Genomic DNA, 72089 nt, shown 5'->3' with positions numbered 1-72089 from the left:
CACACTGTCATGTGTCATGACTTGTGAGCTTGTAGATCTGTGTGTGTGTGTGTGTGTGTGTGTGTGTGTGTGTGTGTGTGTGTGTGTGTGTGTGTGTGTGTGTGTGTGTGTGTGTGTGTGTGTGTGTGTACGCGTGTGAACATTCTGCACAGTTTACAGTTTACAGTTTAGGCATTTAGCAGATGCTTTTAATCCAAAGTGACTTACAATAAGCAGATGATACATCACTATTGTACAAAATACCTATAGCCTTAATTAATTTAGAGCAGGCATGCTTTAGGCACCCTTTTGTTAGGACCTAATTGATTTTAGTTAAGGCTCCTGTGAGGGCACCTATAGAGCCACTAGGACCCAATCCTATGACCTACAGAAAGCAGCTATACACAGACATCACCATATAAGAATGTGTTCTTGAGGAAATAACATTCATTCTGTGATTGTTTGTGTCTGCCTACTAAAAGTCTACATAAAGAAATATAAACTGCCACCAAGTGTCATCATTAAACTCTCTGACCGGAGCCCTGTGGTGGGCACTACCTCAAACCCTTCAAATATACAGTCCTCCTCCTTTTATAAGTTATAATTTTCACATGGTCCTTCGAGCTGGAAGGCTTCACTCACCACAGCAAGATGGCACAAGATGGTGACTCAAAAAGGATAAGACATATACCATCCCACCTACAACCGTACCAGGTCAACCTTCCCCATTCTCTACTGCCACCTCCAGTCCCAACCAGCATGGAGACAGTGCAAGGGGACCCCCTAACAGACCAACACTCAGCGATGACAAGGTACTCAAGTGGGCAGTATGGACTAGACACTCCAATTGATCTCAACCCAAATATAGCATATCCTAACTCCCTATCATACAATCAGTCACCTAGAAGCTCGCAAGATGAGGAGGAAGAGATGCATGAGATCTCCACCTGTAGCAATGCTATGTCTCCCTTTCATCAGAGACAGCAGTATCTGCCCCCTATTCATACCCTCCACCACCTCTCACCGGTGGTCAGACCCGAGAATTTACACATATCTTTTACTGCCCCACCAAACGCAGTACACCCTCAACAGCACGTCATGTCTGACCAGTTAGCTCAACTGTCCATTCACCAATGCCAGAGCTCAACCAATCAAACGTCAGCAGCCCCAGTGACAACGCCCATTACAGCATCGCTACATGCCAGTCAAACCTCCCTCTTATCAGTGGCCATGCATGGCCCACCTATTCCGGCTTCACAGCAGCACCATGGGCCCACTTCACCGCAGCAAAAGGGGCCCACCTCACTGCAGCACCAGGGGCCCACTTCAACGCAGCACCAGGGGCCCACCTCACTGCAGCACCAGGGGCCCACCTCACTGCAGCACCAGGGGCCCACTTCAACGCAGTACCAGGGGCTCACCACACTGCAATACCAGGGGCCCCCTTCACCGCAGCACCCAGGGCCAACTTCACTGCAACACCAGCACCAGGTGCCCTCTCCACTACAGCATCAGATGTCTGCTTCACTGCAGCACCAGACACCTGCCCTCAAGCCAGTGTACCAGCTGCATCCAACACCAGCCTCTCAGCCAGTGTACCAGCCGCATCCCATGCCAGCCTCTCAGCCAGCGTACCAGCCGCATCCCACACCAGCCTCTCAGCCAGCGTACCAGCCGCATCCAACGCCAGCCTCGCAGCCAGCGTACCAGCCGCATCCAACGCTAGCCTCGCAGCCAGCGTACCAGACACCAGTCACTCATCCAGCTTACCAGACACCAGTCACTCATCCAGCGTACCAGACACCAGTCACTCATCCAGTTTACCAGACACCAGTCACTCATCCAGCTTACCAGACACCAGTCACTCATCCAGCGTACCAGACACCAGTCACTCATCCAGTTTACCAGACACCAGTCACTCATCCAGCTTACCAGACACCAGTCACTCATCCAGCTTACCAGACACCAGTCACTCATCCAGCGTACCAGACACCAGTCACTCATCCAGCGTACCAGACACCAGTCACTCATCCAGCGTACCAGACACCAGTCACTCATCCAGCGTACCAGACACCAGTCACTCAGCTAGCGTATCAGCCGCATCCAACGCCAGCCTCGCAGCCAGCGTACCAGCCGCATCCAACGCCAGTCACTCAGCCAGCGTACCAGCCGCATCCAACACCAGTCACTCAGCCAGCGTACCAACCGCATCCAACACCAGTCACTCAGCCAGCGTACCAGTCGCATCCAATGCCAGCCTCCCTGCCAGCGTACCAGCCGCACCTGACGCCAGCCTTCCTGCCAGCGTACCAGACGCCAGCCTCCCTGTCAGTGTACCAGCCACACCAGACGCCAGCCTTCCTGCCAGCATACCAGACGCCAGCCTCCCTGCCAGCGTACCAGACGCCAGCCTCCCTGCCAGCGTACCAGACGCCAGCCTCTCAGCCAGCGTACCGGACGCCAGCCTCTCAGCCAGCGTACCAGACGCCTGCCTCCCTGCCAGCGTATCAGACGCCAGCCTCTCAGCCAGCGTACCAGACGCCTGCCTCCCTGCCAGCGTACCAGACGCCAGCCTCTCAGCCAGCGTACCAGACGCCTGCCTCCCTGCCAGCGTACCAGACGCCAGCCTCTCAGCCAGTGTACCAGCACCACCAGCCGACACCCTCTGCGCAGCCAGACTACCAATACCACCAGCTACCAGCCTCTGCAAAACTGTCCCACCAACACCAGCAGCCGGCAGCCTCCACGCGGCCTGCTCTCCAGCAGCACCAGATCTCAGCTGCAGCACCACCAGTTTACCAGCCACTATGGCCCATGGCATCCCCTTCACAATACCTTCCTGATCCGATGTTTAGTCAGCTTCCACCAACTGCACATGTCATCCAGGCGTACCAGCCAGGCGGTGTACCACCAGTCCAGCCAGTTCCTGTCCCAGCACTTCCAAACTTGTCAACCGACAGTGAAAGAGAGTTTGCAGACCTCAAGATGGCATTAGATCACCTTCTGAACAATCGCACCGAGCTATCAGAACACTACAAGTACAGAGTACTGATGGAACACTTGTTGTTGGACGAAGCCCGGCTGATAGCACAGGCCTGTCGCCACCATTCCCAGCCATACACTGAAGCCATGAAAGCCTTGCAGTGTCAATATGGCCAACCGCATCAACTGGCACAGAGTGAAATAGCCACAATCCTGAACCTGCCCGATGTTAAAGACGGCGACTCAAAGGCATTTCAGAGTTTTGCCCTCAGCATCAATCTGCTAGTTGGTATGCTGACATCACTTGAGGGCCCTCAGGGCACTGAACTGACTTGTACGGGCCACGTAGATCGGCTGCTTAGTAAACTCCCCAAACACTCCAGAGACAGCTTCATTGAGCATCTCCAGGTTAGAGGGAGACTGCAGACCAACCGTCTGAACCCCTACAATCTAAATGACTTGTCAGAGTGGCTAAGCGTAAAGGCTGCAGCACAGCGCCTGTCCGCCAAGATGGTGCAGCGTTACCATACAGCAAGGCAACAAGGCCTACAAAGGGAACAGCAGCCTATTAACAGGCCGAGGGTTCAGTCTACAATAGTCTACCATGGTGGTGAGCAGACAGACGTCCAGGAGGACCAGCCTAGTTTGACCACTCACGCACCAAAACACAATGGGAAGTTCAAACCCCTTTGCATCTACTGCCGCAGTGAAGAACACTACTTGTCTCAGTGCCCTGAGATACGAGAGTGTCCACCAGAGGAGATTATTCAATGGATAAAAAAGGGTAAGAGATGCTGGAAATGTGGACGCACCAATCATAGGTACCAAGAATGCACACTTAAGAAGCCCTGCGGAGAATGCGATGAAGTGCATCTCAGGGTTCTTCACAGCATCTCCACACAAGGCCCCTCTATCTTACATGCCACATCAGCACAGAACCAAGTCTACCTCACAAACTCCAATCCAACAGGAAGAGTATACCTGAAGATTGTGCCTGTACTGCTGCGGAACGGCGAAAGATCACTTGAGACGTACGGCATCCTTGATGATGGTGCGGAGCGGACTATCCTCCTTTCGGCTGCAGCGAAGCACCTTAATCTTCAGGGGAAAAGGGAGTCATTGGCCCTGAGGACGATCCGGCCTGATGTCGCTCACATAACTGGCTCATCCGTTGACTTCCTTGAGCGCTACAACATCACAGGGGCATTCACTGCCAACCGTTTAGCCTTGGCTAAACAGTCGTACCCCGTAGAGGAACTACGGAAACGCTATCAACACTTGAAAGGGATTCCCCTACAGCCCTTTGAACGAATTCAGCCACTCATCTTGATTGGCGCAGATTACACCAGTCTAATCACAGCCAAAGAGCCAATCAGACTCGGCCCAAATGGGGGTCCAGCAGCTGTGCATACTCTGCTCGGGTGGGCCTTACAAGGACCAGACAGCTTGCTGCAGTGCCAAGTGCCGACTCAACAAGGTTTCCTGACAACCCTTAGCTCACCACCGGAGGACATCAACCAGTCGCCCTCACAGAAGGCTTTAGTGAAGACAACTCATCAGTCCCTTCACGGGGCGGCAGCTCCAGATTGGAAGCTGCCTGAGACAGATTACGAGTCATCAAATGTCGCCAACCCAGACCCGGTGACACCCACGATGCTCATGGGGCGGCGAGTGGCTTCCTTTACTCAGGCTGTCGATGCTACAAACCCACTATTGAAACGACATCGGCACTACAGCCCAGTGTCCTACCTCTCAAAGCTGCCAGCTACTCAAAGGACGAAGACAGCTAAAAGACTGAAACAGCTAGGGACATTTTGTTCTTTTCATATTAGTCCTACTAATCTGGGGGCGGCTGTACAAAATACCTATAGCCTTAATTAATTTAGAGCAGGCATGCTTTAGGCACCCTTTTGTTAGGACCTAATTGATTTTAGTTAAGGCTCCTGTGAGGGCACCTATAGAGCCACTAGGACCCAATCCTATGACCTACAGAAAGCAGCTATACACAGACATCACCATATAAGAATGTGTTCTTGAGGAAATAACATTCATTCTGTGATTGTTTGTGTCTGCCTACTAAAAGTCTACATAAAGAAATATAAACTGCCACCAAGTGTCATCATTAAACTCTCTGACCGGAGCCCTGTGGTGGGCACTACCTCAAACCCTTCAAATATACAGTCCTCCTCCTTTTATAAGTTATAATTTTCACAGCAAGATAATATGTCAGAACATCAATAACAATATAACAAATGCGAATATCAATCTAGAAAAAAATGTACTTAGGTAGACCATGCACCTAATCAGCAGACATCCCAAGTCTCCCGGATGTTGCGGGAGTCTCCCGAAAATCAGCGTCTCCTCCCGGACACCCGCGAGTGGCACTAAACCTCCCGGAAATCCCGGCCGCTCCCGCAAATGCTTGCCATATCCGTCTGGATCCGGTCGGGAAAAAAAAACGGATCTGTAACCCGCGATGTGTTCTAATTCGTCGTGGAACTGTCAATCTGGCAAATGCATGATTGTAATTCGCTGTGGGAGATGTGGGCGTCTAAAAGTGACCAACCACTGGTGTGGGTTCTCTTCTCGAGAGTCGAGACTCAAGCGCGAGAATATAATCAGCTCGTAACAGTAAACAGACAGGTTTTGACAGGTCTTGCTTAATATGAATAAAATAACAGTACATTACAGCTGTCGGTTCTTTTTCGCTGGACATACAACTGGACAAGCTGCGTCAGCCTGTGCGACGCACGGCAGCCTGTGTCTCACTGTGAGAGTGACATAACTTTCTCCCAAATAGGTAAGAAGACATCATTCTATAAATGAACCCGATTATATTAAGCCTAAATGGTTCCGCCGCCGTGCAGAACCGTTTTTAACAGTTTTTAACAATTTTTAACCGTAGAAAAATGAGTAAAATCCGAGAAAAATATATATATTTTTCTGCGCACGCGTGCACTGGAGACCTCCCGGAAATGGTGATCGCCAACTTGGTATGTCTGAATCAGTAAAAGAAATAGGTTTCTAAAAACCGAAAAAATGCTAACTAGCTTCATGTATGGTCATCGAGTGTTACAGTAGTGCTATGGGTTTAGGTGGAATCTGAAGAGGTGAGTCTTACGTCCACGGCGGAAGCCACGTAGTGAGTCTGTAGTTCTAAGTGCGGCAGGGAGTTTATTCCACACTTCACAACCACACAGGCACAAGTAATTGCACACACATACAGTATATATACACAAGCGCACACAGCTCTCAAAAACATAAATGCACTCAAAATGCACTCACACACACACACACACGCGTGCGCACACAAGCACAAACAAAACAGCCACACACACACACGCACACGCACGGGAGAGTGCACATCACCCACTGCAGTTACACAACAACACGGGCCTATTGCATCCATTAAAGGCAACCCTATCTCATGAGCCATTGTCCAATGTAAGCCCCACCATTGTAAGACAGACCCCAGTGCACAGTGGTCCCGTTTCACCTTTTTTGGGAGGGGTAACAGAGAGTATTTGACCTAGATTTCAGGCCTGTTTATCTCCGCTAATTATACTGACATAGCTGGGGGCAGCGCAGCGCTAGCGCAGAGGCCTGCGTGCGTGCTAACCGCAGCGCTAGAGCAGGGTAAACACGGCTTAGACGCTAGCAAAACAACACCAACACGTGAGGCGTGGATTCAGGTGGATTCAAGTCATGAGCTGCCCTTTCACTTCTTACACACACACACACACACGCACGCACAGACAGGCACACACACACACACACACACACACACACACACACACATACGCATGCACAGGCACACACACACAAACACACGCACAGACAGGCGCACAGGCGCACACACACACACACACACACACACACACACACACACACGCACGCGTAACACGCAGGCACACACACACACACACACACACGCACGCACACGCACGCACAGGCACACATATACACACACACACACACACACACACACACACACACACACAGACACTAAAGCCTTGATCTACAAGCTCACTAGCTTGTACTGTAGATTTTCTATTTTCAGTGCACGACACTGGCACACCTACAGGTATGAATGAATCAGGCATGTAAATGCCTAACCCTAACCCTATCCTAACCCTAACCCCAAGCTGAATCCTTTAAATTCCCAAATGTTAAACCTAACTTTGTGGACAAAGTGAAACGAGTTCACGGTTGGAACTCGTTTATACAACGCTGAAACAAGCATGGCCTTTCACTGCTGCTGCCACTCTGCAGTCATTCACCCTGACCTTCACACACACACACACACACACACACACACACACACACACACACACACACACACACACACTGCATGCCCACACACACACTGCGTGCCCACACACAACGTGCACGCACACACACACACACACACACACACACACACACACACACACACACACACACACACACACACACACACACACACACACACACACACACACTGCGTGCACACACACCGTGCACACGCACCCACCCACCCACACACACACACACACACACACACACACACAAGTACATTTACTTAAATATTGTATTAAATCCTGGACTTTTACTTGTAACAGAGTATTTTTACATTGCAGTATTGATACTTCTACTTAAAGGGGGCCTGTCACCTAAAGGATTACCGTAACTTTTAGAATCATCTTAAAAAACAAGTTAATATTTTTATGATGTCATTGTGGGGATGCGCAATTATAAGCCAATCAAATTAATTGTCAGTATAGCCTGACTGTATGACTACTTACTGTACTGGTCAGCTGTTGTTGGGCAGATTGCACTGAGACAGTTCCAGACTGTTTGAGGATCCACAGAGAGATCCAGGAGAGAGACCACATGAACTACTGTATCATACTACAGTATTATAATTTCGGGGCTGACAGCGGACCTTTAAGTAAAACATGTGAGTACTTTTTCCACCACAACTAATTAACAATTTGGACATGGACCCTCACAGTGGAGTCAGTACTGCTGTATGGGGCTGAGACATGGACCCTCACAGTGGAGTCAGTACTGCTGTATGAGACATGGACCCTCACAGAGGTGTCAGTACTGCTGTATGAGACATGGACCCTCACAGTGGAGTCAGTACTGCTGTATGAGACATGGACCCTCACAGAGGAGTCAGTACTGCTGTATGAGACATGGACCCTCACAGAGGAGTCAGTACAGCTGTATGAGACATGGACCCTCACAGTGGAGTCAGTACTGCTGTATGAGACATGGACCCTCACAGAGGAGTCAGTACTGCTGTATGAGACATGGACCCTCACAGAGGAGTCAGTACAGCTGTATGAGACATGGACCCTCACAGAGGAGTCAGTACTGCTGTATGAGACATGGACCCTCACAGTGGAGTCAGTACTGCTGTATGAGACATGGACCCTCACAGAGGAGTCAGTACTGCTGTATGAGACATGGACCCTCACAGAGGAGTCAGTACTGCTGTATGAGACATGGACCCTCACAGAGGAGTCAGTACTGCTGTATGAGACATGGACCCTCACAGAGGAGTCAGTACTGCTGTATGAGACATGGACCCTCACAGAGGAGTCAGTACAGCTGTATGAGACATGGACCCTCACAGAGGAGTCAGTACTGCTGTATGAGACATGGACCCTCACAGAGGTGTCAGTACTGCTGTATGAGACATGGACCCTCACAGAGGAGTCAGTACTGCTGTATGAGACATGGACCCTCACAGAGGAGTCAGTACTGCTGTATGAGACATGGACCCTCACAGAGGTGTCAGTACTGCTGTATGAGACATGGACCCTCACAGAGGAGTCAGTACTGCTGTATGAGACATGGACCCTCACAGAGGTGTCGGTACTGCTGTATGAGACATGGACCCTCACAGAGGAGTCGGTACTGCTGTATGAGACATGGACCCTCACAGAGGTGTCAGTACTGCTGTATGAGACATGGACCCTCACAGAGGAGTCAGTACTGCTGTATGAGACATGGACCCTCACAGTGGAGTCAGTACTGCTGTATGAGACATGGACCCTCACAGAGGTGTCAGTACTGCTGTATGAGACATGGACCCTCACAGAGGAGTCAGTACTGCTGTATGAGACATGGACCCTCACAGAGGAGTCAGTACTGCTGTATGAGACATGGACCCTCACAGAGGAGTCAGTACTGCTGTATGAGACATGGACCCTCACAGAGGAGTCAGTACAGCTGTATGAGACATGGACCCTCACAGAGGAGTCAGTACTGCTGTATGAGACATGGACCCTCACAGTGGAGTCAGTACTGCTGTATGAGACATGGACCCTCACAGTGGAGTCAGTACTGCTGTATGAGACATGGACCCTCACAGTGGAGTCAGTACTGCTGTATGAGACATGGACCCTCACAGTGGAGTCAGTACTGCTGTATGGGGCTGAGACATGGACCCTCACAGTGGAGTCAGTACTGCTGTATGAGACATGGACCCTCACAGAGGAGTCAGTACTGCTGTATGAGACATGGACCCTCACAGAGGAGTCAGTACTGCTGTATGAGACATGGACCCTCACAGTGGAGTCAGTACTGCTGTATGAGACATGGACCCTCACAGAGGTGTCAGTACTGCTGTATGAGACATGGACCCTCACAGTGGAGTCAGTACTGCTGTATGAGACATGGACCCTCACAGTGGAGTCAGTACTGCTGTATGAGACATGGACCCTCACAGAGGAGTCAGTACTGCTGTATGAGACATGGACCCTCACAGAGGAGTCAGTACTGCTGTATGAGACATGGACCCTCACAGAGGAGTCAGTACTGCTGTATGAGACATGGACCCTCACAGAGGAGTCAGTACTGCTGTATGAGACATGGACCCTCACAGTGGAGTCAGTACTGCTGTATGAGACATGGAGCCTCACAGAGGAGTCAGTACTGCTGTATGAGACATGGACCCTCACAGTGGAGTCAGTACTGCTGTATGAGACATGGACCCTCACAGAGGAGTCAGTACTGCTGTATGAGACATGGACCCTCACAGAGGAGTCAGTACTGCTGTATGAGACATGGACCCTCACAGTGGAGTCAGTACTGCTGTATGAGACATGGACAAATGGATAAATACATATATTCAAAGATTTGCACACATATTCACAACTTTTCAAAAATAGCAGATCTACAAGCTTGCAGCGCGGTACTCTGTGCCATTGTATAGACGGAGACCCAAATGCATTTGGGTCTCCATCCGGAATCAATGGGCCTACAAAGACTTTCCTCAAATTATTGTCTTAGGAATGCGACAAAAACTAAAACAATATTATTGAACTCTCCATGGGGTGAGTAATTGGGGGGGGGGGGGTGAAATACTCCTTTTAAAGCTGTATTATGTAATTTTGTTTAGTGAATAGCATGTCATTTGGTCCAATATGTATGGTAAGAGTATGTTAACACCCAATATAACCTGGAGGTGGTTGTATTCGGTCTCCCTGCTCTTTTATTGAGACATTTAGATCTTATCTGTTTAGCGTTCACCTGCATGGCCCCTTGGCCTAGTGTTCTCCTGCACGGACCCTCTGTCTGTGAATCCATCTGTTTCTGAATAACACATGACTCTGACACTCACTGTGAAGAGAAGCTGCTGTGAGCTGTGTGAAAAATATGTTCACACACACGCGCACACACACACACACACACACACACACACACACACACACACACACACACACACACACACACACACACACACACACTGTTGTCTCCATTCAGAAAGGACGCATTCCTTCGACGCCACACCCTCCTCCGCATTCAGCTGACCCTGCCCTGCGGGATCAGTTTTTTGTTCCCACGAATCAAAACCCCGGCTGAAAGGAGGAAGATCTGATGACATTCTAATAACAATAACATGAGAGCGTCACCTCACCGTGGAGGAGAAACAGCAGGCAGGAAGGTTCAGGGCGGTACACGCTCTATGCACAGTAGCTGTTTTGGGCCTTTTCCTCACTTATAGTCAGTGTTGGGGAAGTTACTTTGAAAGTGTAACTTGTACAGTTACAAGTAACTCACCATGGCAGTAACTTGATCAATTTAAAGTTATAGCCCTGGAGAAATGTAACTTATGAAGTTTCAAGTTACATAGAAAAAGTAACTGAGTTACTTCAAGTTCCTTTTTTTCCAGCGTTAAATTGAGAATGTACATTTGGTGTACATGAAACAAAATATATCTACAAGCCCACAACACAACACGTTGTGAGCTTGTAGATCTGCTATATTCGAAGTTGTTTTACTGAGGTTAGAGTTAGGGTTAAGGTTAGGTTTAGGTGTATCTTTCGGCACCTCCGCGCAGCCAATCACAAGCTTCCGCTGCCTTAACCCATGTGTCAACAGTCTGGCCACACTCTCCCGCGTGGCCAGACTGTTGACTCCCGCAATTTGCAAACGTTCCCGTCATACAGTCTGGGGCGACGGAGGTCTTATGATGAGTACGGGATAAAGCGGAAGTGAAGCCTCCTCCCCACTTCCGTTTTGTTTTTAACATCGCACACATTCATCCTAATATGAATAAAAATCATCTAAGCATATTAAGCTTGCTGCTTATCAGAAATTACATTTTAAAATATATTTTCATGAACAGAAATGCCAGTTTCCATTACTCGCCGTTCAGCAGCTGTAGTTCCAGTCTCTATATAGCATTCAGAGATTGTGGAATAGTTGTCTGGCTACGTAAGACTACTCACTTAGGTTCTGTTCCATTTAGTGTAGCACAGTGAAACTGACTCTGCACGCAGAACTCTGCAAATCTATACTCCACACCCAACGGAAAACAACAAACAATGCTTGCAGGGCAGAATTAGGACGATACCCACTCATTATAAAAGTAAAAAAGAGAGCACTTAAATTGTATAATCACCTAAAAGAAAGCAACCCAGACACGCTCCATAGCATAGCCCTCAACCATAGTGAAAACCTACAGGGTTGCCCCCTCAGTCAGTTGGCCCAGGGACTCTGTGCACAAACAGAAGCCCAACTACCAAACGGAAAACACTCTGGACCAAACCAGATTATAAGAAAACAAAAAGAAAGCTACCTAACATACTGGAAAGAGACAACCCAAAACCAAAGCAAAATGGAATGCTATCTGGCACTAAAAAGAGAATATACATTAGCAGAATATCTGAGCACAGTAAAAGACCCAAAACTTAGGAAAGCCTTGACTAGGTACAGACTCAGCAAACACAGCCTTGCAATAGAGAAAGGCCGACACAGACAGACCCCGCTCCCAAGGGAAGATAGACTATGCACCCACTGCACACAAAATGTGGTAGAAACAGAGCTACACATACTGACCACCTGCCCACTATACCAAGACATCAGAGACATAATACTTCCCACAGATTACACACACCCGAAGTGAATTTGAAAACTCGACCAATGATGAAAAACTCCCATACCTACTGAGAGAAATACAACAATGCGCGAACACAGCAGCAAGATTTGTGAACTTCTGCGACAAAAGAAGGCTAGAAACATAACCACCCTAAGGACTACAAACCATGGATTGACATCTAGACCTACTGCACATACAGTATGAAACAGAGCTGATACCTTTAAATGCATTTTGAGGAAAATAATGCTGCTTTTTGTACCCTGTAAATATATAAAATCTCACAATGCGACATAGCTCTGTTTACACAATGCTGTACCCCCTCCTGTATATATGTTCCACATTTTCAACTGTTTTTATTGTATTTGTGATACTTGCTTTGGCAATGTAAACGTATGTTTTCTCATGCCAATAAAGCTCCTTTGAATTGAATTGAATTGAATTGATGTCCACCGCAAGAACTTAGCTTCTAGAACCTTGCTTTTTAAATGATGATTTTTCACTTGCTTTTGCCATTGTTTATATCTTATCTGCATCTTCCAAAATGTCGAATAGTGACACACCCATGTTGTTTCCCAGTTCAGGGCAAGTGATTTTTGGTTCCAGTTCCGAATCAAGATTAATGTTCTGAAATAATTAATTTTCAGTTGAAACATTCAAAGTTGTTACATTGGTTCATTTGACATTAGAGACATTTACATACATTAAAGACATTTACAGACATTGGAGACATTTATAGACATAGGGACATGTACAGACATTAGAGATATTTACAGACATTAGAGACATTTACAGACATTAAGGACATTTACAGACATTCGAGACATTTACAGACATTAGGGACATTTACACACATTAGAGACATTTACAGACATTAGAGACATTTACAGACATTTGAGACATTTACAGACATTAGGGACATTTACAGACATTAGAGACATCTACAGACATTAGAGACATTTACAGACATTAAGAACATTTACAGACATAGAGACATTTACAGACATTAAGGACATTTACAGACATTAGAGACATTTACAGACATTAGAGACATTTACAGACATTAGAGACATTTACAGACATAGAGACATTTACAGACATAAGGGACATTTACAGACATTAAGGACATTTACAGTCATTAGAGACATTTACAGACATTAGGGACATGTAGATATGGAGTCTTATGGACATGACTTTAAGCATCACATCAGAATGAAAATGAGGTCAATTTGCCGTGACTCCCTCCAGCCTTACCTCATTCCTCTCCTCCTCTCCTCTCCTCTCCTCTCCTCTCCTCTCTGCTATTATTCTCCATGCTGTGCCCCCCGCCCCCATGTGGTTACTAGGCAACAACCCCACTTGCTAAAGGTCCCATGTGTTTAAATGCTTGGCTCGCTCTCCCCTGCTCCATATATCTATCTGTGTCACTCTCTCGCCATCTTGTCATTGCTGTTAACTTTATATGTGAAGCTCTGTGAGTTAGACCAGTGGTTCTCAACCTGTGGGTCGGGACCCCCGGTCCCCAAATTATTTGTTATTAGCACAGTTGAGGCCTCAACTGTGCTCGTCAGGGTGGGGGGGTCCCCAGTTAGAATATGATTATTTTGGGGGTGGCGGCCTAAAAAGGTTGAGAACCACAGATGGTTCTAAAACTTTTTCATGTCAAACAACGACCCCCAAATTAATGTGCTTGGGCGAGGACCACCATCTGAAAATATATTAAGATTTGAGTAAATAAAATGTTTCAAAAATATTCCAAATGTTTCCACATTAATTTTTTCAAGATTTTTGGAAAATAGCAGTTCTACAACCTCACTACTCCCCCAATCAAAATACGTTGTGAGCTGGTAGATCTGCTATTTTCCAGTATGGACAGTCAAAGTGGTTAAAACTAACTTTTGATACTATATTCATTTTAAACTTGAAGTACCTGGTTTGTTTACTGTTGAGAGAGAATAATAATTCCCCAAATGGCAGGTAGCCTATGGCAGGTTGAAAACCACTGTGTATTCATATTTATGCACCCATTAATTGATTGATTGATTGATTGATTGATTGATTGATTGATTGATTGATTGAGAGGATAGGCCTGCAATGGAAACAAGCCATTACCCCAAAGTAGGCTATTCAATCAATTCAAACATGTGCTTTTAATAAACGTCTTGGAGCCTATGCTTGGAGCGCACCCTCTGCCGTGCACGCGCACTTCCGGCCGCGGGAGCGTCGTCAGAAGCAGGTGTGGAGGAGCCCGGTGTTCCACCGTGTCCGGTGACCTATCGAATTGTGTGACTCACTCACTCCAGAGGTTATAATGATTTCACTGCACGTCACCTGAAAACATTCATTGTGCATTCGTTCAAATCAGGTAAAATGTGTGAATATTTTGACTCGTTTTAAAAAAGACTTCACACGGTATTTTTTTTTTTTTTTTTTAAATGGGTCCGGGGGCGACCCGGCCCAAATTAATCTTTTGGGATACTTTCGAGTTGAAAAGGGAGTTTTGTTAAATAGCTGTGGGCTAAATACACTTTTTATATAGCCTTATAAATACACAAGTATGTTAACTTAAATTGCTTATAACATTTTAATCTGCACTGAATGTATGCGGTGAGTATAAAACACCATCTATATCCGTTTCACGTGTATTATATTCTAATATTTTAATCATTAATTGACAGATGAAAAATATAATATCTGACTAAGCATCAGTCAGTCAGTGCCGGTCTCCAGACACACACTTCGATGGGTCACCTATCTCGGTGTAACACATGGGTTTCGGGGCATCGTCTCCATCGCCAGCCCTGGCTGCTGCATCAGAAACAAACTGTACAGAACAAATCAATCATTTTATAGGAACAATAAATCATTCATTGTGGGCATTGTGGTGAAGATGGTGGCGAAGCAGCGGATCCGCATGGCCAACGAGAAACACAGACAGAACATCACGCAGAGAGGCAACGTTGCAAAGACGCTGGTGAGTTCATATTTATATTAGAACATTATGGAATTATTGTTATGTAATTATTATCAATATCTCCCTAGCGTCCATTCAAACAGCTGCATGGCAGCTTTCATTGTATGTAATATTATTTTTATTTCTTTAAGACGCTGGTGAGTTCATATATTAGAACATTATGGAATTATTATCATTTATTATCAATATATAACAACAGCTGCATGACAGCTATTTTGTTTTCATTTTTTTTAATTTATTTTTATTGATAAACGTGTCATCATCTCCTTTAGCCGCTGGCAGAGAAGCAGTGGTGTAAAGTAACTAAGTAGATTTACTTAAGTAATGTACTTAGTGCAATTTGGAGGTATTTACTTTACTCGACTCGAGTATGTCCAATTTCCAGTAATTTTACTACTCCACTACATCTCAGATCAAAATATTTTACTTTTACTCCATTACATTTATCTGAAAACTTTATAGTTACTTTATAGATATAAATTATAATATTATAAACATATAGGCAGGCCTCCACCACTTTAGCCCTATATTATACTGTACCTACGTGTTGTGAGCTTGTAGATCTGCTATTTTCAAACATTTTGTACTTTTTATGCCAAAAAAGTATGTTTAATTTTTGAGCAATACTTTCATACTTTTACTCAAGTACATTTTGAATTCCAGACTTTTACTTCAACAGTGTTTCTACAATGCAGAATTAATACTTTTACTTAGGCCTAAGTAAAATGTGTGTGTACTTTTTTCCACCACAGCAGAGAAGCCACAATCTAATTTATTTATTTTATTTCGCTATGCATATCTGGGAGAATGGCATGTGTTAAAAACCCAGTGGTTCTCAATGTCAGGTTCGGGGACCACTAGGTGGTCCAGGTTGGACCGGACCCTTATGGTCTTGTAACTTTTGTAAGATATTGCTTACAACAATTGAACAATCCAGAGTTGATCATTTTAACTCAGACAGACTGCGAGTGGGTCCATTATAGCTTACTCTCAAACTTAACCACTTTTAACCTATGGTCCCTATTTTGGAAAGAAAGAGAGAGGAGGGGGGTTGACTATTGGTTCGAGCAGCTAAAATATAAAAAGGAAGAAAAGAAAAACAAAACACTACAATAATACTAAGAGACGTGAGCTGGAAGTGCCAGAGAGGTAGTATAGTGGACAATGTTATGTCAAAACATGCCCATACATGGGCATTACCAAATATGGGCATTCCCAGACAGGGATCTCCATATATGGGCACAAAACGTATATTAATTAGTAAAGCCAAGCAGGGCCTTGGAAAGGGCATCATCTGGGAATGCCCATACAAGAAAATGTGGCACGAAAATATGTTCATTTACTCAAATACTGACACCTGTGTGTGTGTGTTGTGTGTGTGTGTGTGTGTGTGTGTGTGTGTGTGTGTGTGTGTGTGTGTGTGTGTGTGTGTGTGTGTGTGTGTGGTGTGTGTGTGTGTTACAGAGGCCACAGGAGGAGAAGTATCCAGTCGGGCCGTGGCTGCTGGCTCTCTTTGTATTTGTTGTGTGCGGATCAGGTGAATATGTTTGATATCCTGTGTGTGTGTGTGTGTGTGTGTGTGTGTGTGTGTGTGTGTGTGTGTGTGTGTGTGTGTGTGTGTGTGTGTGTGTGTGTGTGTGTGTGCGTCTGTGTGAATGGAGTCCATTTGGCTCTCAAATATTCTATGGAATGGGGGTCTAAATCAGTGGTTCCCCCCACCCTGACAAGCACTAAGAGTTGATGCATTACATTTTGTATAACACGGTTCTTTTGTGAAAATAGTAGATCTACATGCTCACACAACAACCCGCATTGCGAGGCGTTGTGAGCATGTAGATCGACTATTTTCACAATTTCTGCCTCTAGAAATGTGCAGATACCATCTATCTATACACTTAAACTTTATGTTGGTTTGTTGACTGTTGAGAGAGAAAACAATGTTGCACATTAAGCTAATCATCTGGGGATCCCCCAAAATAATTTGGGTACCCCCCTTGGGGGTTCCGACCCACAGGTTGAGAACCACTGGTCTAAATGGCTTAATAATGCTATCAAACTGTGGGGTTGTTACAAATAAAATAAACATGTTTGAGAATAATGCTGTAGTTACAATATAAATATGTTTTCTCTCTCTCTCCGCAGCCATCTTTCAGATCATCCAGAGCATCCGCATGGGGATGTGATCCAAAGAGTGCCTCCCCTCTGACCCCCCGACCCCCCGACCCCTCCACACCCCCTGTCTAGGCCTGTCACAATTATATTATTATAGGATCGTATAAGCGCAATTATTTGACATGATCACGTTTATTTTGTCATGATATATGTTCATACATTTTCAAACATTTTCCAAAAAGAGCAGAATTAGCCGACCTACAAGCTCACAACCTGTCATGAAGCTTGCAGATCAACCATTTCGGCTATTTTTAAAGATTTCTTTTAAGTATTTCTGTATTTTTATTCTTGTATATGTACACCGGTACATGTCATTTTGTCATGAAGCCGAAAAGCCCCAAACAGTTATTCGCGTGACAATTCATTAACCGCCAATTTAAGATGTTGTAATTGTGACAGCCCTATACTCACACAGCCCAGGACCCCCCCCCCCCTCCCCGTCCACATGTCTGGAGGAGACCTGACCCCAGGGCTCCGCCAAAAAGACGGCGTTGTGCCGGCGTCAACAAATGAACAGGGGCGAATTGGGCAGTGGCGTCAGTTCAGCAAAAGCTAGGGTATGGCAAAGATGGGAGTCCTCATGGAAAAGAGGCGTTACATTTTGTACGGTTCTCTTGTGAAAATAGCAGATCGACATGCTCACAACGCCTCGCGCTGCGAGGCGTTGTGAGCATGTAGATCTGCTATTTTCACAATGTCTGAAAAAAAAAAAAAGGTTTTGTCCGTTTTTTACACAGGTTTCTACGGTTTCTTGGGCTGGATATGGCAGCCTGGAACGGTTGTTCAAGTGCAGCTAAACTTCCATGTTAGTAAACGTGCCACAATTAACAATAATGAATTGCACCTGTGCAGCTGACCTGCGGAACCTGGGAATATACCATTTTGTCAAGATGTGGAGAATATAATTATAATACCTTGTTAAAGTGACCATTTTGTTAAATTTTGCATTTGTAGTTATCTTACTGTAATTTAACAACATAATAACCAGCACAGATAAACAAAGAGACATTCATGGATTTATATTTAAAAGTGACTTTTATTTTCCCCCCTGGGATGGCCTTGATGGCCCTGGAATTGGGCGTTCCGACGCCGGCACGCAACGCAGCAAGTGGAGCACCCTCCATTCATTGAGAAAGGGAACGTTCCCAGCGTTGACGCTGACGCGGCGCTCGATGGCTGCAGTGGAACCTTGGAGGGGGGGGGGGGGGGGGGGGGTCACAACCCATGCCCCCCTCCCCCGTCCCCATGTCTGGAGGAGGCCTGGGGGACCCCACCCTTAGGGACCCCACCCTGAGGGACACAGCAGCAGCAGCAGCAGCAGTGGGACGGGACCCTCCAATCCCTCCTCTTCAATCAGTGTTTACAGTGTGCGCGCACAGCCATCTTTATATGGACAGTCGCAAAAGCACGCCGGCCAGTCGACGACGTTACCGTTTCAATCGCTTTACTTGACTGTGTGCGTGTGTGTGTGCGTGCGTGCGTGCGTGCGTGTGTGTGTGTGTGTGTGTGTGTGTGTGTGTGTGTGTGTGTGTGTGAGTGCGTGTGTGCGTGCTTATATTACTGTACGTGTGAGGGCCAAAATGTCCCTCGCAAGTGAAGTCTAATTTAAAAAAAACAATACATTGAAGACCAATTTCCCCTTTCATTTGGGGCATTGGAAATGCAGGCTCCACACAGAGATTCCAGACCAATAGCTATATCCATTTCTACGCAGCGATATTTGTCTGGCCACGCCAGGCTAGATTTATTTACAAGCTTGTGAGCTTGTAGATCATATTTTCGACCATAGGATTAGGGTTTAAAAGAAATAGCTTTCATAAAATTGCCGTCGTAAAATGTTGATGTCCTCACAACTACAGTAATACAAACGAGTGTGTACTGTCTGTCTCTGTGTGTGTGTGTGTGTGTGTGTGTGTGTGTGTGTTTGTACTGTATGTGTGACTGTCAGGGACAGTGTGTCATACTCGAGCGTTTCTATATTTATCTTGTCATGCGAGGAGATAGTCGTTGTTTTTTTAATAAACGTGAAGAAGCTTTGAGACGCGTCTGGGTTTACTTCTGCTTTTAACACCAGTGGTGTAAAGTAACTGAGTACATGTAAGTACTGTACTTAAGTATTACTTGAGTATCTCAAATATTGGCTCCAGATATTGTACATTTACTCCACTACATTTATTTGAAAACTTTGGTTACTAGTTACTTTGCAGATAGAGCTTAGAATATTATAAAACATACATGAACCACTTTAGCCCTATTTTATACCGTGGCAATTTGAAATCTACAAGCTCACAACACGTTGCGACGCATTGTGAGCTTGTAGATCTGCTATTTTCAAACATGTTGTACTTTTGTTGCTGTAGGTAAATTTTTGAGCCAATACTTTCATACTTTTACTCAAGTACATTTTGAATTCCGGACATTAATTGTAATTTAATTGTACTGGAGTACTTCTACATTGCAATATTGATACTTTTACTTAGGTAAAGAATGTGTACACTTTTTCCGACCACTCTTCCGGACTAGAACAGCTTTTCTTGCTAGAAAACATTGTGACAACATTTTCATATGGGGAGTCCATTGCCAAACACAGCAATTTGGGACATCCTGCTTGGCACGGCTAGGGTCCTTTAAGGGGGGGGGGTCCTTCAGGCGTCCTTTAGAACAGGGGTTCCCAAACTTTTTTGTCTCAGGGCACCCCATAAATATTTTTTCTAATCCGAGGCACCTCTACATTATAATTTTCACTCCCAGCACCTTATATTTATAGCATATCGTTGTTGTCGGGTGGAAACCTTGTATGTCCAAAACCGTTAGTTTTGTATTTATCATCTATAAAATGTACTAAACTAGTGAAAACAGCAGATCTACAAGCACACAACGCCTCGCATCGCGAGGCGGTGTGTGCTTTGCTTTACCAAAAGATGTACACATTTGAAACTTGGAGATACGAGGTTTCTGTCCGACAGTGATGATATTTTAGTGATTATGTTGCGAGGAAAACGTTGAGATAATAACTTTGTACTACTAAATATTTTTTCAAGTGTCCAAATACATTTTAAATATCAAATTATCTCGCGGCACCCCTGGACTGCCGTCGCGGCACCCCAGGGTGCCCCGTCACCCACTTGTCACCCCTGCTTTAGAGCAGTGGTTCTCAAACTTTTTCAAATCAAGGACCCCCAAAATTATATTTATTTGGTCGTGGACCCACATCTGAAAATGTTTTGTCAAATCACTGTTCTAAATCCAGCAAAACGTATGTTATAACAGCTCAAATCTAAAATGACAGATGATGATTTCTCTAAACCTGCTCAGTAAGTTACAGAAAACATAATATAGGCTGCTTCCCCTCCCATAGAATGACACAGGCAAAACAATAAGTTATTCATCCGTTAACAGTTTTATTGAAAGTTGTGATGTGCAACTGTCAAGTGCAATTGTGTTTATGCAATGTTTACAATTTCTGTTTTTTTTTTTCCTTTTGTTTTTCTTCAGAGAAAACATGCACAGAAGAACGTGAGCATACAACTTATACGTAGGTAGGATTGCCAAAAGATTCCATCTTGCGTGAGAGTTCTGCATTTTGATGATATATTTCAGACTAAAGTGATGCGTTCTGTTGTGTTATTATAATAGTTTGATCATGGAGTACTACTTCACCGTCAACAAAATAAAAGAGGGTGGGGGGGTGGGGGGCACAGGGGTGATGCAATAACTTCAGAAAAAGAAAAACAATGCAAGTGAACAGTTGGGATATTATGGGATGTCAAGGGATAGACAGTTGTTGCTTGGTCTTCGTTTTGTCGATTACATAAATCGCTGGTTCTCAACGGCGAGATGTAAGGGGGTCCGTGGGGGGGTCCCTGGCCTTGTTGCCGGGCAGAAAACCCATCGCCATATTTTAACTTTATTTTTCTCGTAAGGCACCGCCCTACTCGATCATACAGCGTAGGGATACTACAGTATCGTGGAGATTTCGTTTATCGTGAAATTGTCCTCCGTCATGCACTGGGATCCAATTCATCTTTTATATGCAGAGCTGCATATCCGGTACCACATTTAAACCCTCTATTGGTAAAACGTACTATACGTTTAATATAATATATATAATATAATATAATATACGTACTTGATAGTTTTTTTTTCACTCTCTAGCAAATCTCTTTGCCAAGAAATTGCCGATCTATAACAAGCTCACAACGTGTCGCGTTGCTGATGCGTTGTGAACTTGTAGATCTATTTTTTGGGCAAATGTTCCACCCCCAGGATAATGGATGTTGGGGGATATTTTGATTATGGCGATAATGCCATAAATCGCGATTTCTTGATATGAAATGTTCATATCGTCCCATCCCTACCACAGAGTCACACGAAAGCACCAATAGTAGCAGCTCAAAACGCGGCTTGACGCGTCGCTTTTGGAGATCCGTGTGTAGATCTGTAGATCTGCTACTACTGAATTTGAGCCCTGAAAAGCAACACGAGCCGAGGGTTCTGCCCGACAGCTTGAAAAAAAAAAAAAAACTAAACTAGTTGATAGTCACTGAAGTGAAACTCAGCGCTTTATGTAACTGTGTATACCAAGACAGTTTGGTTCCATTTCTTTCAGACCCCGTAAGGGGTCCTCGTGGACCTCCTCCGGGTTGGGTGCCCCGTATTTCACCTCGAGAACCAGCGAGTTAAAAATCTCAGTTCATTCGGGGAAGATCGCCATAAAGTTCCAGAAAAAATTACAGCATTTTCTTTAAAAAGAGGCGTCGTCATCGGATTCAAGCGAGCGAGCTCATTACTAGCCCGCCCGTCTTTTTTCTCCAAATCTGTGCAACCTAGATAAGATCTAGACAACCTAGATAACGTCGCTGTCGGGTGTAAACCGTATATGTCCAGAACCGTTTGTTTTGTATTTATCATTTTGAAAATGATTTAAACCAGTGAAAAGAGCCGATCTACAAGCACACAACGCCTCGCGCCGCGAGGCGTTGGGTGCTTGTAGATCGGCTCTTTTCACTACTTTTGTGTGACAGCCTTGTATGATTGTATGCTTTGCTTTGCGAAATAATGTACAAATCTGAAACCTGGGAGATACGAGGCTTCCGCCCCGACAGTGACAATAAGCATCCGTTCTCATTCAAACCGTCTAAACTTTACACATACTTACACTATACAGGAATATACATCATCCTCCCGCCCGTCAAACAAACTCCTTTTGGAAGGAAAAAGAAAAGATAAAAAATAAAATTAAAATAAAAGGAAAAAAAGTTGCAGATATGCAGCTTAGCTCAATGTCTCAACCCCGTCTTATTATTTTACATGCCAACCGCAGGGAATTTGAGATTATAGCCACGATGAGCTTTTTGAGTCCAGGGCAAAAAAAATAAAAGAGGGGCTCTCTCGACTTTAAATACTGAAAATAGAAGAATATCAACATCTTTTTCTCTTGATAAAGCGAGGCTCTTTCAACTCCCGTCGAAAAAAAACCTGTTTAAAACGACTTCTCGTGGCCTCGGCTTGAGACCCCCCTCCTCCCCCCACCACTCCCCCATGCCGGATGGGGACACCGTGGTGACATGTAGAACTGGAATAAATTGCTCACATTCTTAAATTAACTTTCGTTGTTTTTGGACCCGAAGAAGAGAGAGAAGGCTGTACCTACCGCCTGGTCTCTCTCTCCCCGAGATGCTCACATTCGTTAGCTTTTTTTGTTTTCTTGCCCCACCCACCCACCCAAAATCCTTCATCCCCCCAAAATCTCTCAACCTCGGAACGTCAACGCCTAGCCTAGAGAGATAGAACCACTTGTCATTATTTACAGTAAATAGCCCGGCAGCTTAAGTCAATTCTTTTGGAAGAATCGTTCACTTTGTGATACAAGCGCCAAATTTTGCACGTTTCCTCTGGACCTACTTTTTCCAAAAAGCAAGTTAGCCACTCAAAAAAATGCAATATGGGCATGATAAAAAAAAAAAAGGCCCCCACAAAGCTATGGTTTAGTGATGAGTCATCACTTTTCACAGCGGTTTAGTGATGAGTCATCACATTTCACGGTTTTGTAGCCCAAGGAACGTTTTTCATGCAAAACAAATGCTTGCATTGGATTCAGAATCCTCAAAACCCCCTATTTTGACCCCTCACATGCTACTTAAAGCAGATTTTTTTTGGGGATTTTTTTTCCTGTATAGTAAATTCAATTGGACATTTTTTTGGAAAAAAACGTTGAGAGGAAACTTTGTGCAAAATATCACAAAGTGAACGATTGTCTTACTAAGGTGCCGGGCTAAAAAGAGGGCGTTTAGCAAAGCATGGCCGACCACCAAGGCGGCCCCCTCTCCTCACCATCATCATCATCATCATCATCATCGTCATCATCATATAAACGCGACATCACTTGAAATCCATTGACACAACAGGCACAGTGATTATTTTTTGTTGTATTTTCTCATTCAGGTGTAAACGTCCGCCACGAGTCGTCGCTTCGTCAGACGTTCTCGTCGATGCGTCCAACGGGTGGGGGGGGGAGCAGGCGTTTGGCAAAAAAAAAGAAAAACGTACATTCGCCCATCTTCAGATTGTCTCTTTGTATTAGCGCCGTAAACCACTTTAAGCCCTGCGAGTACTTCCGTTGCCACGACGGACATCGGAAATCGATGATCTATAAGCGTAAAGATCGGCTATTTGGGGATTTTCACCTATTACATGCCTGAAGTAGGATAGGTAGGCCAGGTGTAAAGCGGTCAAACCAGCATCATGACAGCGCCCCGCCCAAAAAAAAAAAAACATCCCCCCAAGACTTCTAAAATACTCGTATGTGCAAAGATTCTTCGTCTCGTAACAGCGTCGACTTCCTCGTCTCGGAGGTGTCGAAGTTTTTCATAAGCTCTGCCGCAAAATCGGTAGCAGGATTCACAAACCGTCCGTCTGTCCGTCCGTCCGTCCACCACACCCAAAACCACCCCCACCTCCAGCGGCTGGGCAAGGAGAGAGAGTGTGTGTGTGTGTGTGAAGAGGGGGATGCACCGCTACACCACGGTGCCCGAGGAGTGCGAAGAGACGGGCTGCTGCTGCTGCTGGGGCGCGGTAGCGGCAGGCAGGGGTCCTCCACCCTGCAGCGGGGGTCCTCCTCCGCCCTGCGGGGCGGGGGGCGGCGGCGCCGGCGTGGGGCTGCTGCTGCTCTGGACCTGGGCCTGGAACTGGGCCATCTGCTGCGGCGACGCCAGGGTCTTCAGCAGCGAGTTCTCCTGCTCCAGCTGGGAGTTCCTCTCGATCAGCTCCTTGATCTGCTCCTTCAGCACCTCCACCTCCTCGCGCACCGCGTACATCAGGTGGCTCTTCACCAGGTCCTAGGGGACAAGAAATATGGCCTTAATATTGATGACATTGGGACAGGGATCTCCATATATGGGCATACAACGTATGTTAATTAGTAAAGCCAAGCAGGGCCTCGGCGAGTTAGGGCCTGGGTTTGATGCATAGACTGTAAAAAAACATGGACGGTGCGAAGCCATTGGTTTCTATGCTGCGAAAATGATGCTTGTTTGTCCCTTGTATGGGTGTCGCCATCATTGTTTTAATGGTACCCAAGGAATCATAAGGAATGCTATTGGCTGCCAACTGTCACGTGGAACCGCAGGGATACATGGGAGAATGTGGTGTTGAGCCTCCCGAAATAAAGCACACGAAGAAGAACACAGCCGGCTAATATCAGTTTAGTTGTCCACGCCCCCCGCAACTTTATAATACATTTTAACATAAATGGGACCATATTGTACAAAACGCATATCATGGTGATTGAAATGCAGTTTTTTACTAGCGACAGGAACCATAAAGTATTTATGACAATGTTTATTAAGGTTAGAAAATCAAAGGGGGAAATGACTGGGGTCCAATGGAGAAATATTCTTTTTGGTACCTCGCGGGGGGAAAACAGCGCAACTAGCGGCCAATCATGGGATCTTTCTGTTCCGGGAATGCTTCATGAATAATCCAGGCAACTACACGCCTGGTTAGATGCCTAGGGATCTCCATATATGGGCATAAGGGGGTACCCTAACAGGGCATCACCTGGGAATGCCCATACTGTATATGGACATTTTATTTACTTTATCCTTTATTAATATATATCCATATACATATATGGACTTAATATTAACGTTTCCGTGGAAGGTAGGGTGTAAATCAGAGTAAAGCAGGCTCTTGGGCCAGTTAGGGCCTGGGATTGATGACATCAGAAATCTCCATATATGGGCATAAAACTTTGTTTCTGGGAATCATTCCCAAAGAGACAGTTTTATGTTCTCTTTCATTGTCTCTATTGTTGTTGGAGCCCAGCCTAGTCCATTTAGACCTGAACGCAAATCTGTGTCACTTAAGATTTTAACCACTTTAACCATTATTTTATGCTTTAACTATTGAAAAATAGCAGATATACAAGCTCACAACGTGGCACCGAGTGCCGCGCAGCAAGCTTGTAGATCTGCTATTTTAGAAAAATCGTGAAAATTTATGCAAGTCTTTGAATATTTTTGACCCGCTTTTATTAATGTATTCTAAATCCTTCTTCTAAATCAGTGGTTCTCAAACTTTTTCATTTCAAGGACCGCCCGAAATTACATGTATTTGCTTGCTTATATGTCAGTATATCAACAACATTATAACAATGCATAGGAATATCAATCTAGAAAAAAGAAGGAAAAAAAACATAGGTAGACCACGCTCCTAATCAGTAATTTTTTTTCCTAAAACCTAAAAATGATCTATAGCTTTCATGTATGGTCATTAAGGGTAGGTGAGTGTTACGGTAAGTTTTATGAGCTTTAGGTGGAGTCTGAAGAGGTGAGTCTTCAGACCGCAGAAGCTAGGGAGTGAGTCTGTAGTTCTAAGTGCGACAGGGAGTTTATTCCACAGTTTGGGGGCCAGGAGGGCGAATTGTCTTGGACGAGTGGATTTTTGTTCCTGGGTTTTTAGCAAGGGTTCTGTCAGCATCCCTGTGTTGGCTGATCTGAGTGAACGGCACGATTCTTTTTCATCTTGTTTTTTTTATGGTTATTTTTCAAGTTACTTAACTGGGGACCCCCAAAACTGACGAGCACCAAGAGTTGAGGCATTACATTTTTCATCCTCTAATATTTGCCAATTTGTCCAATGTTTAATTTGTCATAGATGTATTGAAAAGTCCTTACATTGTCAAATATGATACCCTCGATACACTTAAACTTTATGTTGGTTTGTTTACGGTTGAGTAAAAAACAATGTTGCACATTAAGTTAATCATCTGGGGACCCACCAAAATAATTTGGGGACCCCCCTGGGGACAGGTTGAGAACCACTGCTATCCATCAGTGAGCTCTCTGGATCCGGAATGTGTATTTCTCAGTGCATTTCCTCGTTTTCCCAAACGAGCCCCAATGAGCCAGAGGGGGCGCTGTAGCGCTCATTTGGGACAACGAGGAAATGCACTGAGATTCCGAGACAAACTGGAGTAAAACACTTCTTTATTGGAAGATATGGACTTACACATTCCGTAAAGCTTCTGGGTGGATTAGTCTGGGATCACTTCACTTTACGAGGTTTGATCCGGTCGGGAGCGGAAACCACTTTACGTCATGTTGTAGTCCTAAACGGACTACACGTTGGCCGGAACTATCAACCGGATTCAGTTTTAACCCAAAATATTCCCCTGTACCCAAGGACATAGTTTTAGGGCCTACCTAATAAACTCCTTGATGCGGCGTAGTTTTGCTTTCGAAAAATTCGTTTGGTATGTGCATCTTTTAGTCCAACTCATAGCGACTGGCAAGACTACACTAGGCTTCTCGAGCATTTTAATAGTAATTGGGGAAACAAACGAGGGGAACTAAATCAAAGCGACGCCGCTTCTTCTAGTGGTTTCCGCGCTTTAGGCGGAAACCAAACGGTCTGTTGTGAACAAACACCAGGCTTTCTCCCGAGAAAGACTGGTACGCGAGGTTAGGGTGGATAGAGACTTACAGCAAAAAGGGAAGCACCTTATATTTTACATTGGTGCATGTTTGGAGCAGTAAGGGAACCAAACAGCCTCACCGATGGTCCATGGGGGCTCCGCTTTATTACTCTTGTAGAGAAAAACGTCTTCAAAATAAAAGTTCTCTACAAGTGTTATAATTTATGGCTAGGAGACAAACTATCTCCTTTTTTTTAAGAGAGAGAAGCTGTTTTAGTATCACAAAGAATTTGCATTAATTTGGTACAAGTTAACCAGGGGCATCAATTGGGTATGGCAGGGGTATGCAGCTGCCATACCCAGGATCCAGGGGGGATAATAAAAGTTACTTTTAAATATAAATCTGTGAATGTCTCTTTGTCTATCTGTGCTGGTTATTATGTTGTTAAATTATATTTTCCACACTTGTATTCTCCCCATGTTGACAAAATGGTATATTCCCAGGTTCCGCAGGTCAGCTGCACAGGTGCAATGCATTATTTTGTCTTAAACAACCGTTCCAGGCTGCTATATTCAGCCCAAACCGTAGAATTCGGGCCCTATGGGCATACGCATGAGGACTACCATCGTTGCCATACCCAAGCTTTTGCTGAACTGACGCCACTGGGTACAACGTTCTTTTGTGACTGTCTGTAAGTGGTTTCTTCCATAAACTTAAACAAAGGCTTTACAATTTATATATTTTCTGTTCTTTTTTCCCCCCTTCTTCACACACAAGCCACATTTCAATGCCTTGTGTAAATGTTTAAATTAAACAATAGCATTTAATTTTGACAGCCACAGTGCAAACTGTGTGCCTAACGTGATTGTCACAGGGCACAAAAGTACCCTATGGCTTATTCCCAGGCTCTGACACTGCAGTGACAAAGCAGCCCCAACCCTATTTCCCCCCCTCAGCCAATGGGAGAGCGAGATATTTATAACTGCGTGTCAAGGCCTGCGAGTTTGCCTAGCAACAGATCCTAACAAGCCAACAGTCTGCACGGTATCTAGGCTGGGCTCTGACAACAGAGACAATGAAAGAGAAATAAACCTGTCTCTTTGGGAATGGATGGACTTATTGGGAGTATTTCAAATGATCAATAATAGAAATAATCAATACTATGCGGAGTGGCTGAAATGGCTACTATTTATTTTAGTTCCAAATGGTTTTCCCACGGTGACATCACTTCTATCATACTGTATCAACGAAGACCATCGAAAATAGCAGATCTACAAAGGTCACTACACAGATATGTAGATCTGATATCACCTCACAACACTTTTGCACAACAGAGCATAACATTAAGCATGTTATCCCTGTTGACAACCTCTGTTAAAATGCATTTACTTTATGGCAACAACAGATCTGTTATTTTCACAATTTCTGTCTCTAATATTTGACAATTTTACCAATATTTCATTGTCATTTTAGAGGTATTAAAAGTCCTTAAATTGTCACTTTAGAAATGGGCAGAAACCCTCTATACACTTAGACTTTATGTTGGTTTGTTTACTGCTGAATGAGAAAACAATGTTGCACATAAGTTAATCATCTGGGGACCCCCCAAAATCATTTGGGGACCCCCCTGGGGGTCCCGACCCGCAGGTCGAGAACCACTGGAATAATGCAATTATTTCCATGGTATAATTTATTTTTCCATCATCATAATAATAATACAAGATGAAAGTGAAGGTGAAATGATTAAACTTACCATGGCCTGCTCAATCTTGTTGTCTATGGCCACCACACTGGCTCCGGATGAGCTGGAAACCAAACAAAAGAGAAACCTTTTTAAGTATTATAGCTCATAAATAATAAATACATGAAAAAAAACCTTTAAGAATGATTACAACTATCATCAAAGGGGGATGTTGCTTCAAACAGAGACACATGATGGAACCGTGGAGAAAATTGGACAAAAAAAACAAATAAAAAGGCATTCCTATCCTTTCATAATAACACTATTATTACACCCCCCCCCCCCCCACACCCCGTACGACGCCTGTCGATAACAGCTGATCTACAAGCGACCACCAAAAAACAACGCATTCTGTAAACTCTGCCAGTGTACAAAACTGGAACCAAATGGACCCACAAGGGTCCATCGTGTGCGTGCACAAAGACTTATGTGGGGGTCCCTGGGGTAAAATAAAGGGTTTCACTAGCCTGTGTGTGTGTGTGTGTGTGTGTGTGTGTGTGTGTGTGTGTGTGTGTGTGTGTGTGTGTGTGTGTGTACACACAGCAATCCACTGCATAAACCTAGCCTTGGATCAAGACAATCGTAGTTGTATTTTATAGTTTTTGACATTTGCATATCTTTATCATAAAGATACTAAAATAAAGAAAGTACGTCTATGATAGTCTTCTTGAGTCTCTTGATCCAAGGCTAGCAAAAAAAAGGAGAAAAAAAATCCAATCTGTCCCTTTTCGTTATAACACATACACGATACACTGCAATGTTTTCTCTAACAAGAGTATTAATGCACAACGTCGTCAAATAACAATAATTTAATCTGTGCAATCGTGTAAAAAAAAAAACCGTCAGTTTTAAATAAAATCCTGTTGGATTTGGTGTGAAACGAAACGAAAAGAACACAACACAACGGATGCTCTCCTATCCTGCAGCGACGATGAATGATGCCCTTCCTTGTAGGAACACACTACAATACATGTCTACATCCATACAACCCTGATATTCACCTATAGCCTACTGTCCACTTTATAAAACCATAATATTCGGCTATTGTCCACTTTAAAAACCCTATAACGTCATTGTCGGGTGGAAACCTTGTATGTCCAAAACTGTTCGTTTTAATCACTTAATTTTTTTTAAATAAATAGTGAAAACAGCCGATCTACGGCTGTTTTCACTACTTTTGCGCCATGGCCTTGTATGATGAAGCAGTGTTTTACTTTGCGGAAAAAGTGTAGGTCTACACGTTTGAAACTTGGAGATACGAGGTTTCTGCCCGACAGTGACGATAATATTCACCTATTGTCCACTTCATAAAACCCTATGATAGGCTATTCACCCATTGTCCAGTCTGCAATGCGAGCTCTCCGCGCTCAGCAGCGACGACAGAAAGGAGATGGAGAAATTCCTCAGCTGGCAAACGCCTAGATCCATGGCCACTGCAGCCGAGAGGCACGGGGTAGTCATGCTAGAAGAAGAGACCGCCCGGAGAACGAGCGCCCGATCCCCGCTACACAGCTTCGACCTCTCCGCTCCACCGCTGCGGCACCGTGCGCTCCGGCTCCGCGCGTCCGACACACAAGCACCGTGTCCCGGGGGAGAAAACTGTACATCCAACACCCAACCAACCGATCACCAACCCAGGGGGTCCGCGCGGATACAAAAACAAAAAAATAAATAAAAATAAATCCAAGGTCAGCTCATCTCCTTCTCTCTCTCTCTGCTCTCTGCTGTGACTGCAGCTCCAGGGCGAAGCCAAGCATAATTTATCCCGAGAAAAACAGCCCTCCCTCGCGCCCATTGGCCGAGGCTGCCCGCGGAGAATCTGACTAATTTATGCGTGGACCGCCCCCCACCTGACATCATCTGCATAATGTATGCAGGGGTGTGGGGTGGGGGTGGGTGTGTGTGAGTGTGTGTGTGTGGATGGGAAGGAGAGGGAGCAAAAACATTCACTTCAGTGGTGGAACTCACATATTTTTACTTGAATACCAATCACTTCGCACGCCTGGCCGTTCGCCCAGGGCGTCTATCCGGCGTAATGTTAATAAGTGTAGCGGAGTGAAAGTACAATATTTGGATCCAAGATTTAGTGGAGTCGAAGTGAACGTATTGCAAATTGGAAATACTCAAGTAGAGTAAAAGAAAAATACCTCAAAATTGTACTTTTGTACAGTTAAGTACAGTACAGCCCCACCGAGCGCTCAGCGCGGTGAGCGTGAGGCCGGCGGAAAAGATTTGGGCAAACGGCCAAACGGGCGAAAGGATCTGTTACCTTTTACTTAAAGTACCAAAAGTAAAAGTAGGCACTATGAAGAATGTCCCAATCCACTCCCATTTCAAGTTTTCAAATGTATAACAATCTTTTGAAAATCGACGATCTACAAGCTCACAATGTGTCGCATCGCGACACATTGTGAGCTTGTAGATCGGCTATTTTCAAATGGCCAAAATGTATAGGCCTATAGGGCTGAAGTGGGTAATGTATGTGTTAACAATAATCAATCTACAAAGTAACTAAAGTTAGTAGTAGTCAAATAACTGTAGTGGAGTAAAAGTACACTATTTGGATCCCAGACGTAGTGGAGTAGAAGTAAAAGTATTGTAAATTGGAAATACTCAAGTACTAATACCTCAAAACTGTACTTAAGTACAGTACTTAAGTAAAAGTAGCCTTCTTAGTTACTTTACAACATTGCTTCCAAGACATCCAAATCAAACAGCTTCTGTTTGATCGCATCTACGCAAATCGCATCTACGCAGTACGCACACACAGCTCATGTTATTAGGACATGGATTCAACAAGTATAATGAGACATAAGCAATAACAAAGAACAAGGTCAGTAGGCTATCACATCAGCGGGTTAAGAGTAGAATAAATGCTTAAAGGAGTAGTTCACCCCCAAAATGAATTTTTTTCTATTGATTACTCAGGCCATGGAGAGTAGAGTTCAATAATATTTTTTGGTTTTTGTCACATTCCTAAGACAAAAATGTGATAACAATAAATTTACCCCCATTGATTCCGGATGGTGACCCGTTTCGAAACGGGTCACCATCCGGAATCAATGGGGGTAAATTTACTCGAATCAAAATTTTGTCTTAGGAATGTGACAAAAACCAAAAAATATTATTGAACTCTACTCTCCATGGCCTGAGTAATCAATAGAAAAAAAGTCATTTTGGGGGTGAACTACTCCTTTAAAGAAGTACAAGGGCTTCATTGCAGGTGCAACAAAAAACTGCTTTGTCTGATGTTGTGTTTTTATGTTTATATGCTGCCCCCTTCTGACTGTAAATAGCACTGCAGTCAACAGAGGTAGAGCAGCTAAAAGTTAGTTACACAGGTTTACACAGTGTGTATGTTTCAAGCGCACGCACGCACGCACACATGCACGCACACACGCAGCATGACATAGGTGTAAGAAAGCCTCAGGATTTCACAATAGTAACGTCATTTTTTTGGCCAGCAACTTTCACTATCTGTGATTTCAGTTTCACATCATACCAGGTAGAGTAGGGGAAGGTCATCTCCTCTCCATTCATTGGTTCATTGTGTGCGGGGGCGGGGCTTTGTCCTGTCACCTTGATTGACCCGACTGACCGACATTGTGCACACGGTGTTGCCCGATTTTGAGAGAGAAATAAGCAACCAGGGTTTATGAAAACAAGCCCAATAAAAGCGACTAACAGGCCAACATGAGCGCTTTAAAATCACTGCTTGTAACGCAAAACGCAAAAACTCAAATCCTGGAATGGGGCTGCATGCCTGACATGGGGGTAAGGGAACACATGTTCATTTGGTAGACCATGAGGTGAAAAGGAAAACACCAAAAAACTAACAATAATTTATGTACAAGCAACTTTACAGAAAAAAACAAGCCCAAAGTGGCTTCTAATACATGATAGACATGGCAACACTGATTGTGTATTGTGTCTTGGCAGGCTGGCGCCTTGACTGAGTTTTGTTGTGGGTTCATATGTTAATGTTAACATTATGTTAACGTTAACATTAATTAAGCACCGGCTTGTGGAGGTGTTTGAGTTTCTATGTTAATGTTAACATTAAGCACATTGTGGAGGCGCTGGGTTTATGTTAATGTTCACATGGGCAGACTGGGGGGTTGTGATCAGTTAACTACTGGCTATTGTTTACTAAGTACCCACAACAAGCAACGGTGTGCTAGCTAGGGTATTCGTTTTGGTCTTTTTATCATGTTTTTTTTAGATTTAGGTTTGACGCCTCTTTAGCCCAGCACCCACAGTCCATGTGAGTATGTACAGTAGCTAAGTTCCACCTACCAACATCACAGCCCATAGTTAGCAGTAGAAGCTAGAGGTGTAGGTTGGTTCCCAGGGTATTTGGGACCACAGGGAGTTACATTTCCTACATGGTGTGTCAGTAGGTGGTCACATTGCCTGGCGTATCTTAGAAGCCTTGATATGGTAGCCCCACCCCCTTGTTTCCCAGATCCTGTACGTATAGTGTTTTTATAACTGCGATATTATTGAATGGTTTCATTTCATTGCTTGCTATTTATTATGTCCATGAATTGAATACAGAGGGCTTTCAACAAACATACTGTAAAAGGTCTTATTTTAGGCAGGATGTTTAACTGTACTTGTACTGTGCTACAATTCAATTGTATTGACTATACTTGTACTGTTCTCCATTTTTGTCAAATAAAATAGTCAATTAATCAATCGATGGTGAATTACATTTATGGCTCATGATGGTAATGGTTAATGATAGAAATATTATTACTACCACAGTGAAGTGACCCAAAATCCCTTACCAACATGCGCATCCGACTGTCCGTGCACTCGCACACCCACACCCACAGTTGAACCCTTTCCCTTTCAGCATTTCAATGAGGAGTGAGTCTCAATGTAGAACAGTTATTCATATAGTCCAGACACACCTAAAACCACCCCCCGCCCCTCCCATACACACACACAGAAACCTCTGAAACCCACCCAAACCCACCTCACAGAGCCAGCCAGACACACAGACCATACATGAGTGGGTGCTACACACCCCGAAAGCCAACTCCAACACATTCCATACGCACACCTCAAAGTAAAGCCTGTAAAGCCCCTTTTCCACAGGCCCCACACCACACTACTCCACACCACACCGCCCACTTGTTCCAGGTTTTCCACTACAAGGACCTGGGTAGAGTGGTGTGAAAGTGGTACTAAACGTGGTACTAAAAAGTATCCACTCCAGAGTAGGTCTGAGCTAGGCCAAACAGTGCCAAACACTTCATAATGACTGATCACTCACTGACTTTTCATTTAGACCACCAGGATATAGTTGTAATACATATTAATAGATTATATTGTGTTACAACCACTATTATAATCTATTATAGTGTATTATAATTATCATAGTAATACATTTATACTTTATAGTGTATTATAATCACAGTTATAATCCATTATAGTGTATTTTAATTTAGGATAGTGGTAATATAAATTTATATTGTATTATAATCACAGTTAAAAGGGTCAATTTGTTTCTTACCGATAGCAGTACTTTTGTGTAATGGAAAATGTAGATATTTTTATGTGGTGTGGTGTAGTGTGGTGTGGTGTGGTGTGGAGTGGTGCTAAAGCTGCAGTCGAAAAGGGGCTTAAGTATGCGTATGCACACACACACACACACACACACACACACACACACACACACACTAGGGCATTAACGACTTGTGATTTTTGCAAGTCGACTCGACTCATGAAAAAGTTGAGTTGAAGTCGACTTTATCGTTTGATGACGCCATCACATCACACACGACCCCCCAATTATTTTGGGGGGTCCCCAGATGATTAACTTAATGTGCAGGGTTATATATGAATGTTTGAGGAATATTTACTTTTACAAAATATTCTAATTTTCTGAGATTGATCTGTATATGTTGACAGAGAAAGAGACTCAAGACTGCGGGACGAGTTTCAGACTGTGGTGGAAAAAGTACTCACATTTCTTACAAGTATCAATACTGCAATATAGAAATACTCTGTTAGACTTACTGTTTTCTTTTTTTTTCTTTTTTTCTTTACATATCTACTGCATAGTACTGTGTTCTATTCGTCTGTCATTCAATGTTATATGAGATACTTTAATGGTTTCCTGTGGAAATAAGCTTAGTCTTTTCATGGATCTCCTTTTAGTAGACCTTGTACCAGTTGTACCTTCATGAAACTGTACATTTTCCTATGCAAACTTGTCATGAAACTGTACCTTTTCCTATGCAAACTTCTAATAAAGTCTTCAATCAATCAATCAATCAAAGTAAAAGTCCGGAATTCAAAATGTATTAGAGTAAAAGTATGAAAGTGTTGGCATCAAAATGTACTTCAAGTACCAAAAGTAAAAGTACAAAATGCGATGCGACACGTTGTGAGCTTGTAGATCTGCTATTTTCAAACAGCCTAGGCTATACAATAGGGCTAAAGTAGTTCATGTATGTTTTTTAATATTAATATTATCATTTATATCTAGAAGGTAACTAGTAACTAACATTTTCTAATAAATGTAGTGGAATAAAAGAACAATATTTGGATCTGAGATGTAGTGGAGTAGAAGTAAAAGTACTGAAAACTGGAAATACTCAAGTAAAGTACAAATACCTCAGAACTGTACTTAAGTACAGTACTTAAGTAAATGTACTTTGTCACTTTACAACACTGTTTCAGAAGTAGCTGTAAGAGGCTCAAGGCAGGGCTCATCTCTGCTTGTCGGGGAGTGGGTTTAAGTCATTATCCAGAGCCAAGTAAACACTAGCTCTGTGTCTCTAAGGATAGAAACCGTCTCACTAATTCACTTACCCAGCGTCCAGTTTGTGGGGAAAGCTTTCGCAGGAAATAGCCAATCACCAGCGGAAGCTTTACTAGTATAGAACCGTGTGGACTTCGCTCAACCAGACAGGGTTTAAGTGGTTAAACAAGCCGAATTACACATCTGTCCTAGCCTGATTTCAGACTCAGCTCACGCTTTAGTCTGAGAAACTGTGCCCTATTCTGAACGATTTCTGGGAGAGGGACTTTTGTGCGAGCGTGCACGCACGCTGCAGCACGCGATTGATCGCGACGCACGGTGATCGCGAGCGACGCACGGTCATGGCGTTTGTGTGTGTCTCTGTCTGTGTCAGTGACTGCTTCCACACAGGACTGCGACCAGAAACATGTACTCAACATTAACAGCTTGGTGAAATCAGCGTGCGTGTGTGTGAGACTGCCTCAGCCTGCCTGGTGTGTGTGAACTTCATTTGAATCATTTCAATTGCTGCGTGGATTGTATATCTGTTAGACCCACCCCCGCCCCCCCGCGCTCATTGGAGCAGCCGCGATTTTTGGTTGGGAACGGCCGATTCATGTACTCAGCTCCAGACAGAGCAGAGAAACAGTCCACTCTGAGAGTGGGTGGGGTCTATGGTCTGGAAGCAGGCTACATCTGTCCCACATTGGGTTTTCCATATCACTGTAACAGATGGGTATACAGTCTCCTCCTGCCCTGCCATCAACATTAGCTACCTTAAGCTACGCTACGGCAACGGCAGATGACAACGGTAACCGGAAATGATCCGCGCTCGATAGATAAACCTGCCGTCGCCGCAGCCGTCTCTACTAAGGCAGAAGGTCCCTTCCCACGTAGCGCCTACTCCGTCTGCTGTGTGTACGGCGCATCGCCATGGGAACCAAAGCGTTCAGTGAAAGGGGTGGGAACCCGTCACCGCCGAGGCTTTGCTTAACCATCTAGATCGCTACGGCGATTACGCCATAGCAGCCGTAGTCCGCCTGGCGTTGCTGTCCTGAAAACCATCTAGCTTAAACTCGCTAATGTCTCCCACCACAACTCCTCCTCCCAGAACCTACCTAGCAACACAAAACCCGCCCTTTCCCCTCGAGATGTCACCATGTCAGATAGTGACCTTACACACAGTACAGATTACACTTGACCACATGCACAACCCAATCTCAAAACCAACATAGTAGTAGCAAGATACTTCATCAAAACAAAAACCACACACTGTTAGCTGTTGTGTGGTAAGAGAGGACTCATTGACGAGGTTGCACAAAAATGAAACTTATGGCATCAGTATACATACGTACAGTATACATATACCCATATATACAGTATACACAATGCTGTGTTCTACCCGTCATGGTGGGTATACGAAATATGCTGTGAAGATTTTTTTTTTAAAGGGTATGCCCTCGTGAACCTAGCGTATCTGATAGGCATTATGCACTGGCGTCTGCCCTGGCCATACAAATAGCTGCGGATCATAGATTATAGTATGCCCTAAAAAAAAGTCTAGAACACACCAAAGAATACATATACCCATATGTACACTATACATACGTGGCTTTATGTTTTCACTTGACCACTGGCACATCTCAATCAGCATTGCCAGATTCTGCGAGAGAAGCAAGCAACGAGCCCAAAAGAAGCGACTGTAGGCCACATGAGCACTTTAAGCCTTTACATTGGCTATTTGAAAACAGACCATCTTACAAGCTCACAATGCTTTGCCATACAGAGCTCGCCTTGTAGATGTGCATTGTTTTTCTTCTAATCTTGAAAAATAAAAATAAAAGTCTAGTACAGGGGTCCTGGCACCAAATATTTTCAGATGAGGGTCTGCAGGACAAATATAATTATAAGGGTCCTTCACCTGAAGAGAACCACTTGTTTAAACATTAGGAAACTAAAGGACAAACTAAAACTCTAAAGGAAACTCTAAAGGCAACGACCAATATTTACAAGCAAAGTTATTGAAAATAGGGCTGTCACGATTATGACATTTTACCTGATGATTAATTGTCACCCAAATAATTGCGATTAACGATTTAATTGTGTTTTTGTTTTTTGTTTGTCCTGACAATTACATTTACGTTTGGCTTTTCGGCTTTGAAGTTGCACATGGCAGATATGACATATGACTTAAATATACAAAGAAATGACTGACATATTCGACAATTTCATACTTAAGAGAACATCGCGACGCGTTGTGAGCTTGTATATCGGCTATTTCCACTACTTTTTTAAAGTGTTTGAACCTATATTAACATTTCTCAACATGGAAACGATCATGACGATTATGCAAAATAATTGCGATCACCTCAAATAATTGCGACTAGACGATTATGTAATAGTTGCGACAGCCTAATTGAAAAACAAGCCCAAAGTGTCTCATAAGCAACGGACACAGAAACCCTGGTCCCCAATCTCAATTCCAGACCAAAACAATCTCACACCACCACGTCGTTGGCAGAGTGTGCAGAGCGTGACATGTGTGATTGAGGTCACGTAGATGAGTCACAGCAGAGACGGTTCTCTCACAACTAAGGCTTAACTATTCACCGTCTATTTTCAGCTCTGGAGGGTGAATTAAGTTCCAGAACCGCTTCGTTACACATGTTTCCCAGCAACTAATGCAGCGCGTACGTTAATGTCCACACACAAGACCTGAGGCCCATTCTAGCAATGTCTTCTAAATCCTAACAGTTTTCTTCAAAACCTACGGTGATAATATCGACACTGTTGCTGTCGGGCACAAACCTCTCATCTACATATTTGAACTTTGTGTTTTTTCGTGAATGAACGCCCTACTTGATCATACAACAGCGTCACACAAAAGCATCAAAAGTAGCAGAACAACAGACTCGAAAAGTTGCGCGAACCGAAGCGTTTTGAACTTGTCGATCTGCTACTTTCGAATTAGAATCCTAATAAGTAACAGTTTCCACCCAAAAGAGACGATATATATATAGCTCAAATCTAAAATGACACAGATGCTTTCCCGCTTTTAGTTGGTTAAGCCCTACATCTACCAGTAAGACTCCCTAATCGGGAGATAGGGAGATGTAAAAATCGGCCTGATGGTGGCGTTAAATGGGTCAGATCCATGTTGATGACATGACTGTAGACATACTGTGTACCGCTTTGCGTGATTTTAGGGCAAAATCTGTCCAAAAATGTGTTTTGCAAGAATCGGCCTCATGGTGGCGCTAGAAGAGGACCATGTCAGAAATGAGGGGTGGAGGTTAAAAATGGCCCAAACAAATTTGGTCAACACGGTGACAAGAAAGGACAGAAGACACAAGTGGTATAACTGTGTTGGCAGGGATGGCAACTCATTACAACTGCTCATGCATGTCACGCAACATAATGTTCAAACTAAATAAAAGGTAGAGTGACTCATGCTCAACCTCCCTGCCCTTAAGGCTTCTCACTAAATCGCTGCATCACAAAAACAGGACTCCTTGGTTATCTCACAACAGCAGCCATCACAGTAGGAGGGTGAAAAAGCTGTCCTGTGATTTTCATTGATTGTAATTATTTAATTAAAAAACATTAGTATATTTTGAAATACATTCATTGAAGCCTAATCTGTATTAAAGTATAGACTGATTACGCATATTGATTTAAATTAAATAATTACAATCAATAGAAAGCTGTCCTGTGAAAAAATGTAAAATGTCACTTGCGCACCTTTTTGCTCCAAGCCCTCGTAACATACGTACTTGTCTTTTATTCACTCTATCAAATGTCTTTGCCAAAAAGAAATAGCCGATCTACAAGCTCACAACGCGTCACGTTGTGAGCTTGTAGATCTGCTATTTTTTGGCAAATGTTCCGCCCCGGGATAATGGATTTTGATTATCGCGATGATATCGTAAATCACAATTTCTTTTGTCACAATAATCGTGATATGAAATTTTCATTTTGTCCCATCCCTAGGCCTGGTGTATGCTGAGTTGTGACCTGGTGTTGCATGCTGTAAATAGCAGATACTGTAGTGTATACAAGGTCACAACGCGTCACAATTGTGACGCACTGTGAGCTTGTAGATCTGCTATTCATGGATACAACTCCGGTACGCTACCAGTATAAATCAGACTTTACAACTATGTGTGGTGGGAGACCCACTACAACTCTTATACTAAGGGGGAAAAAAAGGCTTCGGTGAAAACATTCCCTTGTGCGACCGAAGAACCAGTGAATGGTTTGGCCCGGTGAGAGGAGACAATGCAGCCGGGGTTTGGGGGAGCCCCCTTTGTCTGCATCTCCTGACGGCTACTGTAGTGCAGTGGTTCTCAACCTTTTCAGGCTGTGACCCCCAAAAGAATCACATTTTAACCCCCCCACCCAGACAAGCATTTTTTACAACATTTTTACAAGCATTAAATGCTTGTAAAAATGTTGTATATTTTTTTCTATTGTGAAAATAGCAGATGTACATGCTCACAACGCCTCGCAATGCGAGGCGTTGTGAGCATGTAGATCTGCTATTTTCACAATTTCTGCCTCTGATATTTGACAATTTGGCCAATGTTTAATTTGTCATTTCAGAGGTATTAAAAAGTCCTTAAATTGTCACTTTAGAAATGTGCATATACCCTCTATACACTCAAACATTGTTGGTTTGTTTACTGTCTCACATTAAGTTAATCATCTGGGGACCCCCCAAAATAATTTGGCGACCCCCCTGGGGGTCCCGACCCACAGGTTGAGAACCACTGCTGTAGTGAATGGATGAGACGACCGTTTCAAGACAGAACAGTGAGTGCACTGCTGGAGAAAAAAAAATCCTAGATTCCTTTTGGTTTTGGTTTTACCTCTTGAGATGCTGCTCCAGTTCCCAGAGCAGTAGCTTCACGGCCATCTCGTCGTGGCCATGGCCCCCTGGGACCCCCCTCAGCTCTCTCATTGAGCCGCCGGTCAGCAGGAAACATAAAAAGCATAAATGATGGGACGGTATCGTCCTCTTTCTCTCCTTCCCTGTGGCAGCGCTCTCTCTCTCTCTCTCTTTTTCTTTCTCTTCTTTAGACTTACAGATCCTCCTCTAGATGAGTCTTAGCAGCGCATACAGATCAGATGGTGGATACAAAGGAAGGGGAATGAATGGCTGCGTGGATATGCTGTATATCACGTTTAAAGAGTCAGTGTGCAAATGAAACGGCATCGACTCTTTATTTGCAAGAGCCCACTGTAACGTCCTTTGTGTTTCTGAGGCGAACTGGGGGAATGAGAGTGTGTGTGTGCGCGCGCGTGTGCGTGTGTGCGTGCGTGCGTGCGTGCGTGCGTGCGTGTGTGTTGTGACGAGGGCAAGGGAGAGCCGGTGACGTCTGGGTCACGTGACCTTGGGGAGAGTTACATAAAGCGTCAACAGAGATTAGCCAGAGTCCAGAGAGAGAGAGAGCCACCGTTCCTAAACCAATCAGCGCTCAGCGCCGGGTGTCCAGCGGTTTGGTGGTACGCGCCAGCTTCTTCCTCGCGCTCCACCGCGTGCGCTTTTTTTAACGGAGCAGTACCGTCCGTCCGTCCGTCAGCGGCGCGGATGGCGGGCCCTTCGTTTGCCCCGAAGACGGGGTCTTAGCCTGTCACTTCCCATCACGGGTGCCGCCTCGCAGCGGCTTAGAGCCCCGGGCGCGCAGTAAGCACAACACACACACACCCCCCCCCGGGGCTTAGGGACCCTCTGCCACAATGCAGAAGGGATCTGGCCAGTCCAAACAACCTGCTGGTGGGTGCCCATGTTCCAGGCAGAGTGGGCGTCAAAGGCCCTTCACAAGAATCCCTAAAGTCTGCCGCTGTCGGTCTTTGATGTCATCACTACGGTTGTGCTCGAAATTATTCAACCCTCCCCTGAAAATATGGTTTATTAGTGTAGCCACTGTTCCTTTGACTTTGAATGTGTGATGGTGTGAACTATCCTCAAAACCGTACTTTTAGGAACATTCATTGCTTGATTGTCTACCAACCATCCTTAATCTTAAAATTAAGTTATTAAAAATACAAATTCTGTGGTCTTGAGCATGTATTTGTCATACTAACAATAATCTATGATCAAAAGTAATGTGACTATTCAATTTCAACTCTGTTACCATATAATTTTAATCAAAAATAAACATAAATGACTTAATCAGCGCACAAGAGTTTGACCTATTGTCCTTAGCTTAAAAAAGGAAAAGGAAAATGATATAAAAACCTAAATATGGAGATCCCTGTCCCGATGTCATCAATATTAAGGGCATCTGGGAATGCCCATATATGGCCATGTTCTGACATCACATTGTTGACTATCATGCAGGGGTCTCCATATATGGGTAACTGGTCCGATATACATCACTGGCCAGATGGCCAAGAACTGGCGCGACGCCTTACTAGTGATATTAATATACAATGAAAAGTAAGAATATTGTCCACAAAAAATAATATCTCTTTTCAGTAAAAAAAATTAAATTGCTTGGCCTACATGATTGATTTTGTCAGATGGAAGAAACTCAGAGAGAGAGAGAGTGTGTGTGTGTGTGTGTGTGTGTGTGTGTGTGTGTGTGTGTGTGTGTGTGTGTGTGTGTGTGTGTGTGTGTGTGTGTGTGTGTGTGTGTGTGTGTATTATCTTAGGAAATGTCTTGATGCGTGTCCTCCTGCATATGAAGCTAATTTTCCAGCTTAGGCCATAGAAACTAACCATCACGTTTCCCCACAACAATGAATGATGCAACAGGCTGAAAGCCACTATGAATGTTCTGTCAATAACTTCCCACCCTAAGCAACTCCCATAACTTACATCATTATACAATCACAGAGAACACATATAGACAAACAACGCGTCGTGAGATTGTAGGCCTTTTTTTCTGTTTAGCCATAACCCATTAAGAAGTCATGAGGCAGAATCTACAAAGTCCTTCTAAATCAGTTAGGCATTGACACTAAGGCTTGCCCACCCATGGATATAAAAAGCTAGATGTCTCATTCGCCTCTGCAGTTCATTGGAGAGACATGCAACAATTGTAGTCAGGACTTATTGGAAATACTAAGTGACTGCTGCCAGTCAAGTGACTACTGGCCAATCACAGCACGTCTTTTCTACAATTACAAGGACTACAATTACCTCTATTGATTGATTGAATACTTAAGAGTTTGCAAACAATACAGCAAGTTCAATTAAGCAAACAATGCTTAAAAGATAACACAAAAAAGCCTTGATGGCTTGAGTTGTTTCCATTGTGGCCCAATTCATAATCAATAGATACAGTACAGTAATAATACAAGTCCCCATCAAGTAGCAATGTAATATACATCTAGGTTCTGTTGTAAATTGCGGACAGGTGCTCTATTAATGTTGGATTTGAATGATGATAGGGAGTCGGTGGTGCTGGAGGGCGTTCCACATTCACTAGTGCAGGGGTCTGAAATGTTTTCAGGCCAAGGACCCCTTAGCAGAGAGAGAGATGAAGCAGGGACCCCCTCTACATATTGTATAAATGTGTAATGGAGATTCTCATCGAGATAGATACATAGACTTGTTTGAGACTTAACCACTTAACATCATAAATCGTCCATACTTTGTAAACTTGACCTTTGACTATGTACTGCTCTTTTTTACCTCTACACCAAACCTATTTGCCAACAATCTACAAGCTCTCAACGCCTCGTAGCTTGTAGATCTGCTACTTTTGGCTGATGTTCTCCTTAGAGTCTTCTTCTTTCGTGTATCATCGTCCTTGATGATTGGTTGACAACATTGTATTTCACAAGATTTCTTGTTACTTAGGGGAGGCCATGGGGCTGGCTGTTGTCTTCCCCCCTTGCTGACGTCGGCTTATATGCGAGGGTTCAATCGTTCATTTAAAATGATTATCCTATCACACAAAGATTTGGAGGACCCCCTGGGGGTCCCAGACCCCCTGTTGAAGACCCCTGCAGTAGTGGATTTAAGGATTTTTACTGTGCAGCCCTCTCCCCTGGATTCTTCTGCTTCTTGCTCATGTGTGCACTTTTCACCGTCCTATGTGCTTTCTTAATGTGCGACGGCCGGCACTTCTCTTTGTCTCTGCTCATTGTTCCGTTCCCTCCCTCTTACTTACTCATCTCCCTCTCTCTCTCTCTCTCTCTCTCCCTCTCTCTCTCTGTTCAAGCCTTCTACCCTCTCTCTCTCTCTTCTCCTCTGTGCTTTCTGCTCCACTGTCCGTCCGTCCGTCCGTCCGTCCGTCCGTCCGTCCGTCCGTCCGTCCGTCCGTCCTGTGTTCTGTCATGGTGGTGTCAGTGTGTTTGTGTTCAGCGCAGCTGAGGCTCCAGGACGATCCCTGCTTTCAGAGTGCCATCGTGTGTTTCTTTGTCCGCTTAATCCCGCTAATGCCAGGCTTCAGCCCGCATTACTGCCAACTGCTGCTCACACACACTCTTATGTAACATCCATGTGTGTTTGCACATTTGTGTGCACAAAACATGTAGCCATCGTTTTGAAACGATGGCTATATTGTACACACATTCATTCACTCATTAATTAATTCAACCTTTATTTATTTTCTCTGTATATATTGAGGGCAGAGCCCTAATTTTCAATGGTTACAGAAGTCATAACACAACAGTGTAATAATATTGAAATAAGAACGGCGTATAAAACACAGGTACAGCCTTTGCATGACCCATGTCGGTCGGCCCAAAATTGCCGATCTACAAGCAACGTACGTGCTGTGAGCTTGTAGATCGGCTGTTTTTGACCAGCAACACCGTCGTGTGACGAATCCAGCATGGCGTCCTGTTGGTTGATATACTTTTGAGGGCCAAACGCCCCACGAGTATCGCAGAATTTGGGATCTGGACATTGAGGACAATTGTCCTTGTGAGTCATACTTAAAGGAGTAGCTCACCCCCAAAATGACTTTTTTCTATTGATTACTAACGCCATGGAGACTTGAGTTCAATCATATTTTTAGTTTTTTGTCACATTACTGAGACAGTAATTTGATTACAATAAATGTACCCCCATTGATCAATGGGGGTACATTTACAATAATATTTTTTTTGTCTTAGGAGTGCGACAAATACAAAAAAATATTATTGAACTCAAGTCTCCATGGCATGAGTATTCAATAGAAAAAATCATTTTGGGGGTGAACTACTCCTTTAAAAGACAAATATGTTTTTTTTATGGTTAAAAGAATATTGTTGGAGTTATGCTTAAAGGAGTAGTTCACCCCCATAATAACCTTTTTTCTATTGATTACTCGACCCATGGAGACTTGAATTCATGGATATTTATTTTGCTTTTGTCACATTCCTAAGCCAATAAAGCACCCATTGATTCCGGTAGGGGACACAAAGACACTTTGCGTCCCCAACTGGAATCAATGGGGGACCACATTCATTATAATCAAATTATTGGCTTAGGAATGCGACACAAACTAAAAAATGTCCATTAATTCAAGTTTCCATGGGGCGAGTAGTTGATAGAAAAAAAGTCATTTTGGGGATGAACTACTCCTTTAATGTTAGGAGAAGATCCAGGTTAGGGGTAAACATTTAGAGGTTACGTTCAGAGGTTAGGATGTGAATTATGCCTGATTCATAATTAGCTTCGTGCCGGTATCGGCCCACCGAAAATAGACGATCTTCAAGCTCGCAGCGCGTCGCTCAGCTGGTATATAATCTATTTTCTGCTTTAGGTCGAGGGTAGCCTCCGTATCGATTCCTCTTTCGTTTTTCTGATCCAGTCTAAAGCCTCCAAAATGACACTCCAAAAAAGAAATTTGTTTGGTATAAATGTTTAGTTTGTTGTAAAGTAATTTAGTATATCTATGTTTTATTCTAACTCGAAGCGGGACTAGCGACCAAAACAAATTGATAGATGCATTATGTATGTTCGGCACAAAAACTATGTGGCGGCAGCCGCGGCACCAACCGGAAACCCATTTCTTTCCTTTCTTCTAGACCGGATCACATGGCTACGTTTTAGAATGAAAACCTCAGGCTTCATTCATTAAATCAGCGACCTAAAGTGCTGATGTCCTCAGAAGTATAGTCATACAGACACGTGTGTGCTTGTGTCACATCTCCCCTGCTGTGCTGTGAGCTGAGGTGAGAATACAGAGAGAGAGAGAGAGAGAGAGAGAGAGAGAGAGAGAGAGAGAGAGAGAGAGAGAGAGAGAGGACTGTGGACTTGCTGCAGTCAGCCCAAATGCTCCAATGGCTCTCTCTCTCTCTCTCTCTCTCTCTTATGCAAGGTCAAAATGGCTACTCATCACTCCAGCTACCTGTGCCTCACAGCAGCTTGTCACTCAGCCAGTCGATGGGTCAGTGCCTGGGTCCCGTGTCATTCTCTAGTCACGGTCAGAGCTTATAATATATGCCCTGCCAGGCGCTACTGGTAGCGTCTACGCGGGGCTCTGTCTACACTATCAAACTATGACTCAGCCCAAAGCCTTTACAATTCAACTCAATAGAGACCTGCGCTCCCTTTTGATTTTCTCTCCAGCACAGGGCAGGACAGCACAGAGATAGATGTATGGATAGATGCCGCCCCCCCCCCCCCACACACACACACACACACACACAGGGTGAGGTGGTGAGGGCAGTGCTCGACACAAGTACTCAACCCCACCAGTCAGTACTTGAGTCAAAGTATAGATAGATACTCCGCGTTAAATATCGGTGTGGGCAGCAAGTACAAAATATCCTAGGTATAAAATAGGACTAAAGTGGTTTATGTGTGTTTGATATTATATCGGCAAAGTAACTAGTAACTAAAGTTTTCAAATAACTGTAGTGGAGTAAAAGTACAATATTTGGATCCGAGATGTAGTGGAGTAGAAGTAAAAGTATTGGAAATTGTAAATACTCAAGTAAAGTACAAACACCTCAAAACTGTACTTAAGTACAGTACTTAAGTAGGCTAAATATACTTAGTTACTTTACGCCACTGGGTGCGGGGAGAAACTTCTTATCACCGTATTTTAACTTTCGGTGTTTTTTTTCCCCTTTATTCGTAGTTTAATGCCCGGCCTACTTGATCGTTCCAGAGCGTCACACTAAAGCATCAAACGTAGCAGATTTGTTTGGGCTTGTAGATCTGCTACTAGGGCTGTCACGATATGACATTTTACATGACGATTAATTGTCACTCAAATAATTGGCGATTAACGATTTAATTGTGTTTTTGTCGTTGATAATTACATTTCTGTTTTGGCTTTTAGGCTTTGAAGTTGTACATGGTAGATATGACACATAACCTAAATATCCAAATACATTACTGACATATTTGACAACTTACTACTTAAAAAATAACATTGATAGTGGAAATAGCCGATCAACAAACTCACAACGCGTCGCCATGCGATGCGTTGTGAGCGTTGTGTCAAATAATCACGATTAGACGATTATGTAATAATTGTGACAGCCCTACGATAGATTGAATAACTTTAACCAGTAAGTCAATCGGGAGATAAGCGACCGTCAGGTTGCATACACAAACTTTAAACTTCATAATTATGCTGGATGCATTGGCCTGTTGCTTTCAACACAGCTCATCAAAGCTCTGCTATTTAAGCTGAAAATGTTTTTTGGTTGGTTTTTCCTCCTATAATGACAAGCATTGAAATCATGCTTAATATAGTCTACACCAATTCAGGGATGAACCAAGATAAAGGTGTTTGTGCTGTATTCCAGTCCTACCAATAATACAATGTTCTTCAGTTCTGTCAATATGTGAGGTTACAGTGACATTAGGCATACAAACATATGCAAATAAGGTGTATTATACAAAAGTGTACATGTCCAAGTAGTTTATCACAGAACAAGCCCTGCTTGATATGGGGGGGAGGGGGGGGGGCATAAGTAGGTCAGTGTGACCCTAACTTGATTTATCTAAAGTGTTAAAATATTTTCATTTAATGCTTTCTATCATTTTAGCCATTTTTGCAAGTTTGATTTCAGTGGGTGGGGGCATGCGTCTGGCTGAATATGTATTTCTTTATTTATTTTTTGAGACAATAAGCAGGCTATTTCTTATACAGTAACACTACCAGCCCCCATAAGTCGCATCTGCCCACGAAAGATTGCGTTGCATCTTGGTAATGGGCGTATTGTGTCTAAAAAATACATATTTAGCCACGTGTACGCATGCTCCCACCCACTGAAATCAAAATAGTTAAAATGGCTAAAACGATGGAAAGCAGTAAATTAAAACATGTTGTAAAAAAACAAAGTTGTCATTTAACTTGCAGGACGAAACTGAACAAAGCCGTTTGAATCTGTCAGCATCTTAATCTCGTTTAGGTGGGATGCATTTCTATAGGATTCATCTTAAAGGCCCACTTCACCTCTGGGACAACCAGATCTTATTTTATTTTGCATCATATGATGTATGCTGCATCATATGATGCAAAATGCATCACTAGTCATGCTGAAATACTAAAATATCTCAAAACACAGATTGAGCACAAAAAAATGACTCAGGATTGTGTTGATCGTGTCCCAAACAACAATAAAATAAGATCTGGTTGTCCCAGAGGTGAAGTGGGCCTTTAATCTCATATAGGTGGGATCCATTTCCATGAGAAAATCCCTATGTTCCTCTCCGCCGGGCCTGATAATCCAGAGACTTTAATATGCTTTAATCGCTATAAAACATTTAAAGTATAATCACTGTTTATCGCCGGTCGAGCACTAATCACCATCGGAGAAGTGCTTCCGGTCTGTGATCGGGTGTACACACGCCTGGTACATGATCCGTGCACAGATGGTGCGTGATGTGCACACACGTCCCCACGTCGTTAAAAGGTAAGGACGGCGCTGCAGTTAACCCCTTCAGTCAATGTTTAAAAGACTGTAAATGAGTTCATCTCATAAGGTGGGATGCATTTCTATAGGATTCATGGCTCATCTTTGCACATACAGACATTTCTTACATTCCCATGCATCCATATACCCTCGTTGTCGGGTGGAGATGTCGTATGTCAAAAAAAAAAAAAAAAAAAGATCGGCTATTTTCACTAGTCTTGTGCCACAGTCTTGTATGATGAAGCAGGGCTTTACTTGACGAAAACAAAACGTACACATTTGAAACTTGGAGATACAAGGTTTCTGCCCGAATAGTGACGATATGTATGTGCAAAAAATCAGATATTTTCTCTCTCCTCAGCTGAGATGGCTGGATGGAGAGCAGTGTGTGTGTGTGTGTGTGTGTGGTAATGGGAGAGGGGATGGGGGGATATATCTAGAACCGTGTGTGTGTGTGTGTGTGTGCATGCGTGCATGCGTGCGTGCGTGCGTGCGTGCGTTGTGCGTGTCTGTCCTTGGGTTGATGTACTGTCATAGCGTGGCTTTGTATTCAGCTGCAGTCACCTCAACCACATCAAGGTCATGGTTTCTCACAGCATGTTTTACAAAAACACATGCATTCATTTTCACACATGTAAGGCAGTCTGGGTCGGTCGCTCCCCCCTTTCACTTCTAAGTACAACCCTGTGAACCTGGAGATAAAGGACAGTCCTTAAATTGTCACTTTAGAAATGTGCAGATACGCTGTATACACTTATACTGTATGTTGTCTGTTTACTGTTGAGTGAGAAAACAATTAACATTTAGCTAAACATCTGGTAACCCCCCAAAATAATTTGGGGACCCCTCTGGGGGTCCCGACCCACAGGTTGAGAAGCTAGGGACACATGATGTCACCCATGATGACAGGAGCTAAATGTCCCCATCAATCCAGCGGCGCAGACAGAGCCCAGCTGGCTGCTGCCGACTTCATTAAAACATCAATAAACACTTCGCAATACATGTTTACTGTCTTCCCTTGATTCAACTAGAGAAGGACACGACTTAAAGAGGCAGCGACAGACAGTGATTTACGCTTCCAAATTAGATTTTGTTTTTGTCAACATTTTGGTTCAAGTAGGAAACTAGTCGACTTATCTCATGCCAATATGATGTTTATATTACATTGGTTAACGGAAATTCCCCCTCAAGAACAAAACAAAGACTTATCTCCTCATATATTGACCACGGCTCATGTGTGGAGTGGACCACTGTCACTCTGGATTCAATACAAAGGTTAAAGTACAATGTATGCTTTGGTAGAAGTTTGGCGAGATATCTTGCTCTGTTGCACCGTAGATTAGAATTTGACATTCCAAACGTTGTCTCCTCATTGACTTACATTGCACGGTGAAAATGCTCTCAAAGTAAAGTAAAAAAAATGTTCAACTTCATGTTGATGTTTCCAAGCGAACTGGTATAAAGACCCCCTTACATTGCACAGTGAAAATGCTCTCAAAGTAAAGTAAGAAAAATGTTCAACTTCATGTTGATTTAGCTATGTGTCACATTAGGCCGGAACCACAGATCCGGATCCGTGGATGGTTTTGTGGTGTTATATTGCAGGGATCTTCAACGTTTTCAGGCCAAGGACCCCTTAGCTGAGAGAGAAGAGAGATGAAGCAGGGACCCCCACTAGATCCTATATATTGATTGTATACAATTGTGTTGCAAATTACAATTTTTCATAGATTTCTTAAGACGGCTTAGACTTGTTTGACAGCACTGACATCAATGTATGTTGGATTAATGTGTATTTTCAGACATTTAACCACTTGAACCGTCAATACGTGGTCTGCTCTTCTTGTTCCTCTACACCAAACCTCTTTGCCAGAAATAGCCGATCTACAAGCTCACAACACCTTGCAGTGCGAGGTGTTGAGAGCTTGTATATCTGCTATTTTTGGCTTATGTTCCACTCAGAATAGGGATCCTAGGGTTGAAGTGGTTAATGTAAAATAAATATGATCATATCACACAAAGATTTGGCGGCCCCCATAAGATGTGACTTATGGGGGCTAGTAGTGTGTTACTGTAAATATTAATAAAGAAATCGCCGGCTTATTGTGTCTAAAAAGACATATTTAGCCACAGTACGCATGGCCCCACCCACTGAAATCAAAATCGCTAAAAATCACAAAACATTTTAACACTCATCTTTTGTTTTCTCTAATTACAATCTAAAATGTGAACTCTTGTTCACAAAAGTTGTCCTATAAGGACCTTATATCAACAAAGGAAGGGTGGACAGAAGCTGTCCTCCCAACAACCGGGAGCTTAGATTATGTACAATGTGCAGCGCTTTGATCAAAACAGGAAGGGAGATGACAGGAGTAAGAGTGGCTGCGTGTCTGTGTGTGCGTGCGCTTGCATGAATGGGTGAATGTAGATTGTAAAGTGCTTTGGATAAAGGCCAGTGATGCTACTAGCCCTGCATCCTGAGTCCCTGACCCATATTTTTAATAAAGGACTCATTAAACTCCCCAGGATGCATACAACACTATCCTTCCTGCTATCAATCATTTCACTGCACCAGCTGAGCTGCATGTGGTGGAGTCTCCACAGCTGTGCGTTCTGGCATTATTGAAGAGATGACTGAGATTGTCTTGTAAATCCATGCTTCTGTCCTTTATCAACTACAAGTAGCTATTTGCCACTATTTGTTTAAATTAAAGTCCTTTTTGATGTTTCCGCCATTGATAAATAAAGCGTGTGTCGTCGTGGGACCCATAAAATAATTCTGGGACCCATTTGAATAGCCACCTGTGGGACCCGGCACCCGGGACCCATTACATTGAAAACCTAGCAACATCACTGAAAGGCGCTATATGAAAGCACCATTAACCATTTGGTCTCTGTCCAGAGAAGCCTCATACTGCATGTCCAAAACTTTTACTTTTCAGGACTCAAATTAATTAAAAAGCATCAAAAGTAGCAGAGTGTAGCGTGTGCAGTGACGTGTGCATGTGTGCAGTGACGTGTGCACGTGTGCAGTGACGTGTGCGCGTGTGCAGTGACGTGTGCGCGTGTGCAGTGACGTGTGCACGTGTGCAGTGACGTGGCCAGACGTCGGACCAAAGGAAAACAAAGAGAAGATGAATGACAACATTCCACATCCTGTCTGTTCTATAAGGCTCACCTACAGTATGTGCTCTGACATACTGTAAACATTTAGATAGATACCTTTATTATCCCAAATGCAGCACAGCAGTTTAAGGATATTTACAAAGTTACAGAGAAGTATATAAAGAATAAGAAATAACAGAGAACAGTAAAGAGCAAGGTAAAACAAAGAAGGGAACGAAGAATATACTGTATATGTTACAGTTTATTTGAAAAACCAGTAAGATTGAGAAAGGAGCGCTTGTTTTAGTTCACCTTATTAGTCCATGGGCCAGACGAGTTGTCGGTATCAAAAAGGTGGCAAAGGTTACCATGCATTTTTGAAAAGCTCTATATCTGTAGATTATATTTTGGTATGATAACCCTTTCTTAGACACAGCTAAATTGGTGTTATCAGCCGCTAGAGTTGGTGTCCCATTAACTTTACATTACAGGGAAAAAAAGCAAAACATTAATCTGCTTTAAGTAGCAGATTTTCATGTTGCTGAATCCATTGCAAGCATCTGTTTTGACTCATCACTTTTCATCACTAAACCATAGTCTTGTGGGACAGTTTTTAGCTTTTTTTGTGCAAAACAGATGCCTGCAATGGATTCAGCATCATGAAATTCATGTCATCAGGAAGATTAGTAGTTTGATAAATCAAAAATGTCTACTTACTTTATATTATAGCTTGATTTATCCTCACTTAACATACTGCAATATTGTCTGGGCAAGTACATATGATTCATATCTCCATAATATTTATCTACTTCAGAAAAGATTTGTCAGAACCGCCACTCATTCAAAACGACTTGACCACTCTACTCCACTTTTTAATAAGTTAAAACTTTTCACTATCTTCCAGATCAACACCTATCAAATATGCAATTTTATTTATAAGATCAAATATACCCCCAACTCCATTCCAAAAGCTTTTAGTAATTACTTTCAAACAAATTCTCAAATTCACAATTATAACACCAGACAGGCAACAGACCTTCACCCCCCTTTTTACCACACTAGTCAAGGTCAATTTTCCCTAAAATACAGAGGTACTACCCTGTGGGACAAGTACTCCAAGGGTATACAACTCTCATCATTGAATTTATATAAGAATAAATTGAGGGTTGTACTGGTTAACCAATAATCTTGTTATGGATTTTTAGATATAGTTTTTTTTTTCTTTTTCTATCAGGTTTTAATTATTTTTGTATGTATATGTATGTATCTTTATATGTATGTATTATATGTTGTATGCATATGTAAGTATGTGTATAACAAATAACATGTATTTTGCAATACATGTTATTTCATATGTTTGATGTATAGGTAGAGGCCTCGTATAAGCCCTTTGGGCTTCTTGCCTCCTCCTAGCACTTTAATTGTTTGCTATTTCTGAGAAATATTCTTTGTATTTTAAAATGTGCTGAATAAAATCAAATCAAATCAAATCAAAAAACACCCTAGTTTGACCCCTCATATGCTACTTAAAGCAGATTCATTTTTTGCTTTTTTTTCCTGTAATGTAAAGTTAATGGGACAACAAATCTATAGGCTGATAACACCAATTTAGCTGTGTCTAAGAAAGGGTTATCATACCAAAATATAATCTACAGATATAGAGCTTTTCAAAAATGCATGGTAACCTTTGCCACCTTTTTGATACCGACAACTCTTCTGGCCCATCAGTCCCTGGAAGAAGCCCATGTCTCAGTGGTAGAGCATTTGACTGCATTTGTCCCACGCTGGTGAATGCTACAATGCCTAAACCTAACCCTAACCCTAACCTCAGTAAAACTATGCCTAAACCTAACCCTAACCCTAAACTCAGTAAAACTATGCCTAAACCTAACCCTAATCCTAACCTCAGTAACACTATGCCTAAACCTAACCCTAACCTCAGTAAAACTATGCCTAAACCTAACCCTAATCTCAGTAAAACTATGCCTAAACCTAACCCTAATCCTAACCTCAGTCAAATTATTCCTAATACCACCGACTGGCACCGACTGCTCCACCTTGTGCCCAAAAACGAGCGCTTTTGTTCTCAATCTTACTGATTCTCAAAAACACTGTGACATAAAGTGTCCAAAAACTGTCAATGCTCAACGTGAAACAGCCAGCTCGAACAAAAAAATCAAACCTCGGTTCGAAGTAAAGCGGTGAATTTGAGCAGCTGTACCCCATGTGAGTGAGTGAGTGAGTGTAAACTGTGCCTGTGAGTGAGTGGTGAGTGTGCCTGGCATGCACAAAACAGCGCCCCTCCTTTAACTAGTGTGTTGTGTGTGGCCACTCAAGGTATTGCCAGGCTACGGACACGGCCAGCCAGCCACCCAGCCACCCACCCAGCCACCCACGGACATACCCACGGATATACCTGTTTATTGGGAGCGCTTTCACCGCTCCAAAAAAAGAAAAAGAAGGAAACCTTAAGCACAACTATAATATAATACAGTGCCCAAACAAAAGTGTCCATAACAGTCAATGTTAGTCAGTGCTACAAGTATCTCACCACCATGTAAAACACAAGCAAAATACTCAATACTACTAACACAACCTAATAGTGCAGAGCCAAACAAACAAAAAAGTATCCAATGGTCAGTGCAAGAAAGAAACAACTAAAAAAAGAAAAACAAGAAAGGGTGATGCAGCAAGACGCACATGAACACCCTCCCTGGAAAGGTCCTTAGAGGTCAGAGTCAGTATAACTATAGTTCCAGTTAAATAAGGCTACCATCGTCCTAGGTTAGGAAGGTACCGTTGTCCTTGTCAAGCGACAACAGACTAGGGATGTCAACAGACTAGGGATGTCAACAGACTAGGGATGGGACGATATGAACATTTCATATCACGATTATTGTGACCAAAGAAATCGCGATTTCCGATATTATCGCAATAATCAAAATATCCCCAACATCCATTACAGTAGTCTGGAGCGGAACATTTGCCAAAAAAATTGAAGACGATATCACGACAAATTAAATCTCCACAATGCGATTATCGTGAGTGTTTTTTTAATCTCGATAAATGATAATATCGCTTATCGTCCCATCCCTAAAACAGAGCCATATAAAAATGCCACAAGATACAACACTAACATACAACACGTCACATGAGGGGCTCGGGAGGGGCCTTAAAGGTGGTGTAAGACTTAAGTAAGTGATACAGTATTTTCCTCAATCATTAACTTTAAACATAGATTGAAGGCCAGCCTGATGAATCGAGCCTCTACATTTGCTTCTACCACATAAAGCGGCCTTGCTTCTGCACGCGCGCAGCCACACACACACACACACACACACACACACACACACACACACACACACACACACACACACACACACACACACACACACACACACACACACACACACACACACACACACACACACACACACACACACACACACACACACACACACACACACGCGTCATATCTTGTTTGTATTCTATGTTTTAACATATACTTGATTAATATTTTAGGTGAGAACCTTGTATAAGCCCTATATGGGCTTCCTTTCTCGCCTGCACTTATTTTCATGCTTTTTAAATAATGTTTACCTGTTTTTTATTGTGCAAATAAATAAAATAAAATAAAATGCATGTTCTGTTTACTAAAGAGACTGTTAGTGAACAAACTCTCAATATCAGAATATAGAGTTTTTAACACTTATTCTATACTGTTTAAGAAAACAATAGCACTTTACCTAGACCTCGAGCAGTGGTTCTCAACCTGTGGGTCGGGACCCCCAGGGGGGTCCCCAAATTATTTTGGGGGGTCCCCAGATGATTAACTTAATGTGCAACATTGTTTTCTCACTCAACAGTAAACAAACCAACATAAAGTTTAAGTGTATAGAGGGTAATACTTTACTTTACAAATTAAAAATTGGCCAAATTGTCAAATATTAGAGGCAGAAATTGTGTAGATAGCCGCATGTAGATCTGCTATTTTCACAATAGAACCGTGTTATATAAAATGTAATTCCTCAACTCTTAGTGCTCGTCAGGGTGGGGGGTCCCCAGTTAAAATATGACTATTTGGGGGGTTGGGCCTGAAAAGGTTGAGGACCACTGATCTAGAGAGCAGACAACAGCAGACTGAGTCATTTAAGGAACTAAACGGTGAGTCGTCTGTAGGGATGGGTATCGTTCACCTTTTAATCGATACGATACCTTTTTCAATACCTGGGAATCGATACGATACCTTTTTCGATACCATTTTCGATACTTTTTATTTATTATTATTATTATAATAATTATTATTTGCCTTTTTCTATGGGCTATTTTATAGACGTTGGATCATTATCATAATAATAAACATTTTAGGCTATTCTCGGCTATTTTCACAGTAACGAGTGTAGCCTACTAAAGCAGTCATTAAACTCTCAGTACTGTTACAGATGCAACCGGCAAGGGGTGCAGTCAAAAGTATCAAAACAAGGTATCGTTCGTTTTTACGTGAACCGATACCGATAGTATCGACGTCATTGAATCGATACCATTAAAAGTATCGCCAACGATACCCAACCCTAGTCGTCTGCATTCTTTAGATGAATCATTCATACAGAGAGACAGACTGATCAATGTGTCAATCATTCATAGAGATAGACGGAGAGACAGATCAGTCAATCAAAGAGAGACAGATAGGCCTTTATTGAGCTTAATGTAGTCGCCATAGCAGCACTGCGGTAAGGAGTAAACAAACACAGCCTTAAGGACAGAGAAAGTACAGAATAAATACTACATAAAAGATGACTTAAATGTTGTTAGTGATTTTGTTTTGTTAAAATAAATGTTAAATAGCTCTATATTCTTATTGTAATAATTGCTACGGAGTGTTTCATCCATTCAAGAGAGAGAGAGAGAACTCATCCAGGAGAGGATAGAGGATAAACCAGTTAAGTTGGAGACGCCAGCCTAAATTGAATCTGGAACGCTATGAAATTGAGGCTGATCCATGCGTACGCTCTCCTGATTAGTTGAGATTTCCGTCCCACATCAAAGTGTATTTTCTGTTTATTAAAGAGACAGGGAGAGCCCTGTTACTGAACAAACGCTCCCACCACCTTTAACATGGCATCAGGCCCTCTGTGCCTGGGCGGGTCAGCTTATGCATAACGTATCAGCACTAGATATAGAAACAGAGGAATATGTGTCTATAGGTGAATTCTGTCCCAATAAAAACTGCATAGAAACAGAGGAATGTGTGTCTATAGGTGAATTCTGTCGCAATAAAAAAAACTGCATATAAATCGACTCAAAACAATGTGACCTGACTTTGCCCGTTGTTTATTCTCCTCTTAAACCAAAACATATGTTTTCGGAATAGCAGAATTGAATAGCAGATTTGCAAGCTCAAAACGCGTCACCGTTACATGGTGACGCGTTTTGAGCTTGCATATCTGGTATTTATGCTGAGCGTGTAGATTGTCTATTTTTGCTACTTTTGTGAGACACTAGTATGGCGAAGTAGTGGATCAATATACAGAATTTACAGCAATGATATCAGGGTCTCTTGGTCAGAAGAACCATTTAAAATGGGACCTAATGAAGTCCATTTGGGGGTAGGTGACATGACAAAAAGTTGTATCTAATGTATTATTAACTATGGCAGCCTTGAATAGCTCCTAACATCATAGGCTTAGGTTCAGCAGACAAACTGCACACAGAAAGAGGTGTCATGGTGCCATCTGCTGGTGAATGTCAGAAATGACATGAACAAAATTGTTGGCCAATGTGTATTTTTGGTCCCATTGTTGTTTTGAAACACAACTACAGGGGTACTCCTCATCTAGACATCAGACTTATCAAAACTCCACTACTGCAACCGGGGGTTTCCTGCTTAAAGGGGCACTCCACCACTTTTCAACCTATGTTCATATAATTGGTCCTCACTCAAAAATAGCTTTTCTTTCTTTCTTTTTTTTTTTCTCATTGGAGGGATGTGGGCAGGTCAGAAACCCATCGTCTTGTGATATCATCGATTGCCAATCCAGCTTATAGAAACTGCAGGCTTTCTATTCCTGAAAAGTTGCAATTTTAAAGTGGAAGCCATTGTTCTCGCGATAATAAAAATCTAAATATTTTTTTCAAAAATATTGATTAAATCTTTTTTTGGGAAAATTATGATGTCACAAGACGATGGATTCTGAACTTCCCACAGCTCTCCTAGGAGACTTGGACTGAGACAAAAGAAATTGTGATATTTTATCATGAACATTAGTGAGGACCTATTATATGAAGACAGGTTGAAAAGTGGTGAACTACTCCTTTAAGTACTGAATTAGTTTTTACCATTGAGCTAATGGAGCCTGCCTGCTTGCTCAGGGGATGAAGTGAAGTCAAAATTCTGGTCAAAATGTGTGTCAAACCAGAAACAGGATAGTGTCTCCCCTAGACACAGGATCTGCCCCTTTTCCACTGGCCCAACACCACACCACTCCACACCACACCGCCCACTTGTGCCAGGTTTTCCACTACAAGGACCTGGGTTGAGTGGTGTGAAAGTGATACTAAACGTGGTACTAAAAAGTATCCAATCTAGAGTAGGTCTGAGCTTGCCTGGTTAAAACCAGACTGCACTCAACACCACCCCCTAACGAAGTGTGTGATAGAGTCTGACGCTTGCAGTCAGGCTAGGTCTGAGCTAGGCCAAACAGGGATGAACACTTCATAATGACTGATCACTCACTGACTTTTCATTTAGACCACCAGGATATAGTTGTAATACATGATAATAGATTATATTGTGTTATAAACACTTTTATAATCTATTATAGTGTATTATAATTATCATAGTAATACATTAATACTTTATAGTGTATTATAATCACAGTTATAATCCATTATAGTGTATTATACTTTAGAATAGTTGTAATATAAGTTTATATTGTATTATAATCACAGTTAAAATGGCCAATTTGTTTCTTACCGATAGGGTACTTTTGTGTAATGGAAAAGGTAGATATTTGTATGCGGTGTGGTGGTGTAGTGTGGTGTGGTGTGGTGCTAAAGCTGCAGTCAAAAAGGGGCTATTAGTGCTGCTTTACGTTGCTTCAGTGAAAGGACCAGCACTTTCTCTCTCTCTCTCAGCGCACAGCCACAGACAGATACGTCACCTCAGATTCTCCTCTGAATTAAACCAACAGTCGGCCAGGTCTGTAATGTGTGTCACATCACAGACATGTGATGTTAGAATCAAGCCAGGTTCGTAATGTGTGTCACATCACAGACATGTGACGTCAGAATAAAGCCAGATGTAACAAGCATGAGCTACTCATTTACCAGCCATTTCCGGACAAATTGAGTTATCCGGTCTGCTTGGCACAGTTCCGTGGTAAACCACTCCAGTGTTCCCGTCCCCAAACATTCTGAGTGGATTTACCATTTTTATGTTGTTGTTTAACCCATTTAGGCCTAGGATTATTGACCGCTTTAACAATTGAAAAATAGCAGATATACAAGCTCACAGCGCGGCACCGAGTGCCGCGCTGCGAGCTTGTAGATCTGCTATTTTTGAAAAATCATGATATTTCTTTGCAAGTCTTTGAATATATCCATTTAAAAGCGAACCTTTGTAACTCAAATATTTGCCTCTGGGGGGGTCCCTGGAACAAATATTTTGAGATGGGGGTCCGCGGCCAAATACCTGTAATTTTGGGGGTCCTTGACATGAAAAAGTTTGAGAACAACATGATTTAGAAGAAGGATTTAGAAGTCGGGTCAAAGATCGGGTCAAAGATATTCAAAGACTTGCACACATTTTCACGGTTTTTCAAAAATAGCAGATCTACAAGCTCGCAGCGCGGCACCGATAATGGTTAAAGTGGTTCAAATCTAACGCGACTCGGGCGAGTTCCAGGTATTTGAGAGTTAAAATGATCAGTTGATTGGCAGCGCAAATGTGTAATGGGCAACCAAAGACTATTTAATTGTTAGCGTGTGATTTGTTTGAACCCATTAAAACAGTGAAAGCATTTGCGTCATTTTAGATTTTGTTTTAATAATAAATATAATAATAATAATAATTTTGCTGCAGTATATACATTATGTAATATGTTTATCAGAAAACTCGTAGGATTCAGAACAGTGGTTCTCAAAAATAGCAGATGTACAACTTACACAACTTTTATTTATGTTTTTGGTGGGCTGGTAGATCTGCTGTTTTTAGCGTATAAGGGGGAAAAGGGGCAGAAGTATAGAGACCTGGTGTCTCTCATCTTCCTCTTGACAAAATATATCATGGTCAGCAAAGCAGTTACTAGTAGTTTAATATATCATGGTCAGCAAAGCAGTTACTAGTAGTTTAATATATCATGGTCAGCAAAGCAGTTACTAGTAGTTTAATATATCATGGTCAGCAAAGCAGTTACTAGTAGTTTAATATATCATGGTCAGCAAAGCAGTTACTAGTAGTTTAATATATCATGGTCAGCTGAACAGTTACTAGTAGTTTAATATATCATGGTCCGCAAAGCAGTTAGTAGTAGTTTAATATATCATGGTCAGCAAAGCAGTTACTAGTAGTTTAATATATCATGGTCAGCAGAACAGTTACTAGTAGTTTAATATATCATGGTCCGCAAAGCAGTTAGTAGTAGTTTAATATATCATGGTCAGCAAAGCAGTTACTAGTAGTTTAATATATCATGGTCAGCAAAGCAGTTACTAGTAGTTTAATATATCATGGTCAGCAAAGCAGTTAGTAGTAGTTTTAATATATCATGGTCAGCAAAGCAGTTAGTAGTAGTTTAATATATCATGGTCAGCAAAGCAGTTAGTAGTAGTTTAATATATCATGGTCAGCTGAACAGTTACTAGTAGTTTTAATATATCATGGTCAGCAAAGCAGTTAGTAGTAGTTTAATATATCATGGTCAGCAAAGCAGTTAGTAGTAGTGTTGGCGCTGTGAAAAGGTGCCAAGTCCTGCTGGAAAAGGAAATCAGCATCTCTCCCCTTAAAGCTTGTAAGCAGATACAGAAACATGAGGTGCCATGGTGGTACTGACACTGTGCTTATTGGGCCTCACCTGACCTGAGCTGAACCCCACAGAGACAGAAAGATGAGCCAGCAGCAGACCCATCCATAGAGCAGCTAGAGTTCTCAACGGGCCTGAAAATTAAGGATACATTAGCATACATTTTAGGCCCTACCCTACCCTAAATGTTGGGTCGGGTTTGAGCAGAATTTGAGAACTCTAAGAGCAGCTGAAGCCTGCTATCCATACAGGGCTGATGGCCTCCCTGCCATGCCGCATTGATGCAGTCATTTATGCCAAACGGAACCCAGCCAAATATTGAGGGCATAAATTAACACATTTTCAGATGACTTTTACATTTTAATAATATTTTTTATCCCACGATTTTTGTAACCCATTTTTCCACCCAGTGCCAATTGCCTAAGCTGTAATCCTGGGTTCTGCCCTTCCCCCTGCCACGCCTGGGGAGCCCTGGCTGGCCAGGGGGGAGGAATGATAGAAACCAGGACTACTTGCATGTTTTTGTGAGGGTATCTACCCTAGGAGACATGGGGAGAACATGCAAACTCCACACAGAAAGGCCCTTTCACCAACCCCACCAAGGGTGTGGGAACTGATGACAAGGAGGAGAGAACACGCCCCCAGTGCCCCCCGGCGGGAATGGAACCCAGGACCTTCTAGCTGTGAGGCAACAGCCACCGTGCACCCTGACTTTTGAATAGTCTTATACTGGATTTTCATAAGCAACGCCATGGTACCACAGAGTCAATGTCTGTTCTAGATAAACAAACACCAAAGGACCTATCAGAGCTGTGACTGAGCCTTATCTCAGCCACACCAACTCAAGACGGCCAAAGACTGATTTTGTTCGGCGGTTCCCGACATTCGGTCATGTTGGAAGTCACCATTATTACAGAAATATATACTGCATGCTATGCTGAACGTAATCCACTTAGTGTCATCTTTTCAAAATGCATATTTACCGTACAGTTTGTGTTTGTATGCTTATTTCGCAATACCTATTGCGCAATCCTCTGTAGAGTGAATTTGTCATTCTCATCACAAAAGTATCGGGTTTCAAGAGGGAAGGGGGGGGGGGGGGGGTTAGAGAGAGAGAGAGAGGAGAGAGAGAGAAGAGAGAGAGAGAAGTAAGATACAATACGGTACAGTCAGGTACAGTAGAGTACAGCAAAGTACAGTAAGGTAAAGTAGAGTACAGTAGAGTACAGCAAAGTACAGTAAGGTAAAGTAGAGTACAGTAGAGTACATTAAAGTACAGTACAGTAAGGTAAAGTAGAGTACAGTAGAGTACATTAAAGTACAGTACAGTAAGGTAAAGTAAGGTACAGTAGAGTACAATAAAGTACAGTAAGGTATAGTAAGGTACAGTAGAGTACATTAAAGTACAGTACAGTAAGGTACAGTAGAGTACATTAAAGTACAGTACAGTAAGGTACAGTAGAGTACATTAGAGTACAGTACAGTAAGGTAGTACAGTACAGTAAGATACAGTACAGCAAGGTACAGCATAGTACAGTACAATACGGTACAGCAAAGTACAGTAGAGTACAGCAAAGTACAGTACAATACGGTACAGCAAGGTACAGTAGAGTACAGCAAAGTACAGTACAATACGGTACAGCAAGGTACAGTAGAGTACAGCAAAGTACAGTACAATACGGTACAGCAAGGTACAGTAGAGTACAGCAAAGTACAGTACAATACGGTACAGTCAGGTACAGTAGAGTAAAGCAAAGTACAGTAAGGTAAAGTAGAGTACAGTACAATACGGTACAGTCAGGTACAGTAGAGTACAGCAAAGTACAGTACAATACGGTACAGTCAGGTACAGTAGAGTACAGCAAAGTACAGTAAGGTAAAGTAGAGTACAGTAGAGTACAGTAAGGTAAAGTAGAGTACAGTAGAGTACATTAAAGTACAGTAGAGTAAGGTAAAGTAGAGTACAGTAGAGTACATTAAAGTACAGTAAGGTAAAGTAGAGTACAGTAGAGTACATTAAAGTACAGTACAGTAAGGTATAGTAAGGTACAGTAGAGTACATTAAAGTACAGTATAGTAAGGTACAGTAGAGTACTTTAAAGTACAGTACAGTAAGGTACAGTAGAGTACAGTAAAGTACAGTAGAGTACAGTAAAGTACAGTACAGTAAGTGGATGGATGGATGGATGGATGGATGGATGGATGTGGATGGATGGATGGATGGATGGATGCATGGATGCATGGATGGATGGATGGATGGATGGATGGATGGATGGATGCATGGATGGATGGATGGATGGATGGATGGATGGATGGATGGATGGATGGATGGATGCATGGATGTGGATGGATGGATGTGGATGGATGGATGGATGGGTGGATGGATGGATGGATGGATGTGGATGGACGGATGGATGGATGTGGATGGGTGGATGGATGTGGATGGATGGATGGATGGATGGATGGATGGATGGATGTGGATGGATGGATGTGGATGGATGGATGGATGCATGGATGGATGCATGGATGGATGGATGGATGTATGTATGTGGATGGATGGATGCATGGATGGATGGATGGATGGATGGATGGATGTGGATGGATGGATGGATGGATGTGGATGTGGATGGATGGATGGATGGATGTGGATGGATGGATGGATGGATGGATGTGTGTGTGGATGGATGTGGATGGATGGATGTGGGTGGATCACTGCTGCAACGTAGCTGTGAGCGCCTGCGAAGCAGGCGCGATCTCTAGATGTGAGCGGCCCGAAGGGCCGCGAACCTCTAGTCCAACCAATCACCAAGCTGCGTACCCGACTTGAGCAAGCATGTGCTAAGGGTGTGTGGTTGGTGTGATTTATAATTAAAACTGCATTCACATATAACATAATACAACAAATACATAGCATCATCAGCATGTCCAATGAAGTTTGTACTGTCTTTATATTTGACATGAATATGTTTTTCAGAAAACATCTTCTTAGAAATGGCCTCAGGTCTCAAAGGGTTAAAAAAGAGGCCCACATGGTTAACTGCAGGGCTTACATTGAAACTGTACATTCACATGTAGGCATGGGAAGATATGAAAATTTCACATCACGATTTCTGTGACCAAAGAAATCGTGATTTACGATATTATCACGATAATCATAATATCCCAACATCCATTATCCTGGGCCGGAACGTTTGCCAAAAAATAGCTGATCTAAAAGCTCACAACACGTCGCTAGTAGATGGGCTACTTTTTGTGAAAGGGATTTGGTAGAGACTGTATCAAGTAAATATATTATAAGTATGTTTTACCAATAGAGGGTGTAAGTGGTACCGGATATGCAGCTCGGCAAATAAAAGGTGAATTGATCCCAGTGCGTGACGGAGGACGATATCACGATAAATTAAATCTCCACGATACGATTATCGTGAGTGTTTTTTATCACGAAAAACTATAATATCGCTTGTCGTCCCATCCAGTGTTGTAGTGCTAAATTAGGAAGTGGGGGGACGCCCCACGCACGCGCGTGCACGTGCCCAAGCTGTTTGCCGAAAATAGCAGATCCACAAGTTCACGACGCCTCGCAGCGCAAGGCGTTGTGAGCTTGTAGATCTGCTATTTTTGGCAAATGTTCTGCCAAGAATAGGGATGCTAGGGTTCAAGTGGTTAATGTAAAAAAACAGGGGAAAACGTTCCTATCACACAATGATTTGGAGGACCCCCTGTAGTAACTCTGAGGACCCCCTAGGGGTCCCGGACCCCCTGTTGAAGACCCCTGCACTAAGGCATCATTACAACAGTGCAACATTAGCACAATAGCCAGCAGCATTAGCTTATCATTACTCTAATATAGTCACGACTCACCACCAGCTGATCCTGCTGAGGATGAGAGGACGCTAAACGGGATAGTGATCATATGGCTGTGTTCATGAAGGCTATAGGCTACTCACAATAGTGTTGCGCTCCTCAGCGAAGTCATCCATAAAACATTCATCCTACTTCGTCCTCATCATCATTTCATGACGCGGTCAAACAACGGTAGCCTAGTATCTTGTTTATCCCTTCGTCCCGAGTTTTTAATAAGTTATAATTTGGAGAATGAAACCATCTGGGCTCGCATCAGTGATGGGAGCTCATACTCGTATAAAAGCTGTGCACAACTTTATTAAAGAACAAAAAGTATGGAGATAAGACTTGTCTGCCCAAAAGCAATGATGAACTAATGAAGACAAAAGCTCTGACAAGTGAGGGGCTTTTCCAACTAAGATCTGGATGGGATGCTTTAATACGATTTTAAGACAGTCTGGTTATGTTTTTAAATGTTCCATTCTGGTGGTTCTCAACCTGTGGGTCGGGACCCCCAGGGGGGGTCCCCATATTATTTTGCGGGGTCCCCAGATGATTAGCTTAATGTGAAACGTTGTTTTCTCACTCAACAGTAAACAAACCAACATACATACAGTATAAGTGGATAGAGGTTATCTGCACATTTCTAAAGTGACAATTTAAGGACCTTTTAAATACCTCTAAAATGACTAATTAAACATTGGCCAAATTAGAGGCAGAAATTGTGAAAATAGACGATCTACATGCTCACAGTCACAACACTGTGAGCATGTGAGCATGCAGATCGTCTGATTTCACAATAGAACCGTGTTGTACAAAATGGAATGCCTCAACTCTTAGTTCTTGTCAGGGTGGGGGGGTCCCCAGTTAAAATATGATTATTTTGGGGGTCGCGGCCTGAAAAGGAGGCCAGAGGCAGAGGTAGTTATCACTTCTCCCATAGACAGGCGAGAAGTGAGAACCCCCCCCCCCCCCCCTTACCTTAGCCCACCCTCTTTTTCATGGCCTGAAAAACGTTGAAGACCCCTGTTAACTAGTCATTGTTTTCATGTGTAACGTTTCTCAATAACCACTAGATGGCCCTCTATCATCATAACATCTCATCAAATCAAGCTTCCCTTGCTCAAGTGACTATGGGTCCTACAAACCCTACAAACCACTGATTCCCTTTTATTTTTCCATTTCAAGGACCCACAGTTTGATCAATATTAGGCCACTGACCCCCATTTGATACCATTGTTTATTTCTTGGAAGGCAATCCATGAACCACATCTTGTTGACTCTCAGAGTTACAGACTTATTAGTAAGCATTTTCTTAACATCTTTTTTTCTTTTTTTTAGCTGAGGACCACCTGGAACCCCCTCCCCAAGGACCCCTGGGGGTCCCCAGACCCAGGGCTCCAGACTAACTTTTTTCACCAACGTCCCAGGACCGTCCCAAACTTCAAATTTAACCGTCCCCAAATGAATATAATCTGTCCCCAAAAATTATATTAATATATATAAATTAATGAATTAACATATTATTGTTATAATATGTATTATTTAAGGCTGGGACTTTAACTGATTAATTGCAATTAATTAATTAATTACAGAAAATTAACGCGATTAAAAAAATTAACGCATTTTAATCGCACTTAGTTTTTGCACCACAGAACCTTCAGTTTCGGGCATACCGATCATAGCGATGCACCAACCAAGAAGAGACAACAAACGCAAAGGGAGAAGTAGCCGATCAGAGCGCTTTGCTTGGCCCAGTGGATGCGAAATCTAGATTTAAAAAACTCACTTGTTGATTCACTCGTACAACAATATGTGTTTTACTTAAAAAAAATGCTTCTCAGGTCAAATATTGATGTGCGATTAAAATGTGATTAATTGCGATTAATTAATCACAGAGCATGTCATTAATTAGATTAAAAAATGTAATCGCATCCCAGCCCTAGTATTATTATTATTATTTAACTATTATGAATATCATTATTATTGTTATTAATATGCTGGTGAAATTGGCCTGGCAATCCTTTCTGTTTTTATACTGTCATCAGTATCATTTGTGGCTTCTAAAAATCGGATTGCTAGCCTGGTAAAGAACTATGCACGACTGTTGGAGGAATTACGGTAAAACTGGGTTTGTACTTTGTCCGTACGAAGGTGTTGCGCGTTGAACCTCGCTAATCTACAAGCCTACAACTCGTCACATCCTCGGGGCTTGGAGGGCTTTTATTATGATCTTAATGGCTCACGCACAACACCACCGTATGGAATAAATATAACCACGGTCTCTTTGCATGGTATGCAGTCTGTTTCACGGCTCGCATCGTTGTTTTTGTTCAGATGAACTATAATGAGATGGAGTTATTTATTTGAGCGAGCGGACCTGTTGTTGTCGAGTGTTAAATAAAAGAAAGAGAAAATAAGCCGCCACAGCTCGGAAACACGCCAGCTTTGCATGGCTGGCTCGCCTGGCTAGCTGTGTCTCAGCCTTGTAGATCGGCTCTTTTGGAGCTGTTTTAACTTGTAACCTAGATTGACAGTCTGTTCTCCGCCTCTTTCTGCGGTGTAAATTAACCTCTTCAAATAGCGCAGCGTGTTAAGTTCTACCTGAAAAGGATGATAACACTGCCTGTGGTAACTTTTTAACCATTCTGTTTACATCATATTTAGTTTCCGTGTGTTTCATGCTGCCCGTAGCTGCGCACCGTTAATGTAGCGACAGTGATAAGCGTTCAGTGCAAAAAATCATCTACGTCCCGATTGCGTCCCAGAGGAGATTCATTTGCGTCCCAAATACATATTTTTAGGTCCCCGGGACTTCGGGAGTCCCTTAGTCTCGAGCCCTGCCCAGACCCCACGTTGAGAACCACTGCCATTGGTTTTCAAAAGTGGGGTCCGAGGACACCCAAAGGACAGCCCTTGGGGGGCTACCAGGGGGTCCCCAGCTAAATGTGTTAGTATAGCGTCTCAGTCATTTTCATAATTTACACATTGACTATTCAAACATAGCAAAAAAAAAGGGGGGGGGGGTCTAAAAAAGTTCATCGTGATACGACATGGGTTAGTGTATATCTGCAATTTTTTTGAAAAATCTTAAAAATGTGTTAAAGCTAATATTTTTAACTCATATCTTTGCTACTGGGGGTTCCTGACACAACATATTTTTTAGATGGGGGCTCGCAGTCGAATACATATAAAAGGGGGTACTATCAAATACATATAAAGGGGTACAGTCAAATACATATAAAGGGGGTACAGTCAAATACATATAAAGGGGTACAGTCAAATACATATAAAAGGGGTACAAATAATAAAGGGTTTAAGGGGGTACACTTGACATGAAAACAAGTTTGAGAAACACTGCTAGTTAGTAGTGACACCTTTCTAAATCTAAAGACCCAACCTATGTATTATGTACTCCCCACACACACACTACCTCCTACTGGTCAGCAGATGGTGCTAAAAGCCAAGACGTTCAAAGCCAGTGAATGAAATGGCTGAAATCAATAGCTCCATTAGTGTGCAGTCAGCTCTGCATTAGTATTACAAGCAGGAACATGACCTCACTCACACACTCAAGCCTGTCAGCAAAACTCAGTGGTGGAAAAAGTACTCACATTTTCTACTTCAGTAAAAGTATCAATACTGCAATGTAGAAATACTCTGTTACAAGTAGAAGTACGGAATTCAAAATGTACTTGAGTAAAAGTATGAAGGTATGGTCATCAAAATGTACTTAAAAGTACCAAAAGTAAAAGTACAAAATGTTTGAAAATAGCCAATCTACAAGTTTATGAAGATTTGGGCTCCATACCTTAGGTTTTCTAATGACAAAGTCACGTCATTAAGCTAATCATCTGGGGACCCCCCAAAATTATGTGGGACTGTTAGGAGTGGATGACCCGTTTCCATGCTCCATCGGCACATGTGTGCAGCCTACAGTATGTGACAGGTTGTGACACAGTGGTGGCTAAGGATCTGTCATCGCCTTCTGCTGCACTGACAGACCCCCCAGACAGGCACATGTGAGCTATAGAGGTGATCAATGCACAGACCATAGACTGTATAAAAGATATGGACAAAGCGAAGCCATTGGTTTCTATGCAGCGCAAATTACACATCATAGATTGAAATGCAAACGGGGGAGGCTATTGGCTGCCAACGGTCAGGGCTGCAACCGCAGGGATACATGGGAAAATGTGGTCGGAGCCTCCCGAAATACAGCACACGAAGAAGAACACAGCCGGCTGGTATCAGTTTAGTTGGTCACGCCCCCCGCAACTTTATCATCAATTTTAACATAAATGGGACCTTATTTTCACAAAACGAATATCATCGTGATTGAAAGGCAATTTTTAACTAGCGATAGGAACCATAAAGTATTCATGAAAATGTTAATTAAGGTTACTTAGAACACGAAAGGGGAAAATGAATGGGATCCAAAGGAGAACAATTCTTTTTGCAACCGGCCAGGGGGAAAACAGCGCAACTAGCGGCCAATCATAGGAAGTTTTAGTTCCATATTGGGCTCAATATTGGGCTCATTTTAAATCGGCGGAACTCTCCCCCTGGCACAGACCCACCAGACAGGCACATATTACGATTATTGTGACCAAAGAAAACTAGGGGTGAAAGTGGTTTGAAAAATTTGGGAGGCTGCATTTTGGCACAGTTAGACACAAAATAAAAACACTACAGGTCCTACACCTGAATTAGGCTATGATTGCAATCCTAAAGGAAATATGTATAATAAGCCTCTTCATATTGTTCATTGTTCCATACAGAAGGGTAAGCAGTAGGGCTAGCAGAATCACCTAAGATAAGATAAGATGTTTATGGTCACTGTACAACAACATTTTGTTTAGTATATCCACATAAAACACATACAGTAGCAGCATCAACAAAGAAATAAATACTAATAGAGCAACATTATTCTATCCTAGTCAAGTCACCATATCCTGCTCTCATTTGTTGTCTCCCCAGGCCCCTACACACATGTAAAGCATGTTTGAAAGCTCTATATAAATTCCAGATAATACAATATATTATTATTAATATTATTATAACCAGTTGTCTAAAGTAACTAAGTACATTTACTCAAGTATTGTATTTAAGTACAGGTTTTAAGTATTTGTAGCCTAGCCTACTTTACTGGAGTATTTCCAATAGGCCTACTCCACTATCTCCCATTCCCAACGAGTATGTGGCCTTAAGCTAGATGCAGAATAGAATCATTTTGGTCTATTCTGCATCTAGCTTAAGGCCACATGGCATGCAGACACAGACACGACGAGTCGCTCCGTGTCAAATAAACACTGAAACACAAACAGCATGGATTACACTGACCTACACAAACCCACAGGAATAATTTAGAAGCACTTTATCAGAAAATATAACTAGTAACACTTGTGTAGGCCTACTGTATGTTAATCTGACTTTAGTATAGGCTATTGTTTTCTTCCTGGACGTGCGTTTGTGGCAGGTTATTTAACATGGGATATTGGGATTTTGACAGCTGTCTTCTCCTCCTCTTAACGGAACGGGGGTTCCAGCCATTCCGGCTAACTTTCACCCCTGAAAAAAACGCGATTCGCGATATTATCGCGATAATCAAAATATCCCCAACATCCATTATCCTGGGGAGGCGGAACATTTGCCAAAAAATAGCCGATTGGCTATTTTCTCGGTTATCTTCTCAGCAAAGAGATTTGGTAGAGAGTGAAAAAAAAGACTATCACGTATGTATATTATAATTACGTTTCACCAACTATAGAGGGTTTAAATGGTACCGGATATGCAGCTTGGCAAATAAATTGACAATTGATCCCAGTGCATGACGGAGGAAGATATCACGATAAATGAAACCTTTGTTTTTTTTATCACGATAAACAACTGACCCACCAGACAGGCACATATGAGCGATAGAGGTAAATGCACAGCCCACTGATTCTTAAACCACTTAAACAGTTATTGTGTGGAGAAGGGTTTTGCTGAAAATTGACAAGCTCACAATGCATCACAGCCTGACACAGCGTGACGCGTTGTGAGCTTGTTGAATGTATCGATCAAGCCATTTTCCTGCTAAAGCATTCTTCTTTTTTTTCACAATTTCTGCCTCTAATTTGGCCAATGTTTAACTTGTCATTTTAGAGGTATTAAAAAGTCCTTAACTTGTCACTTTAGAAATGTGCAGAAACCCTCTATATACACTTAAACTTTGTTGTTTTTGGTTACTGTTGAGTGAGAAAACAGTGTTTCACATTAAGCTAATCATCTGGGGACCCCCCCAAAATAATGTGGGGACCCCCCTGGGGTTCCCGACCCACAGGTTGAGAACCACTGTCCTATATGACACAGTGATGGCTGGATCTGTCATCACCCACTAGGCAGGTACAGTGCATACAGTATAGAAGTGAATGCACAGCCGCCTGCTTCTCAAATTACACTCGCACAGAACGGCAGAGTGGCCGACCCGCTGGGGGAAATGGAAGCTTCCAGAGGTCGATCAGTCACTGAACGCCTAACTGCTCCCGCTGAGCAGGTTGGTGCCTCGCCTTCAGCTGTGTGACTGTGTGTGTGACGGGGTGCAATGCAGGGGCGTCGCACCCAAATTCTGGGCCCCTGTGCTTTAACTATTGAAAAATAGCAGATATATAAGCTCGCAGCGCGGCACCGAGTGCCGCGCTGCGAGCTTGTAGATCTGCTATTTTTGAAAAATCATGAAAATCTTTGAATATTTCAAATCCTTATGAGTTGTTTTTTTTTGAAAAACCTGTTTCTATGTCAGTGGAGCTCTAACCTTTTCATGTGAAGGACCCCCAAAATGGTATGTATTTGGCCACGGAACCCCATCTCAAAATATTGAGTTCCAGGGACCCCCCAGAAGCAAAATTTGAGTTACAAATGTTCGCTTAACAAACACATATATTCAAAGATTTGCACACATTTTCACGACTTTTCAAAGCAGGTCTACAAGCTCGCAGCGCGGCACTCGGTGCCGCGCTGTGAGCTTGTATATCTGCTATTTTTCAATAGCTAAAGTATAAAATAATTAAGGCCCCTCCACCACCTTGGGCCCTAGTAACTCAGTCCCACTGTCCTACCCCTTGTGAATGTAATCAAAATTGTAAAGCGCTGTGGATAAAGGCATTATACAGGCCATGGCCGTCGTTGCCCCTCAGTTTGGCCTTGTGCCCTCAAAAAATGTCATGACCCGAGGCCACAGTGGCCTTAATGCCCCAGCTGCTGACTGTACCACTTTCTCCTCTGTCTTTTCAATATGTAGACAGTAGACCCCAGTGTCTCTTTCTTGTCATGAAGACATCAGTGTCTTTTGTTGAGTCCCCTTGTTTTAAACCAATCCAATATCTTTGATTTGTGCAGGGCTGATGCAAATGGCATCAGCCACCAGGCAGG

At 42.9% G+C, this 72089-nt stretch overlaps 2 protein-coding genes across 3 annotated transcripts; one reads left to right on the top strand and one right to left on the bottom strand.

The window, feature by feature from the left end:
- Nucleotides 1-15224: 15224 nt before the first annotated feature.
- Nucleotides 15225-17491, top strand: serp2 (stress-associated endoplasmic reticulum protein family member 2; the record flags this gene model as incomplete). Its single annotated transcript, XM_080753624.1, has 3 exons — nucleotides 15225-15308; nucleotides 16773-16845; nucleotides 17451-17491. 3 exons carry the CDS (start codon nucleotides 15225-15227, stop codon nucleotides 17489-17491), a joined length of 198 nt encoding a protein of 65 aa, XP_080609750.1.
- Nucleotides 17492-23264: 5773 nt separating this feature from the next.
- Nucleotides 23265-60942, bottom strand: LOC308308245 (TSC22 domain family protein 1-like; the record flags this gene model as incomplete). 2 transcript variants are annotated; one of them, XM_080753623.1, is made up of 3 exons in its annotated part: nucleotides 23265-24817; nucleotides 29151-29202; nucleotides 60890-60942. In XM_080753623.1, the coding sequence occupies 3 exons, from the start codon at nucleotides 60940-60942 to the stop codon at nucleotides 24497-24499; spliced, it is 426 nt and encodes a 141-aa protein (XP_080609749.1). In that variant the 3' UTR covers nucleotides 23265-24496. The 2 variants fall into 2 exon arrangements, with proteins under 2 accessions (XP_080609749.1, XP_080609748.1); XM_080753622.1 differs by lacking the exon at nucleotides 60890-60942 and adding an exon at nucleotides 30472-30841.
- Nucleotides 60943-72089: the final 11147 nt, after the last annotated feature.

Source organism: Nannobrachium achirus, assembly GCF_963921795.1.
Source record: "Nannobrachium achirus genome assembly, chromosome: 22".
NCBI classification, from domain to species: domain Eukaryota; kingdom Metazoa; phylum Chordata; class Actinopteri; order Myctophiformes; family Myctophidae; genus Nannobrachium; species Nannobrachium achirus.
The sequence above is the reverse complement of the archived record's forward strand: the minus strand, read 5'-3'. Positions and strand labels throughout refer to the sequence as shown.